This window comes from Scyliorhinus torazame, chromosome 31, assembly GCF_047496885.1.
Source record: "Scyliorhinus torazame isolate Kashiwa2021f chromosome 31, sScyTor2.1, whole genome shotgun sequence".
NCBI classification, from domain to species: domain Eukaryota; kingdom Metazoa; phylum Chordata; class Chondrichthyes; order Carcharhiniformes; family Scyliorhinidae; genus Scyliorhinus; species Scyliorhinus torazame.
In genome coordinates this window covers 3,029,916-3,090,863 of record NC_092737.1, presented here as the reverse complement: position 1 = coordinate 3,090,863, position 60,948 = coordinate 3,029,916, and the positions used below count along the sequence as shown (strand labels likewise).

At 50.8% G+C, this 60,948-nt stretch overlaps 1 protein-coding gene and 1 non-coding gene across 2 annotated transcripts; one reads left to right on the top strand and one right to left on the bottom strand.

The window, feature by feature from the left end:
- Positions 1 to 3,875: 3,875 nt before the first annotated feature.
- On the top strand, positions 3,876 to 3,957 carry trnas-gcu (transfer RNA serine (anticodon GCU)). Its single transcript has one exon. It is a non-coding gene; the product is annotated as a tRNA-Ser (tRNA).
- Positions 3,958 to 10,608: 6,651 nt separating this feature from the next.
- Positions 10,609 to 12,985, bottom strand: LOC140404793 (transcription factor HES-4-B-like). The gene is made up of 4 exons (XM_072493530.1): positions 12,842 to 12,985; positions 12,478 to 12,573; positions 12,252 to 12,339; positions 10,609 to 11,310 (listed from the first exon to the last, which is right to left on the bottom strand). The coding sequence occupies exons 1-4, from the start codon at positions 12,884 to 12,886 to the stop codon at positions 10,754 to 10,756; spliced, it is 786 nt and encodes a 261-aa protein (XP_072349631.1). The 5' UTR covers positions 12,887 to 12,985; the 3' UTR covers positions 10,609 to 10,753.
- Between the last annotated feature and the right edge of the window lie 47,963 nt (positions 12,986 to 60,948).

Sequence of the window (60,948 nt, the reverse complement as noted above, 5' to 3'; positions counted from 1 at the left end):
TCAGTGATCGGTGGACATGCAGAGATCTCTCTGCCTGTCAATACTCGCAAGAGTTCTACCATTTACTGTGTAATTCCTACATGCATTGGACCTTCCAAAGTGCATTACCTCTCACTTGTCCGGATTGAACTCCATCTGCCATTTCCCCGCCCAGGATTCCAACCAGTTTATATCCTGCTGTATCCTCTGACAATACTCTGCAATATCCACAACTCCACCAATTTGTGTGTCGGCTGCGAACTTACTAATCAGACCAGCTACATTTTCTTCCAAAACATTTATATACACCACGAATAACAAAGGCCCCAGAACTGACCCCTGTGGAACATCGCTAGTCACAGCCTTCCATTCAGAAAAGCACCTTTCCACTGCTACCCTCTGTCTTCTGTGCCCAAACCAGTTCTGTCTCCAACTTGCCAGCTCTCCTCTGATCCCGTGTGACTTCACCTTTTGTACCAGTCTGCCATGAGGTACCTTGTCAAAGGCTTCACTAAAGTCCATGTAAACAACAGCTCCTTCTATGTCTATGTCTGGAGGATGTGTCTGGTTTTACAACAAAATGTTGGCGCTGCCCCGCACCGATGCTGCAACTGTTGTGGGGCTAGCAGCCGCACCATGTAAAACGCCCGGCCTCCACGAAATAAACGGCTGGAGAATTGCCGGCTCCATTGCCGTGCATGCGCATGGCGCCGGCTGTGCGCGGACCTAACCTGTCAGATAGTATCCCCCTGGACACCCCCTGGCCATGCCCCACTGTGGTGCATCAATGTAAATGCATGTAGGCTAGCTAGATACTAGAGGGAGCACCAAAGACATCACACACAAACACACACACTGAACCAATAGATCAGTTAGAGAGGACACGACCATTGGACATTCACAGTACACACAGAGGTGACACGACCACAGGAGGGCATTACACCAACCCATATATAAAGGACACCACACACATGATCTGCCTCTTTCCAGTGGGAGACAGTCAGTGAGAACAGAGACAGGGTTGATTCAATATCACACCCACCACGTGGATTGCAGCAACTGGTTAGTCAGTCTGGGTAGCTATAGTAGGATTAGCAGTAGTGTCGAACCCGAGTAATAGAAGTGTAAATAGTTGAATAAATGTGTTGAAGTTATCTCCACGTCTGAACCTTCCTTTGTCAAGTGCACCACAAGGAAGCCGCTTATGTTACACTGAGAACTTAACAAATCATGGTATCAGGACTGAACTGTTTCAATCCAGATAGCCATACCTCAGCGCACAGCGACAACCAGCAACGATACCCAGGCAAGATGTTCGAGATCCGGGTTCCACAGCAGCTCCAGTGCTACGGCGATCTCCGCGAAAACTGGCGGGTGTTCCGGCAAATGTTTGAAATCTTCCTGGTGGCAGCCGAACTGGAAGACGTGGCCGATGCTGAAAAGACAGAGCTTCTCCTCACCATCGCCGGTGTCCTCGCCGAAGCCCCCCCAGCCTTCGCCGAAGCCCCTCCCGGCCAGCAGCAGAGGTCCCCAACGACTGCGGCGTCGCAGGACACAGTCCACAGCCGCCACGCCAACTCTCCGAAAACGGAGGGCACACGTTCCCCCGTGCAACTCACCACCACCGTCTCAGGGCAAATAGGAATGGGCAACAAATCCTGGCCTAGTCAGAGACACTTACATCCTGTAAAAATTAATTTGAAGAAAAAAATCAGCTGGAGTGAATTGAACTGCGTGAAGACTGGAATCTGTGATGCTGGGGACTTCTGGAGGAGGCTGAAATGGATTATCCATTCGACACTCCTGCCCAAAGCTGGTGGAAATGCTTCAGCCTATTAGGAGCAGGAGGAGGCCCTTTGCCCCCTTGAGCCTGCTCCACCATCAATACGATCATGACTGACCTGATTGTAACTTCAACCCCACATTCCTGCCCACCCCCACCCTGCTCATAACCTTTCACCCCCTTGTTAATCACAAAACTAGGGGTGGCACGATGGTGCAGTGGTTAGCACTGCTGCCTCACGGCGCCGAGGACCCGGGTTCGATCCCAGCCCCGGGTTACTGTCCATGTGGAGTTTGCACATTCTCCCCATGTCTGTGTGGGTTTCACCCCCACAACCCAAAGGTGTGCGGGGTCGGTGGATTGGCCGCGCTAAGCTGCCCCTTCATTGGAAACAATAAATTGGGCACTCTTAACTTGAAAAAAAACTCTTCTAAACTCCAGTGGATACAAACCTAATCTCCCCAACCTTTCATACTACAGTGCAGAAGGAGGCTATTCTGCCCATCAAGACTGCACCGACCCTCTGAAGGAGCTCCTTACTATCCCCGTAACCCCACCTAACCTTTTGGACACAAAGGGGCAATTGATCAAGGCCAGTCCACCTAACAAGCACGTCTTTGGACTGTGGGAGGAAACTGGAGCACCCAGAGGAAACCCACGCACACACGGGGAGGACGTGCAGACTCCGCACAGACAGTGACCCAGCGGGGAATCGAACCTGGCTGCCACTCCATCAGGCCTTCCTCATGTCTTTCCTCAGAACACAACCCACCCATTCCCGGTATTAGGCTGCTAAACCTTCTTTGAAATGCTTCTAACACATGTACATCTTTCCTTAAATAAGGAGAGCGATACTGTGCACAATACGCCAGTTGTGGTCCCAGCAATACCCTGGACAAACTCCCTACTTTTGTCATCAATCACCCCTCACAATAAATGCTCACAATCTATTATATTTCCTAATTACTCCCTGTACCTGTCTACTCAAGCCTCTTGTGATTGATGCTCCCAAACTCCAGCCTGGAAAATGGGATTGGACTGGGGGGAACTGGGAGCTGGATGGAGGGGGGGGAGGGAGGGAGGGGGGGGAGAGGGGGGGGAGAGGGGGGGAGGGGGATGGGGAGGGGGGAGGGGGGAGAGGGGGAGGGGGAGGGGGGAGGGGGAGGGGGGAGGGGGAGGGGGGAGGGGGGGGAGGGGGGAGGGGGGAGGGGGGGAGGGGGGGAGGGGGGGAGGGGGAGGGGGGAGGGGGGAGGGGGGGAGGGGGGAGGGGGGGAGGGGGGGAGGGAGGGGGGGAGGGGGGGTGGGAGGGGGGGAGGGAGGGGGGGTGGGAGGGGGAGGGGGGGAGGGAGGGGGGGAGGGGGGGTGGGAGGGGGGGAGGGGGGAACTGGGAGCTGGAGGGAGGGGGAGGGGGGAGGGGGGGGTGCGGTACTGGACTTGGGGGGGGGGGGGCTGGTTTTTCGGCCAGCTCAGACACGCGAACGACAGAATGACCTCCTCTGTGCTGTATATCTTTCAACATTTCCAGATGGTTTAAATCTGAGAGGGGTGGGGGTGCAGGGAGGGAGGTTGGGGTCAGCAGGACGTGAATTGCTCCTTAGGAATGGGCCCAATAGGGCGGCACGGTGGTGCAGGGGTTAGCACTGCTGCCTCGCGGCGCCAAGGTCCCAGGTTCGATCCCCGCTCTGGGTCACTTTCCGTGCGGAGTTTGCACATTCTCCCCGTGTCTGCGTGGGTTTCGCTCCCACAACCCAAAGATGTGCCGATTAGGTGGATTGGCCACGCTAAATTGCCCCTTAATTGGGAAAAAAATAATTGGGTGCTCAAAATTGATAAAATAACAAAAAATCAAGGAATGGCCGAATGTCCGTCTGCTCTGTAAGTGAGAAATGGGGAAATTGCTGATAGCAGCTGGTATTTGCAAATTCAGTCCTTTGACCAGTGTGTTGGTCTGTCGGATTGGGGTTTGACAATGTGACATCGCAGCCTTGCAGTTCAGAGATGCCTCATGTGAAAAAGGAGCTCTTTCCAAACACATTGAATATCTTCGCAGCATGCGGTTGAAGAAGCTGCAGATTTATTGCATATAGATGTGGCGTGGAGATGCGTTTACGTGGACGAGGTGGCCGAGTGGTTAAGGCGATGGACTGCTAATCCATTGTGCTCTGCACGCGTGGGTTCGAATCCCATCCTCGTCGACTCCTTTTGAGGAAATTAGCCTGTTATCATTGCTGCTTTCTACCTCCCGTCCTCAATATAAACCTGGGTTTCTAAACGTGACGCCGGGTGAGTTTCTGTATTAATATTGGAGCGAGGACAGATCCGGACTGCCAGAGTTCCTGCACTTTCTCTTTGCAGAAGGCAAGCTGCCCCAACGCTAATGAGACAGTGAGAAAGACGGGGTCTCGTGTAGGGAAAAACCAGGAAAGGAGGGATTTCAGACCAGGAGCAAAGGATTTTGTACAGAAAGAATAATCACTCTGATTAGAGAGTGAAGCTTTATTAGCTGTGCAAACAGCGAGAACCCCGGAACCATTTGGCCAAACAACGCGTCAGGGTCTGTGTGTGTGTGTGTGTGAGTGAGTGTGTGTGAGTATGTGTGTGAGTGTGAGGGTATGTGTGTGTCTGTGTGTGAGGGTATGAGTGTGTGAGTGTATGTGTGTGTCTGTGTGAATGTATGAGGGCCTGTGTGTGTATGAGTGTGTGTGTGAGGGTATGTGTGTGTGTGTGAGTGTGTGTGTGTGAGGGCCTGTGTGTATGAGTGTGAGTGTGAGGGTATGTGTGTGTCTGTGTGTGTGAGGGCCTGTGTGTGTGAGGGTATGTGTGTGTGAGTATGAGGGCCTGTGTGTGAGGGTATGTGTATATGTGAGGGTCTGTGTGTGTGTGTGGGTGTGAGGGTATGTGTGTGTGTGAGGGTCTGTGTGTGTATGAGTGTGTGTGTGAGTGTGTGAGTGTGAGGGTATGTGTGTGTCTGTGTGTGTGAGGTCTGTGTGTGTGAGGGTATGTGTGTGTGAGTATGAGGGCCTGTGTGTGAGGGTATGTGTGTGTGAGGGTCTCTGTGTGTGTATGGGTGTGTGTATGTGTCTGTGTGTGTGTGAGTGTGAGGGTATGTGTGTGTCTGTGTGTGTGTGAGGGTCTGTGTGCGTGTGTGTGAGGGTCTGTGTGAGTGTAAGGGTATGTGTGCCTGAGTGTGTGTGTGTGAGGGTCTGTGAGTGTGAGGGAGTATGTGTGAGGGTGTGTGTGAAGGTGTGTGTGTGAGTGTGTGTGTATGAGTGTGTGTGAGAGTATGAGGGTCTGTGTGAGTGGAAGGGTATGTGTGTGTGAGGGTATGTGTATGAGGGTCTGTGTGAGTGTAAGGGTATGTGTGTGTGAGGGTATGTGTGTGAGTGTATGAGGGTCTGTGTGAGTGTAAGGGTATGGGTGTGTGAGGGTATGTGTGAGAGGGTCTGTGTGTGTGTCTGTGTGTGTGTGTATGAGGGCCTGTGTGTGTCTGTGTGAGTGTGTGTGTGTGTGTGAGTGTGTGTGAGTGTGAGGGTATGTGTGTGTCTGTGTGTGTGAGGGTATGAGTGTGTGAGTGTATGTGTGTGTCTGTGTGAATGTATGAGGGCCTGTGTGTGTATGAGTGTGTGTGTGAGGGTATGTGTGTGTGTGAGTGTCTGTGTGAGTGTGTGTGTGAGGGCCTGTGTGTGTATGAGTGTGAGTGAGAGGGTATGTGTATGTCTGTGTGTGTGAGGGTCTGTGTATGTGAGGGTCTGTGTGTGTGAGGGTCTGTGTGTGTGAGGGTATGTGTGTGTGAGTATGAGGGCCTGTGTGTGAGGGTATGTGTATGTGTGAGGGTCTGTGTGTGTGTGTGGGTGTGAGGGTATGTGTGTGTGTGAGGGTCTGTGTGTGTGAGGGTCTGTGTGTGTGAGGGTATGTGTGTGTGAGTATGAGGGCCTGTGTGTGAGGGTATGTGTATGTGTGAGGGTCTGTGTGTGTGTGTGGGTGTGAGGGTATGTGTGTGTGTGAGGGTCTGTGTGTGTATGAGTGTGTGTGTGAGTGTGAGGGTATGTGTGTGTGTGTGTGAGGGTCTGTGTGTGTGTGAGGGTATGTGTGTGTGAGTATGAGGGCCTGTGTGTGAGGGTCTGTGTGTGTGTGAAGGTCTGTGTGTGTGTATGGGTGTGTGTATGTGTCTGTGTGTGTGTGAGTGTGAGGGTATGTGTGTGTGTGTGTGAGGGTCTGTGTGAGTGTAAGGGTATGTGTGCCTGAGTGTGTGTGTGTGAGGGTCTGTGAGTGTGAGGGAGTATGTGTGAGGGTGTGTGTGAAGGTGTGTGTGTGAGTGTGTGTGTATGAGTGTGAGTGTGTGTGTGAGGGTCTGTGTGTGTTTGAGTGTGTGTGTGAGGATCTGTGTGTGTGTGAGTGTGAGTGTGAGGGTATGTGTGTGTGAGTATGAGGGCCTGTGTGTCAGGGTATGTGTGTTTGTGAGGGTCTCTGTGTGTGTGTGTGTGTGAGGGTCTGTGAGTGTGAGGGAGTATGTGTGAGGGTGTGTGTGAGTGTGTGTGTATGAGTGTGAGTGTGTGTGTGAGGGTCTGTGTGTGTTTGAGTGTGAGTGTGAGGGTATGTGTGTGTGAGTATGAGGGCCTGTGTGTGAGGGTATGTGTGTTTGTGAGGGTCTCTGTGTGTGTGTGTGTGGGTGTGTGTGCGAGTATGTGTGTGAGTGTGAGGGTATGTGTGTGTCTGTGTGTGTATGAGTGTGTGTGAGGGTCTGTGTGGGTGTGCAAGTGTGTGTGTGAGGGTCTGTGTGAGTGTAAGGCTATGAGTGTGTGTGTCTGAGTGTGTGTGAGGGTCTATGAATGTGAGGGTCTTAAGAACATAAGAACTAGGAGCAGGAGTAGGCCATCTGGTCCCTCGAGCCTGCTCCACCATTCAATGAGATCATGGCTGATCTTTTGTGGACTCAGCTCCACTTTCCGGCCCGAACACCATGACCCTTAATCCCTTTATTCTTCAAAAAACTATCTGTCTTTATCTTAAAAACATTAAATGAAGGAGCCTCTACTGCTTCACTGGGCAAGGAATTCCATAGATTCACAACCCTTTGGGTGAAGAAGTTCCTCCTAAACTCAGTCCTAAATCTACTTCCCCTTATTTTGAGGCTGTGCCCCCTAGTTCTGCTTTCACCCGCCAGTGGAAACAACCTGCCCGCATCTATCCTATCTATTCCCTTCATAATCTTATATGTTTCTATCAGATCCGCCCTCATCCTTCTAAATTCCAATGAGTACAGTCCCAGTCTACTCAACCTCTCCTCGTAATCCAACCCCTTCAGCTCTGGGATTAACCTAGTGAATCTCCTCTGCACACCCTCCAGTGCCAGTACGTCCTTTCTCAAGTAAGGAGACCAAAACTGAACACAATACTCCAGGTGTGGCCTCACTAACACCTTATACAATTGCAGCATAACCTCCCTAGTCTTAAACTCCACCCCTCTAGCAATGAAGGACAAAATTCCATTTGCCTTCTTAATCACCTGTTGCACCTGTAAACCAACTTTTTGCGACTCATGCACTAGCACACCCAGGTCTCTCTGCACAGCAGCATGTTTTAATATTTTATCATTTAAATGATAATCCCTTTTGCTGTTATTCCTACCAAAATGGATAACCTCACATTTGTCAACATTGTATTCCATCTGCCAGACCTTAGCCCATTCACTTAGCCTATCCAAATCCCTCTGCAGACTTCCAGTATCCTCTGCACTTTTTGCTTTACCACTTATCTTAGTGTCGTCTGCAAACTTGGACACATTGCCCTTGGTCCCCAACTCCAAATCATCTATGTAAATTGTGAACAGTTGTGGGCCCAACACTGATCCCTGAGGGACACCACTAGCTACTGATTGCCAACCAGAGAAACACCCATTAATCCCCACTCTTTGCTTTCTATTAATTAACCAATCCTCTATCCATGCTACTACTTTCCCCTTAATGCCATGCATCTTTATCTTATGCAGTAACCTTTTGTGTGGCACCTTGTCAAAGGCTTTCTGGAAATCCAGATATACCACATCCATTGGCTCCCCGTTATCTACCGCACTGTTAATGTCCTCAAAAAATTCCACTAAATTAGTGAGGCACGACCTGCCCTTTATGAACCCATGCTGCGTCTGCCCAATGGGACAATTTCCATCCAGATGCCTCGCTATTTCTTCCTTGATGATGGATTCCAGCATCTTCCCTACTACCGAAGTTAAGCTCACTGGCCTATAATTACCCGCTTTCTGCCTACCTCCTTTTTTAAACAGTGGTGTCACGTTTGCTAATTTCCAATCCACCGGGACCACCCCAGAGTCTAGTGAATTTTGGTAAATTATCACTAGTGCATTTGCAATTTCCCAAGCCATCTCTTTTAGCACTCTGGGATGCATTCCATCAGGTCCAGGAGACTTGTCTACCTTTAGCCCCATTAGCTTGCCCATCACTACCTCCTTGGTGATAACAATCCTCTCAAGGTCCTCACCTGTCATAGCCTCATTTCCATCAGTCACTGGCATGTTATTTGTGTCTTCCACTGTGAAGACCGACCCAAAAAACCTGTTCGGTTCCTCAGCCATTTCCTTATCTCCCATTATTAAATCTCCCTTCTCATCCTCTAAAGGACCAATATTTACCGTAGCCACTCTTTTCTTACTTATATATTTGTAGAAACTTTTACTATCTGTTTTTATATTCTGAGCAAGTTTACTCTCATAATCTATCTTACTCTTCTTTATAGCTTTTTTAGTAGCTTTCTGTTGCCCCCTAAAGATTTCCCAGTCCTCTAGTCTCCCACTGATCTTTGCTACTTTGTATGTTTTTTCCTTCAATTTGATACTCTCCCTTATTTCCTTAGATATCCACGGTCGATTTTCCCTCTTTCTACCGTCCTTCCTTTTTGTTGGTATAAACCTTTGCTGAGCACTGTGAAAAATCACTTGGAAGGTTCTCCACTGTTCCTCAACTGTTTCACCATAAAGTATTTGCTTCCAGTCTACCTTAGCTAGTTCTTCTCTCATCCCATTGTAATCTCCTTTGTTTAAGCACAAAACACTAGTGCTTGATTTTACCTTCTCACCCTCCATCTGTATTTTAAATTCCACCATATTGTGATCGCTCCTTCCGAGAGGATCCCTAACTATGAGATCCTGAATCAATCCTGTCTCATTACACAGGACCAGATCTAGGACCGCTTGTTCCCTCGTAGGTTCCATTACATACTGTTCTCGGAAACTATCGCGGATACATTCTATAAACTCCTCCTCAAGGCTGCCTTGACCGACCTGGTTAAACCAATCGACATGTAGATTAAAATCCCCCATGATAACTGCTGTACCATTTCTACATGCATCAGTTATTTCTTTGTTTATTGCCTGCCCCACCATAATGTTACTATTTGGTGGCCTATAGACTACTCCTATCAGTGACTTTTTCGCCTTACTATTCCTGATTTCCACCCTAATGGATTCAACCCTATCCTCCATAGCACCAATGTCATCCCTGTGAGGGTGTGAGTGTGAGGGTATGTGTGTGTCTGTGTGTGTGAGGGTCTGTGTGTGTGAGGGTATGTGTGTGTGAAGGTCTGTGTGTGTGAGGGTATGTGTGTGTGAGTATGAGGGCCTGTGTGTGAGGGTATGGGTGTGTGTGAGGGTCTGTGTGTGGGTGTGTGTGTGAGTATGAGGGCATGTGTGTGTCTGTGTGTGTGTGTGAGTATGTGTGTGAGGGTCTGTGTGAGTGTAAGGGTATGTGTATGTGTGTCTGAGTGTGTGTGAGGGCCTGTGAGTGTGAGGGAGTGTGTGTGAGGGTGAGTGTGTGTGTATGAGTGTGAGTGAGTGAGTGTGTGTGTGTGAGGGTCTGTGTGTGTTTGAGTGTGTGTGTGAGGGTCTGTGTGTGTGTGCGAGTCTGTGTGTGAGGGTCTGTGTGAGTGTAAGGGTATGTGTGTGTGTGTCTGAGTGTGTGTGTGTGAGGTCCTGTGAGTGTGAGGGAGTGTGTGTGAGGGTGTGTGTGTGAGTATGAGTTTGTGTGTGTGTGTGTGAGGGTCTGTGTGTGTTTGAGTGTGTGTGTGAGGGTCTGTGTGTGTGTGAGTGTGTGTGTGAGGATCTGTGTGTGTGTGAGTGTGAGGGTATGTGTGTGTGAGTATGAGGGCCTGTGTGTGAGGGTATGTGTGTGTGTGAGGGTCTGTGTGTGTGTGTGAGTATGTGTGTGAGTGTGAGGGTAGGTGTGTCTGTGTGTGTGAGGGTCTGTGTGTGTATGAGTGTGTGTGTGAGGGTCTGTGTGTGTGTGTGAGGGTCTGTGATAGTGAGGGTCTGTGTGAGTGTAAGTGTATGTGTGTGTGTGTCTGAGTGTGTGAGGGTCTGTGAGTGCGAGGGTCTGTGAGTGTGAGGGTGTGTGTGCGAGGGTGTGTTTGTGAGGGTCTGTGTGTGTGTGAGTGTGAGGGTATGTGTGTGTGTGAGTGTGAATGTGTGAGGGTCTGTGAGTGTGTGAGTGTGAGTTTGTGTCTGACTGAGTGTGTGTGGCTCTTTGAGTGAGAGGGTGTGTGTGAGGGTGTGTGTGTGTCTGTCTGAGTGTGTGGGTCTGTGAGTGTGAGGGTGTGTGTGTGAATGTGTGAATGAGTGTTTGTGTGTGTGTGTGTGTGTGAATTGTGTGTGTGTGTGTGTGTGTGTGTGTTGCCGGGGGGGGGGGGGGAGACGCCTGAGAGGTAAATTCCCCTGACACCGGATGGCCCAGGTTTGGTAAGATTTATGTCTAAATTGCAGGGATTAAAAGTAGAAATGACGCTAATGGCGAAATTGTTAAAATCTTTATTTCAAAATATATACAATAATAAATGGACCGGGAAAGTCACTCAATACATCGGGAATATTAAGGAAATTAAAAACCAATGAAAAATATGTAATTTTAAAATAGAATAGGTAATATTTATTATCGATAAAGCGCAGGAGTTACAACAAGGAGACATTCCGAATGTGTGGCAGTCAATCTAGGGCCAGGGTCTCCAGACATTGTGTGGGACGGCCATTCTGCCCGAATGCTGCTGCTGGCCCTGTGTGAAGGCGGCTTTCGGCAACACAGTGACTTTCTGGGGCAGGTGCCGAATGTGTGCAAAGCCAGAGTCACTCAGTTCCTGATCTTTCGCTCTGAAGTTGACCCCATCCATCCTGTGGTGCGAGGGGTGCGGCCGGGTGGCCAGAAGGTTGGACACATGGTGTGGGGAGGAGGTGCTGCTGAACCCGGGGACTATCGCCATGGGCCGGCCGGTGGTCCCGGCCACCGGGGCCGCGTCCAAGGTCCCCGCCTCCAGTTGCCCCCCTCTCAGAAGCTCCAGGTTCGAGGCCGAGGGGGTGTCACCTTCATGGTCTCGCCCACTGCCCCTCTCCTCCTTAGATTGGTCCACATAGACAGACAGCCGCTCCATCAGGCCGCTCTTAGTCTGCGAGCTGAACCGGCCACAGCTCCGGACGAAGCTATTCACCTGCAGGAGGCATTCCTTAAATCCAGCTTCGTAGTTGTGCCGCGTGGTTCCGGGGCTGTGATGCTCTGTTTAGATATAATATTGGTCAATGATATACACGCACCTTCCAACAAAGCAAAACTCATCAACATCACATAATAGTCACCCCTGTGACATTGACTCTGAATTGGCTAAATCGCTGGCTTTGAAAGCAGACCAAGGCAGGCCAGCAGCACGGTTCAATTCCCGTAACAGCCTCCCCGAACAGGCGCTGGAATGTGGCGACTAGGGGCTTTTCACAGTAACTTCATTGAAGCCTGCTCGTGACAATAAGCGATTTTCATTTCATTTCATTTCCTGGCACGTTTTTGGAAGGGGATATTTATTAACATTTAGTTCGAGTAATCAGACTTTGAAATTACATTAAAACCGCCTAAATCCCGGGGATAAAACCTGCTCCAGGTTCTCCATCAAAGAGGGACGTGGCCGAAAAGTTAATGCTTTGATTTTTAGGTTGTTTTTTTATTGCTACCAGATGATGGAGGAAGTCCATTAAAGATCAGAAAGGTGGTTAACCTCGGGAGCCGCACAGGAACCGACACAGGGCTTCAACAGTTTGATCAAATGTAGTGTGGGACAGTCCCAGAGAGGAGAGGGAAGGGGAGGAGAGAGAGAAGAGGAAAGGGGAGAGGAGAGGAGAGAGGAGAGGAGAGAAGGAGATGATAGAGGTGAGGAAAGGGGAGAGAGGAGAGGAGAGAAGTGGAGAGAAGAGAGGAGAGAAGGAGGGGACAGAGGAGAGAGAGAAGAGGAGAGAAGGAGGGGACAGAGGAGAGGAGAGGGAGAAGAGGAAAGAGGAGAGGAGAGAATAGGAGAGGAGAGGAGAGGAAAGAGGAGAGGAGAGAGGAGGAGAGGAAAGAGGAGAGGAGAGAAGGAGGGGACTGAGGAAAGGAGAGGGAGAAGAGGAGAGGAGAGAAGGAGAGGAAAGAGGAGAGAAGAGGAGAGGAAAGAGGAGAGAGGAGGTACCCACCCTGACTGCTCGCAAGCGCCGCGTTTCTCAGATACTGCACCGTCATTTCTAAGATTTCTGCTTTGTCCATTTTCCCATTCCGGAAACTCTAAAGGGGAGAGAGAGAAAAAGAAAAGGAGACCTGGGTAAAGGTGGAAGGGAAAGCGAGAGGCTGCCAGTTCGAAAAGGCAGAGCGGGCACATCAGCAACCTGCAGACAGCTTCACAATTCACACTCATTTCCTCACCTCGCTCTGGCCGTGTTTCGTTAGGAAAACTTTCAGCTGCTCTAAACTCCGGTTCATCCGGTCCCGCCTCCGCTTTTCCACCAAAGGTTTCAGTAACTGCGGAGATTGAATGGGAGACTGTTTCTTTGCTGTCACTCAGGAAGAACCGACACATTTTTAATATCGAGAGGAGAGAGAATCTTCACTCCTCGCCCCCAAATCTTCCACAACCATTTAAACATCAGAATCCGTTTCCAAGCAGCTCCTGCTGAACGCAACATATTTACTCAAGGTGACAAGAATCGCCACACACAATGCAGCAGCCACGAGAATTCTTGCCAGCTTCAATACACCATCTTCCTGACCCAATGCAGAATCACGTTACCTTTTTCATCTCTTTCAAATCGGACGATTCAGCCGCCAGCTTCATCCTGGGGTACTTGTCCCAGAGCACGACTCACTGCTCGGCAGAATGAAAAGTATCTGGACAGTGAAAAGCTGCTGTATTTATACAGAGCAGCCCGGGGACATGTGACCTTGGGCAGGATCGGGGGTCCCTTTGATCATTCCCCCTCCCCCCCCTCCCCCCAGGTGTTTCAGCCCCTCCATACATTTGCTCCCATCTCCCACAGAAACCTCCCGCCGAGCTGTGAGGACAAAGCGAGTGACATCTAACTGCAAAGTGCCCACTAAATCTCACTCAGCCTTCAAATGCAAGAGGATTCTCTCAGTCAGCCGCAGGCCGCGCACTCTTCCAGCCATTCGAACCTAACAACAAGACACATTTAGCAAAACGTGCTGGGATTTTACTGAGGACCCTCAATTTTCTGATCAATTAAATAATCTGAGATGGTAACAAGACTGAGAACACAATTTCCAGTTCTCCAATTACCAGCCCCTCATATGTCGCGGAGCTCAAATCAATTAACTACTTAAATCTGAGATTGTACAAAATAACAAGACAGCACCGATATGGGAAATTATCTAAGGGCCCAACTGTGTCCAAAGTGACTGAATCAATTCTCCAATCACAAGTTGTAACTAGCCACTGATTTCGGCACACTTTACAGATGTAGAATTCAGGGACAATACAGGATTGAATATTCCAGATGCCACTCTCCTTTCCCAGCACTGCTTTAATGGCGGGTGTGAAGTGTCGGCTCATCAAAGACCTGACAGTTAAAAGCGAGTTTCACACATGCTCTGTACCGAGATCTATTCATCTCTCTATCTATCTCTCCATCTATCTATCTATCTATCTATCTATCTATCTATCTATCTATCTATCTATCTATCTATCTATCCATCTATCTATCTATCTGTCTATCTGTCTGTCTATCTTTCTATCTCTCTCTATCTTTCTGTATTTCCATCTATCTAGCCATCTATCTACTATCTATCTATCTGTCTATCTATCTACCTATCTCTGTATCATTCTATCTAACTATCTATTTATCTATCTATCTATATATTTATCAATCTATCTCTCTCTCTATATATATTTATCTATCTATCTATCTACCTTTCTTTCTATCTATCTATCAATCTTTCTATCTATCTACCTATCGATATATTTATCTATCTATCTATCTATATATATATATTTAGCTATCTATCTCTCTATCTATCTATCTATGTATCAATCTATCTATCTATCTATCTATCTATCTATCTATCTATCTATCTATCTATCTATCTTTCTATCTATCTATCTATCTATCTATATATATATATTTAGCTATCTCTATCTCTATCTCTCTCTCTATTTATCTATCTATCTATCTATGTATCTATGTATCTATCTATCCATCTATCTATCTATCTTTCTATCATCCTGTCTATCTTTCTCTATCTTTATCTCCCGAATAGGCGCCGAAATATGGCGACTAGGGGCTTTTCACAGTAACTTCATTGAAGCCTACTTGTGACAATAAGTGACATTATTATTATTCTCTATTTCTCTCTATCTTTCTATCTCCCTCTCTCTCTCTATCTTTATCTATCAATCTCTCTATTTATCTTTCTATCTCTATTTATCTCTATCTTTCTATATCTATCTATCTACCACTCTACTTTATCTATCTATCTATCTATTTACCAGTGGATAAATGTTGGGGACAATTTGCCGATGGAACCTATGGAAGTTGGAAGCAGTCCCAGGGGAGAATTGGCTTTTGTCCCGAGCACAGATTGCTGCAAGTGTTTGGGAAGGTGTGAGTGACGGGGAGGTGGTAACTTGTGTCTTCCACGCGTCCAGTTGATGTCACCTCAGGGTCTGGTCAGAACAAACGGCGAGGAGTCTTTGTGCTGCCATCTCTGTATCTGCCCTTTCCCAAAGTCTGATCACAAATGATCAATTTATTCTCCCCAGGAATCTTCCTGTGCTGCTAAACTTACCCATTTGCAGAAAGCTGTGAGTGAGTGAGCAGATATCTCTCTCCCAGCCTGATTGTACAGATAGCCGCAAACACAGAGAGTGCACAGGGGACCCTCAGGGACACACTGGGGGTACAGACACCCCGCACAGTCCTTCTGACTGTGCAGACATCCCAGCCAAAACGGCAGGTTCAATGGACAACTATTGCCTCCCGCACTGCCCACAGTTCAGCCTCTCCCCCGGAGACCTTCCCGGGACTGTGTCTGTGTCAGGGTCTCGGCTAGATGTGTGAGGACAGGGGCTCTGTGGTGTGGGTGTGTCTACAAAGTGCGCTGTAAGGAATGCAGCTTCCGAAAGAGCCCTGACCCACCCTGACAGGGAGACCCAGTCAGAGCTGCTTCTCAAAGCGAGTTTTGAAAGGAATGATTGGGAAGTGCTGACACAATGTGATTTCTTGATGAAAATGGATGACATTAAAGCGGTTTTCAGTGAGTCACAGACTGAAATGCATCGTGAGGAATCTTATCAATAAATAGAAATGTAACAGAGTGTCCTGCCATTGGATCAGATGGTGTAACAGTGATTAGCGGTGTTTTAGTTGTTGTGAACCTCCCAGTAACCGATCCCTCGTTCCCAGCACACTTGCAGACCCAGGCGTCAGTGTGGGAAACATCCTAACGTTAATATTCCAAATCGGCCTCACTCTCCTTTCCCAGCCCTGCTTTAATGGCGGGTAGGTGGTGTCGGCACATCAAAGACTTTAAAGTTGAAAGCGGGATTCACACATGCTCTGTGTACAGACCTATCTATCTATCTATCTATCTTTCTATCTATCTATCTATCCATTTATCTATCTGTCTATCTATCTATCTATCTATCTATCTATCTATCTACCTATCTATCTATCTATCTATCCATTTATCTATCTGTCTATCTATCTATCTAACTATCTATCTATCTATCCATTTATCTATCTGTCTATTTATCTATCTATCTATCCATTTATCTATCTGTCTATTTATCTATCTATCTATCTATCTATCTTTCTATCATTCTGTCTATCAATCTCTATCTTTATCTCCCGAACAGGCGCCGGAATGTGGCGACTAGGGGCTTTTCGCAGTAACTTCATTGAAGCCTACTTGTGACAATAAGTGACATTATTATTATTCTCTATTTCTCGCTATAAAATCTATCTACCTCTCTATCTTTATCTATCTATCGATCTCTCAATCTATCTATATATCTACTTCTCTATCTTTATATATCAATCTCTCTATCTCTCTATTTACCTTTCTATCTCTCTCTATCTGGCTCTATTTCTCTCTATCTTTCTATATCTATCTATCTACCACTCTACTTTATCCATCTATCTATCTATCTATTTACCAGTGGATAAATGTTGGGGACAATTTGCCGATGGAACCTATGGAAGTTGGAAGCAGTCCCAGGGGAGAATTGGCTTTTGTCCCGAGCACAAATTGCTGCAAGTGTTTGGGAAGGTGTGAGTGACGGGGAGGTGGTAACTTGTGTCTTCCACGCGTCCAGTTGATGTCACCTCAGGGTCTGGTCAGAACAAACGGCGAGGAGTCTTTGTGCTGCCATCTCTGTATCTGCCCTTTCCCAAAGTCTGATCACAAATGATCAATTTATTCTCCCCAGGAATCTTCCTGTGCTGCTAAACTTACCCATTTGCAGAAAGCTGTGAGTGAGTGAGCAGATATCTCTCACACCCAGCCTGATTGTACAGATAGCCGCAAACACAGAGAGTGCACAGGGGACCCTCAGGGACACACTGGGGGTACAGACACCCCGCACAGTCCTTCTGACTGTACAGACATCCCAGCCAAAACGGCAGGTTCAATGGACAACTATTGCCTCCCGCACTGCCCACAGTTCAGCCTCTCCCCCGGAGACCTTCCCGGGACTGTGTCTGTGTCAGGGTCTCGGCTAGATGTGTGAGGACAGGGACTATGTGGTGTGGGTGTGGCTACAAAGTGCGCTGTAAGGAATGCAGCTTCCGAAAGAGCCCTGACCCACCCTGACAGGGAGACCCAGTCAGAGCTGCTTCTCAAAGCGAGTTTTGAAAGGAATGATTGGGAAGTGCTGACACAATGTGATTTCTGGATGAAAATGGATGACATTAAAGCGGATTTCAGTGAGTCACAGACTGAAATGCATCGTGAGGAATCTTATCAATAAATAGAAATGTAACAGAGTGTCCTGACATTGGATCAGATGGTGTAACAGTGATTAGCGGTGTTTTAGTTGTTGTGAACCTCCCAGTAACTGATCCCTCGTTCCCAGCACACTTGCAGACCCAGGCGTCAGTGTGGGAAACATCCTAACGTTAATATTCCAAATCGGCCTCACTCTCCTTTCCCAGCCCTGCTTTAATGGCGGGTAGGTGGTGTCGGCACATCAAAGACTTTAAAGTTGAAAGCGGGTTTCCCACATGCTCTGTGTACAGACCTATCTATCTATCTATCTATCTTTCTATCTATCTACCTATCCATTTATCTATCTGTCTATCTATCTATCTATCTATCTATCTATGTATCTCTCTATCTATCCATTTATCTATCTGTCTATTTATCTATCTATCTATCTATCTATCTATCTATCTATCTATCTATCTATCTATCTATCTATCTATCCATTTATCTATCTGTCTATCTATCTATCTATCTATCTACCTATCTATCTATCTACCTATCTATCTATCTATCTATCTATCTATCTATCTGTATATTTAGCTATCTATCTATCTATCCATTTATCGATCTGTCTATTTGTCTATCTATCTATGTATCTATCTTTCTATCATTCTATCTATCTTAATCTCCCGAACAGGCGCCGGAATGTGGCGACTAGGGGCTTTTCACAGTAACTTAATTGAAGCCTACTTGTGACAATAAGTGACATTATTATTATCTATTTTTCTCTGTCTTTCTATATATGTATATCTACCTCTCTATCTTTATCTATTTATTTGTTTAAGGGCAGCACGGTAGCCTTGTGGATAGCACAATTGCTTCACAGCTCCAGGGTCCCAGGTTCGATTGCGGCTTGGGTCACTGTCAGTTCGGAGTCTGCACATCCTCCCCGTGTGTGCGTGGGTTTCCTCCGGGTGCTCCGGTTTCCTCCCACAGTCCAAAGATGTGCAGGTTAGGTGGATTGGCCATGATAAATTGCCCTTAGTGTTCAAAATTGCCCTTAGTGTTGGGTGGGGTTACTGGGTTATGGGGATAGGGTGGAGGTGTTGACCTTGGGTATGGTGCTCTTTCCAGGAGCCGGTGCAGACTCGATGGGCCGAATGGCCTCCTTCTGCACTGTAAATTCTATGAAATCAATCTCTCTATCTATCTATCTCTCTCTCTATCTATCTATCTATCTATCTATCTATTTATCTATCTGTCTATTTATCTATCTATCTATCTTTCTCTGTTTATATCTCTATCTGCCTATTGTCGATCTATCTATCCATCTATCCATCTATCTTTCTATCTTTCTATCATTCTATCTATCTTTCTCTATCTTTATCTCCCGAACAGGCGCCGGAATGTGGCGACTAGGGGCTTTTCACAGTAACTTCATTGAAGCCTACTTGTGATAATAAGCCATTATTTTATTATTCTCTATTTCTCTCTGTCTTTCTATATATATCTATCTACCTCTCTATCTTTATCTATCTATCAATCTCTCTATCTCTCTATTTATCTATCGATCTATCTATCTATCTGTAAATCTATTTATTTATCTATCAATCTCTCTATCTCTCTATTTATCTATCGATCTATTTGTAAATCTATTTATTTATCTATCTATCTATCTATCTCTCTCTCTCTCTCTATATATATATTTATCTATCTATCCTTCTATCTCTTTCTATCTTTCTCTATTTCTCTCTATTTTTCTATATCTATCTATCTACCACTATCTTTATTTATCTATCTAGCTATCTATTGATCTATCTATCTATCTATTTCTCTCTCTATCTATCTATCTATCTATCTATCTATCTATCTATCTATCTATCTATCTATCTATCTATCTATCTATCTATCTATCTATCTATCTGTCTATCTATCTATCTATCTATCTATCTATCTATCTATCTATCTATCTATCTATCTATCTATCTATCTATCTATCTATCTATCTATCTGTCAATCTATCTGTCAATCTACCAAACTATCTATCTATCTATTTACCTATGTATCTATCTACCTATCTATCCATCTATCTATCTATCATTCTATCTTTCTATCATTCTGTCTATCTTTCTCTATAGAACATAGAACGATACAGCGCAGTACAGGCCCATCGGCCCACGATGTTGCACCGAAACAAAAGCCATCTAACCTACACTATGCCATTATCATCCATATGCTTATCCAATAAACTTTTAAATGCCCGCAATGTTGGTGATTTCACTACTGTTGCAGGTAGGGCATTCCACGGCCTCACCACTCTTTGCGTAAAGAACCTACCTCTGACCTCTGTCCTATATCTATTACCCCTCAGTTTAAAGCTATGTCCCCTCATGCCAGCCATTTCCATCCGCGGGAGAAGGCTCTCACTGTCCACCCTATCTAACCCCCTGATCATTTTGTATGCCTCTATTAAGTCTCCTCTTAACCTTCTTCTCTCCAACGAAAACAACCTCAAGTCCATCAGCCTTTCCTCATAAGATTTTCCCTCCATACCAGGCAACATCCTGGTAAATCTCCTCTGCACCCGCTCCAAAGCCTCCACATCCTTCCGATAATGCGGTGACCAGAACTGTACGCAATACTCCAAATGCGGCCGCACCAGAGTTCTGTACAGCTGCAACATGACCTCCTGACTCCGGAACTCAATCCCTCTACCAATAAAGGCCAACACTCCATAGGCCTTCTTCACAACCCTATCAACCTGGGTGGCAACTTTCAGGGATCTATGTACATGGAAACCTAGATCCCTCTGCTCATTCACACTTCCAAGAACTTTACCATTAGCCAAATATTCCGCATTCCTGTTATGCCTTCCAAAGTGAATCACCTCACACTTCTCTACATTAAACTCCATTTGCCACCTCTCAGCCCAGCTCTGCAGCTTATCTATGTCCCTCTGTAACCTGCTACATCCTTCCACACTGTCGACAACACCACCGACTTTAGTGTCGTCTGCAAATTTACTCACCCACCCTTCTGCACCTTCCTCTAGGTCATTGATAAAAATGACAAACAGCAACGGCCCTAGAACAGATCCTTGTGGTACGCCACTTGTAACTGAACTCCACTCTGAACATTTCCCATCAACCACCACCTTCTGTCTTCTTTCAGCTAGCCAATTTCTGATCCACATCTATAAATCACCCTCAATCCCCAGCCTCCGTTATTTCTGCAGTAGCCTACCGTGGGGAACCTTATCAAACGCTTTACTGAAATCCATATACACCACATCAACTGCTCTACCCTCGTCTACCTGTTCAGTCACCTTCTCAAAGAACTCGATAAGGTTTGTGAGGCATGACCTACCCTTCACAAAGCCATGCTGACTATCCCTGATCATATTATTCCTATCTAGATGATTATAAATCTTGTCTCTTATAATCCCCTCCAAGACTTTACCCACTACAGATGTGAGGCTCACCGGTCTATAGTTGCCGGGGTTGTCTCTGCTCCTCTTTTTGAACAAAGGGACCACATTTGCTATCCTCCAGTCCTCTGGCACTATTCCTGTAGCCAATGATGACATAAAAATCAAAGCCAAAGGTCCAGCAATCTCTTCCCTGGCCTCCCAGAGAATCCAAGGATAAATCCCATCAGGACCCGGGGACTTATCTAATTTCAGTCTGTCCAGAATTGCCAACACCTCTTCCCTACGTACCTCAATGCCATCTATTCTAATAGCCTGGGTCTCAGCATTCTCCTCCACAACATTATCTTTTTCCTGAGTGAATACTGACGAAAAATATTCATTTAGTATCTCACCTATCTCTTCAGACTCCACACACAACTTCCCATCCCTGTCCTTGACTGGTCCTACTCTTACCCTAGTCATTCGCTTATTCCTGACATACCTATAGAAAGCTTTTGGGTTTTCCTTGATCCTACCAGATTACACCAGATGGTGTAACAGTGATTAGCGGTGTTTTAGTTGTTGTGAACCTCCCAGTAACCGATCCCTCATTCCCAGCACACTTGCAGACCCAGGCGTCAGTGTGGGAAACATCCTAACGTTAATATTCCAAATCGGCCTCACTCTCCTTTCCCAGCCCTGCTTTAATGGCGGGTAGGTGGTGTCGGCACATCAAAGACTTTAAAGTTGAAAGCGGGTTTCCCACATGCTCTGTGTACAGACCTATCTATCTATCTATCTATCTATCTATCTATCTATCTATCTTTCTATCTATCTATCTATCTATCCATTTATCTATCTGTCTATCTATCTATCTATCTACCTATCTATGTATCTATCTATCTATCCATTTATCTATCTGTCTATTTATCTGTCTACATATCTATCTATCTATCTCTCTTTCTATCATTCTATCTATCTTTATTTCCCAAACAGGCGCCGGAATGTGGCGACTAGGGGCTTTTCACAGTAACTTCATTGAAGCCTACTTGTGACAATAAGTGACATTATTTTTATTCTCTATTTCTCTCTATGTTTCTATATAAATGTATCTACTTCTCTATCTTTATATATCTATCGATCTCTCTATCTATCTATATATCTACTTCTCTATCTTTATCTATCTATCTCTCTATCTCTCTCTATCTATCTCTCTCTCCCTTTCTCTATTTCTCTCTATCTTTCTCTATCTCTCTACCAATCTACTTTATCTATCTATCTATTTACCAGTGGATAAATGTTGGGGACAATTTGCCGATGGAACCTATGGAAGTTGGAAGCAGTCCCAGGGGAGAATTGGCTTTTGTCCCGAGCACAGATTGCTGCAAGTGTTTGGGAAGGTGTGAGTGACGGGGAGGTGGTAACTCGTGTCTTCCACGCGTCCAATTGATGTCACCTCAGGGTCTGGTCAGAACAAACGGCGAGGAGTCTTTGTGCTGCCATCTCTGTATCTGCCCTTTCCCAAAGTCTGATCACAAATGATCAATTTATTCTCCCCAGGAATCTTCCTGTGCTGCTAAACTTACCCATTTGCAGAAAGCTGTGAGTGAGTGAGCAGATATCTCTCACACCCAGCCTGATTGTACAGATAGCCGCAAACACAGAGAGTGCACAGGGGACCCTCAGGGACACACTGGGGGTACAGACACCCCGCACAGTCCTTCTGACTGTGCAGACATCCCAGCCAAAACGGCAGGTTCAATGGACAACTATTGCCTCCCGCACTGCCCACAGTTCAGCCTCTCCCCCGGAGACCTTCCCGGGACTGTGTCTGTGTCAGGGTCTCGGCTAGATGTGTGAGGACAGGGACTCTGTGGTGTGGGTGTGGCTACCAAGTGCGCTGTAAGGAATGCAGCTTCCTAAAGAGCCCTGACCCACCCTGACAGGGAGACCCAGTCAGAGCTGCTTCTCAAAGCGAGTTTTGAAAGGAATGATTGGGAAGTGCTGGCACAATGTGATTTCTGGATGAAAATGGATGACATTAAAGCGGTTTTCAGTGAGTCACAGACTGAAATGCATCGTGAGGAATCTTATCAATAAATAGAAATGTAACAGAGTGTCCTGCCATTGGGTCAGATGGTGTAACAGTGATTAGCGGTGTTTTAGTTGTTGTGAACCTCCCAGTAACTGATCCCTCGTTCCCAGCACACTTGCAGACCCAGGCGTCAGTGTGGGAAACATCCTAACGTTAATATTCCAAATCGGCCTCACTCTCCTTTCCCAGCCCTGCTTTAATGGCGGGTAGGTGGTGTCGGCACATCAAAGACTTTAAAGTTGAAAGCGGGTTTCCCACATGCTCTGTGTACAGACTTATCTATCTATCTATCTATCTTTCTATCTATCTATCTATCCATTTATCTATCTGTCTATCTATCTATCTATCTATCTATCTATGTATCTCGCTATCTATCCATTTATCTATCTGTCTATTTATCTATCTACATATCTATCTATCTATCTACATATCTATCTATCTATCTATCTATCTATCTATCTATCAGGGGGTTGGATAGGGTGGACAGTGAGAGCCTTCTCCCGCGGATGGATATGGCTGGCACGAGGGGACATAACTTTAAACTGAGGGGTAATAGATATAGGACAGAGGTCAGAGGTAGGTTCTTTACGCAAAGAGTAGTGAGGCCGTGGAATGCCCTACCTGCTACAGTAGTGAACTCGCCAACATTGAGGGCATTTAAAAGTTTATTGGATAAACATATGGATGATAATGGCATAGTGTAGGTTAGATGGCTTTTGTTTCAGTGCAACATCGTGGGCTGAAGGGCCTGTACTGCGCTGTATTGTTCTATGTTCTATGTTCTATCTATCTTTCTATCTTTCTATCTATCTTTGTCTCCCGAACAGGCGCCGGAATGTGGCGACTAGGGGCTTTTCACAGTAACTTAATTGAAGCCTACTTGTGACAATAAGTGACATTATTATTATTATCTATTTTTCTCTATCTTTCTATACATATCTATCTACTTCTCTATCTGTATCTATCAATCGCTCTATCTCTCTATCTATCTTTCTCTCTCTCTCTATCTTTCTCTATATCTTTCTATATCCATCTATCTACCACTCTACTTTATCTATCTATCTATCTATCTATCTATCTTGGGGGGGTTTAAACTAATGCAGCAGGGGCATGGGAACCTGGATTGTAGTTTTAGGGTAAGGGAGAATGAGAGTATAGAGGTCAGGAGCACAGATTTGACGTCGCAGTAGGGGGCCAGTGTTCAGGTAGGTGGTTTGAAGTGTGTCTACTTCAATGCCAGGAGTATACGAAATAAGGTAGGGGAACTGGCAGCATGGGTTGGTACCTGGGACTTCGATGTTGTGGCCATTTCGGAGACATGGATAGAGCAGGGACAGGAATGGATGTTGCAGGTTCCGGGGTTTAGGTGTTTTAGTAAGCTCAGAGAAGGAGGCAAAAGAGGGGAGGTGTAGCGCTGCTAGTCAAGAGCAGTATTACGGTGGCGGAGAGGATGCTAGATGGTGACACATCTTCCGAGGTAGTATGGGCTGAGGTTAGAAACATGAAAGGAGAGGTCACACTGTTGGGAGTCTTCTATAGGTCTCCAAATAGTTCTAGGGATGTAGAGGAAAGGATGGCGAGGATGATCCTGGATAAGAGCGAAAGTAACAGGGTAGTTATTATGGGAGACTTTAACTTTCCAAATATTGACTGGAAAAGATATAGTTCAAGTACATTAGATGGGTCGTTTTTTGTACAGTGTGTGCAGGAGGGTTTCCTGACACAATATGTTGACAGGCCAACAAGAGGTGAGGCCACGTTGGATTTGGTTTTGGGTAATGAACCAGGCCAGGTGTTGGATTTGGAGGTAGGAGAGCACTTTGGGGACAGTGACCACAATTCGGTGACGTTTACGTTAATGATGGAAAGGGATAAGTATACACCGCAGGGCAAGAGTTATAGCTGGGGGGAGGGCAATTATGATGCCATTAGACGTGACTTGGGGGGGATAAGGTGGATAAGTAGGCTGCATGTGTTGGGCACACTGGATAAGTGGAGCTTGTTCAAGGATCAGCTACTGCGTGTTCTTGATAAGTATGTACCGGTCAGGCAGGGAGGAAGGCGTCGAGCGAGGGAACCGTGGTTTACCAAAGAAGTGGAATCTCGTGTTAAGAGGAAGAAGGAGGCCTATGTGAAGATGAGGTGTGAAGTTTCAGTTGGGGCGATGGATAGTTACAAGGTAGCGAGGAAGGATCTAAAGAGAGAGCTAAGACGAGCAAGGAGGGGTCATGAGAAGTATTTGGCAGGTAGGATCAAGGAAACCCCAAAAGCTTTCTATAGGTATGTCAGGAATAAGCGAATGACTAGGGAAAGAGTAGGACCAGTCAAGGACAGGGATGGGAAGTTGTGTGTGGAGTCTGAAGAGATAGGCGAGATACTAAATGAATATTTTTCGTCAGTATTCACTCAGGAAAAAGATAATGTTGTGGAGGAGAATGCTGAGACCCAGGCTAATAGAATAGATGGCATTGAGGTATGTAGGGAAGAGGTGTTGGCAATTCTGGACAGGCTGAAAATAGATAAGTCCCCGGGTCCTGATGGGATTTATCCTTGGATTCTCTGGGAGGCCAGGGAAGAGATTGCTGGACCTTTGGCTTTGATTTTTATGTCATCATTGGCTACAGGAATAGTGCCAGAGGACTGGAGGATAGCAAATGTGGTCCCTTTGTTCAAAAAGGGGAGCAGAGACAACCCCGGCAACTATAGACCGGTGAGCCTCACATCTGTAGTGGGTAAAGTCTTGGAGGGGCTTATAAGAGACAAGATTTATAATCATCTAGATAGGAACAATATGATCAGGGATAGTCAGCATGGCTTTGTGAAGGGTAGGTCATGCCTCGCAAACCTTATCGAGTTCTTTGAGAAGGTGACTGAACAGGTAGACGAGTGTAGAGCAGTTGATGTGGTGTATATGGATTTCAGCAAAGCGTTTGATAAGGTCCCCCATGGTAGGCTATTGCAGAAAATACGGAGGCTGGGATTGAGGGTGATTTATAGATGTGGATCAGAAATTGGCTAGCTGAAAGAAGACAGAGGGTGGTGATTGATGGGAAATGTTCAGAATGGAGTTCAGTTACAAGTGGAGTACCACAAGGATCTGTTCTGGGGCCGTTGCTGTTTGTCATTTTTATCAATGACCTAGAGGAAGGCGCAGAAGGGTGGGTGAGTAAATTTGCAGACGATACTAAAGTCGGTGGTGTTGTCGATAGTGTTGAAGGATGTAGCAGGTTACAGAGGGATATAGATAAGCTGCAGAGCTGGGCTGAGAGGTGGCAAATGGAGTTTAATGTAGAGAAGTGTGAGGTGATTCACTTTGGAAGGAATAACAGGAATGCGGAATATTTGGCTAATGGTAAAGTTCTTGGACGTGTGGATGAGCAGAGGGATCTAGGTGTCCATGTACATAGATCCCTGAAAGTTGCGACCCAGGTTGATAGGGTTGTGAAGAAGGCCTATGGAGTGTTGGCCTTTATTGGTAGAGGGATTGAGTTCCGGAGTCAGGAGGTCATGTTGCAGCTGTACAGAACTCTGGTACGGCCGCATTTGGAGTATTGCGTACAGTTCTGGTCACCGCATTATAGGAAGGACGTGGAGGCTTTGGAGCAGGTGCAGAGGAGATTTACCAGGATGTTGCCTGGTATGGAGGGAAAATCTTATGAGGAAAGGCTGATGGACTTGAGGTTGTTTTCGTTGGAGAGAAGAAGGTTAAGAGGACACTTAATAGAGGCATACAAAATGATCAGGGGGTTGGATAGGGTGGACAGTGAGAGCCTTCTCCCGCGGATGGAAATGGCTAGCATGAGGGGACATAGCTTTAAACTGAGGGGTAATAGATATAGGACAGAGGTCAGAGGTAGGTTCTTTACGCAAAGAGTAGTGAAGCCGTGGAATGCCCTACCTGCTACAGTAGTGAACTCGCCAACATTGAGGGCATTTAAAATTTTATTGGATAAACATATGGATGATAATGGCATAGTGTAGGTTAGATGGCTTTTGTTTCGGTGCAACATCGTGGGCCGAAGGGCCTGTACTGCGCTGTATCGTTCTATGTTCTATCTATCTAGCTAGCTATCTATGTATGTATTATCCATCTAACTATCTATCTATCTATCTATTTACCAGTGGATAAATGTTGGGGACAATTTGCCGATGGAACCTATGGAAGTTGGAAGCAGTCCCAGGGGAGAATTGGCTTTTGTCCCGAGCACAAATTGCTGCAAGTGTTTGGGAAGGTGTGAGTGACGGGGAGGTGGTAACTCGTGTCTTCCACGCGTCCAGTTGATGTCACCTCAGGGTCTGGTCAGAACAAACGGCGAGGAGTCTTTGTGCTGCCATCTCTGTATCTGCCCTTTCCCAAAGTCTGATCACAAATGATCAATTTATTCTCCCCAGGAATCTTCCTGTGCTGCTAAACTTACCCATTTGCAGAAAGCTGTGAGTGAGTGAGCAGATATCTCTCACACCCAGCCTGATTGTACAGATAGCCGCAAACACAGAGAGTGCACAGGGGACCCTGAGGGACACACTGGGGGTACAGACACCCCGCACAGTCCTTCTGACTGTACAGACATCCCAGCCAAAACGGCAGGTTCAATGGACAACTATTGCCTCCCGCACTGCCCACAGTTTAGCCTCTCCCCCGGAGACCTTCCCGGGACTGTGTCTGTGTCAGGGTCTCGGCTAGATGTGTGAGGACAGGGGTCTGTGGTGTGGGTGTGGCTACAAAGTGCGCTGTAAGGAATGCAGCTTCCTAAAGAGCCCTGACCCACCCTGACAGGGAGACCCAGTCAGAGCTGCTTCTCAAAGCGCGTTTTGAAAGAAATGATTGGGAAGTGCTGACACAATGTGATTTCTGGATGAAAATGGATGACATTAAAGCGGGTTTCAGTGAGTCACAGACTGAAATGCATCGTGAGGAATCTTATCAATAAATAGAAATGTAACAGAGTGTCCTGCCATTGGGTCAGATGGTGTAACAGTGATTAGCGGTGTTTTAGTTGTTGTGAACCTCCCAGTAACTGATCCCTCGTTCCCAGCACACTTGCAGACCCAGGCGTCAGTGTGGGAAACATCCTAACGTTAATATTCCAAATCGGCCTCACTCTCCTTTCCCAGCCCTGCTTTAATGGCGGGTAGGTGGTGTCGGCACATCAAAGACTTTAAAGTTGAAAGCGGGTTTCACACATGCTCTGTGAAGAGGTTAGACCCTTTCATCTCTCTCTGTGTCTCGTGTCCATCTGCCTGTTGTACATCTTTCCCACCCCTTGCTCTTATTGAGATACCCACCTGCTAATGTTTGCCACAATGTCTGTCAGCAGCTTCCAAATTCTCAACCACCTTCTCACAATTCTACTGGAAATATTTTTCTGTTCGGATTTCGGCAGATCTGGGGCGAAATTGTCCGTTATCGGCGGAAAATCCGCCGATCGGCGCAAAAACGGCGCAAATCCGCCGTGCGTCACGTCGGAAAAATGGGTCGAACGTCTCCGGCCCGAAATGAGCTAGCAGCGACGTAACGGGATCCGCGCTTGCGCAGTGGTTCACGCCGTGTAGCGTCATACGCGCTCCCCCCCCCACCCGACCGGAACACCCGACTGGATGGCTGGCCGTCGCTCAGCCCCGAGGTTCGAGTCACGCGATGTGGAGGCGCTCCTGGACGCGGTGGAGCAGAGGAGGGACGCCCTGTATCCCGGGCACGGCCGCAGAGTTGCCCCACGCCACAGCCGGCGTCTGTGGAGGGAAGTGGCAGAGGCCGTCACCGCTGTGGCCCTGACACCACGGACAGGCACCCAGTGCCACAAGAAGGTGAACGACCTCGTCAGAGCAGGCAGGGTGAGCCTCCCCCCGCCCGATATCCATATCCCCCATATCCCCCCTCCCCCATATCCCCCCTCCCCATATCCCCCCTCCCCCATATCCCCCCTCCCCCATATCCCCCCTCCCCATATCCCCCCTCCCCCATATCCCCCCTCCCCCATATCCCCCATCCCCCATATCCCCCATAACCCCCCCCATATCAACCCCTCCCCATATCCCCCTCCCCATATCCCCCTCCCCATATCCCACCCTCCCCCATATCCCCATATCCCCCTCCCTCATATCCCCCCTCCCCATATCCCCATCCCCATATCCCCCTCCCCCATATCCCCCCCATATCCCCCCTCCCCATATCCCCGCTCCCCCATATCCCCCCTCCCCATATCCCCATATCCCCCCTCCCCATATCCCCCCTCCCCATATCCCCCTCACCATATCCCCCCTCCCCATATCCCCCTCCCCCATATCCCCCTCATATCCCCCTCCCCATATCCCCCATATCCCCCCTCTCTCACATCCCCCCTCCCCATATCCCCCCTCCCCCATATCCCCCTCCCCCATGTCCCCCTCCCCATATCCCCCATAACCCCCATCCCCCATATCCCCCCTCCCCCATATCCCCCACATCCCCAAGTGAATCCAGCCCTAACCTTAACCTCTGCAATGCACGCGCAACCGATGGCGTGCATTCATATACCTGCCTAACACTGTTGCCTTTTACCCCTGCCACCACCCCCACCCACCCCCCCCCCAACAGGAGAAGCGCGCACACAACAATAGGGAGCATGTGAGGACTGGAGGAGGGCCCGCTGATGAGAGGCCACTGACCAAACACGAGGAAAGGGCCCTGAAACTGGCTGGCGGACCTGAGGACCGGGAGGTTGCTGATGCAGAGGTCGGGGGTGTACTAGCAAGTGAGCCACCGACAGCCCGTCCCCATAGCCCCCCTCCCCATATCCCCCCTCCCCCATATCACCTGATCACTGCCTGATGTCTAACCATGCATGCTTCATTGTGTATCGCAGGAGCAAACGTCCAGGCACCCATCCCCGCAGATGCAGACCGCCCGCATGATGCCCCTCGGAGGCCACGGGAGATGGAGAGACCCGCACCCTCCAGCATGCGACGCCCACAGGATGCCCCTCGCACACCACGGGAGACGGAGAGACCTGGAGCAACAGGGAGACGACACCCCCGTCACGTGCGGGAGCGACGAGGCAGGCGAGTGCCACCCAGTGACGAGGGGGGCAGCCACAGGCCCCCGTCACATCCGAGCCAGGACACCACTACCCAGGACACCACTACCCAGGACACCCCTACCCGGGACAGCACTACCCAGGACACCCCTACCCGGGACAGCACTACCCAGGAAGACGAAATACCGGACAGTGACTCAGAGTGGATGGGTGGAGATGAACCCCCACCCCAAAGTGCCATGGACTCAGAGTGGGACGAAGAGCACGACACAACACCACTGCTGTCATCAACACCCTCCACCATCGCAGAAACACTCACCTCGGTTGGGCACTTTAGTGATGAGGCGTCTGGTACACTCACTGGTGCGCACAACACAGCCGTCCCGGTACAGCAGGTGGAGGTAGGAGCAGCAGAGGTGCCAGGCGGTCGGAGGGCAGCCCAGCCCAAGCGAACATCTGCCGCCCAGATGGATCCCGGGTTCCTGGAGTTTCCACACCCACACATAGATCCGATGCAACCACCGACCCGGAGACGAGCGAAGAGGGTGACGGCCGGCTTGCGGCGGCTGCAGTCGCAGGTGTAGGAGTCCACCCGCGTCCAGGAGCTGGAAGTGGTGCCGGTCATACGTGCCACCCAGGCCGACACCGCACGGGTGGCGTCCGCGGTGGAGGCAATGGGTGCGACGGTGTCAGACATGGGGAACGGTTTGCGAGGCCTGGGGCTTTCCGTGCAGGCGGCGTCTGTGGCCCAGGACATGGCTGCCCTCTCACAGGAGGCCATGAGCCAGTGCCAGCGCCAGATGGCAGAGGCGCTCAACGCCATGGCCCAGTCTCAGCAGTCCATAGCCCAGTCTCTGCAGGCCATGGCCCAGTCTCAGCAGGCCATGGCCCAGTCTCTGCAGGCCATCGCTGAGGGCATCGGCGCCAGTGGCCATGTGCGAGCCGGCGTCGCACTGTCACAGACAGGGTTTGCCAACCCCCTGGGCTCCATGGCTGCAAACCTGCAGACCCCTGTCGATACCAGCACGGGCCTCCAGGACTGGCAGCGCCAGATGTCGTGGGGGCGTCGGATGGCCAGTCCGTTCGCATCCCCCACCCATGTAGAGGCCTGGGGGCCATCGGGCACCCCGAGGGAGGAGGAGGTGGTGTGGTCCGTCCCGGCTCCCCCTGTAGGGGAGGTCCCGGTACACCGCAACACCTCGGACTCCCCCCCTTCCGTCCCAGGTGCATCGGGTGGGCAATGGGCAGGACAGGCTGGCAGCTCGCCATCCCAGTCGCCCGGGCCTCAGTCTGGCCCATCTAGGCCAGGACGCCCCATGAAACGGCCGCCAAAGGGATCCAGTGTCAGAGGGCAGGAATCACAGGAGTCCACCTCCAGTTCTGCTGTACCGTCTGGGGAACCACGTTGACGTAGTCAAAGGGCCCGTAAGGCCAAACAATTAGACACTGAGTAAGTTGGCACGGGTGCAGGGCACAGATGAGTTTTAGGGGCTAGGGCACGTGCATGAACTTGTTTGGTTATTAAAGTCAATGTTACACCTACAGAAGCTGCCTTTGTGCTCTGTCCAAAGCGTGCGGGGGTGTCATGTACGTTGAGCGCAAGTGTGTGTGTGAGGGGTGGTCTTACCTCAGCCCCAGGTGAGTCTGCCCCCTTCCCCCTGAGCCGCCTTCAACATCCCCCCGGGCAGAGGACGGGACCGTGCGCTGCAGTGTCACAGCCGCATGCAGGGATGGTCCGGGTGGATGGTGGTACTGTGGCCATGGGTCAGACATAGTCCAACGATGTAGAGCCAGGAGCTCACCGCAGGGCGGGTTGTCATCATCCTCCATGGCCTGCGATAGACACGCGTCCACCCGCAACTGGGTGAGCCCGGCCCGTTGTGCCGCTGGTGGATCGGCAATGGGGGGGGGGGGGGTGGTGTGCATGCGGGTGGGGTGGGTGGGTGGGTGGGGTTGGGGAGGGGGGTGAGGGTGCTGGGTGGGTGGATGGGTGGGGGGTGTGGGTGGTCGGCTGTTGCCATGGTGTGCGGTCTGTGGCCATACTACCCGATTCCCACGCCCATCTAGTCAGTGAAGCGGGCGGCTATCAGTCTGTCCCGTGCCCGCTGGGCCAGCCGGTAACGGTGGACAGCCACCCGCCTGTGTCTAACCCGTCTGCCCTGACCATTGCCCCCATCCCCCTCATCTGGGGAGGACTGTGCCTCTTCCTGCTGCTCCTCCACTCCGCCCTCCTCTGCCTGCGGCACATCGCCCCTCTGCTGGGCTATGTTGTGCAGGACGCAGCACACCACAATGATGCGGCCGACCCTATCTGACCGATACTGGAGGGCGCCCCCAGAGAGGTCCAGGCACCTGAAACGCATCTTCAGCACGCCAAAGCACCTCTCTATCACTCCCCTTGTCGCTACATGGGCATCATTGTAGCGGTTCTCCGCCTCATTGCGTGGCCTCCGTACAGGCGTCATCAGCCACGATCGCAATGGGTAGCCCCTGTCGCCCAGCAACCAGCCCCTCAGCCGGGGATGGAGTCCCTCGTGCATGCCGGGGATGGATGACCGCGACAACACGTATGAGTCGTGTACACTGCCTGGGTAACGGGCGCAGACTTGCAGGATCATCATGCGGTGGTCGCAGACCACCTGTACGTTCATCGAATAGGTCCCCTTCCTATTAGTGAACACGGCCCTGTTATCTGCAGGTGGCCGCACGGCGACGTGCATCCCATCTATCGCGCCCTGGACCATGGGGAACCCGACCACGGCAGAGAAGCCCGCGGCCCAGGCATCTTGGCTGGCCCGGTCCACAGGGAAGCGGATGTAGCGGTGCGCCATGGCATATAGGGCATCTGTCACTGCCCGGATGCACCGATGCACCGATGTCTGCGATATGCCGGACAGGTCCCCACTCGGTGCCTGGAATGACCCCGTTGCATAAAAGTTCAGGGCAACCGTAACCTTGACGGACACGGGGAGAGGGTGTCCCCCGCCAGTGCCATGCGGTGACAGGCGTGCCAGCAGGTGGCAGATGTGTGCCACGGTTTCCCGCCTCACCCGGAGTCTCTTCCTGCATTCCCGGTCCGTGAGGTCCTGGTATGACTGCCGGGGCCGGTACACACGGGGCGCCCTCGGGTGCCTCCGTTGCCGTGGGGCCGCGACGTCCTCCTCCCCCTCCTCGTCCTGTCGGTTAGGTGTCCCTCCAGCCTGGGCGGCTACCGCCTGTCCCTCTGCGGCAGCCTGCGCCGCCTCTCTGGCACGCTCCTCCTCCTCCTCCTCATCCAGGGCAACATGGACATTAGCGGCTGCCGCCACGGCGGCCAACATCGTTGGCTGACCGGAAAACATGACGGCCTGGTTGGGGGGGGGGGGGGGGGGCGGCGGGGCGGGAACGACGACATGTCATCATTGCCCATATCCCCTCCTTCCCCCCAGACAGGTGGCATGGACCGCATGGGTCCAACTGTCGGAGGCTGGCACCTGGCCGGGTGGACCAACTCACTTGCCCCCCCCATCCTCCTCCCTGGCACAGACCCCCCATCCCCCTCCCCGGCACGGACCCCCCCCCCCCCCATCGCCCTCCCCGGCATGGACCCCAACCTCCCATCCTCCTCCCCGGCACAGACCCCCCATCCCCCGCCCCGGCATGGACCCCCCATCCCCCTCCCCGGCACGGACCCCAACCTCCTCCCCGGCACGGATCCCCCATCCCCCTCCCCGGCACGGACCCCCCATCCCCCTCCCCGGCACGGACCCCCCCATCCTCCTCCCCGGCACAGATCCCAACCTCCACCCCGGCACGGACCCCCCATCCCCCTCCCCGGCACGGACCCTCCATCCCCCTCCCCGGCACGGACCCCCCCATCCTCCTCCCCGGCACGGACCTCCCATCCCTCTCCCCGGCACGGTCCCCCCCAACCCCCTCCCCGGCACGGACCCCCCATCCCCCTCCCCGGCACGGACCCCAACCTCCTCCCCGGCAATGAGCCCCCATCCCCCTCCCCGGCACAGACCCCCATCCCCCTCCCCGGCACGGACCCCCCATCCTCCTCCCCGGCACGGACCCCCCATCCCCCTCCCCGGCACGGACCCCCCATCCCCCTCCCCGGCACGGACCCCCCATTCCCCTCCCCGGCACGGACCCCAACCTCCTCCCCGGCAATGACCCCCCATCCCCCTCCCCGGCACGGACACCCCATCCCCCTCCCCGGCACGGACCCCCCCATCCTCCTCCCCGGCACGGACCCCCCATCCCCCTCCCCGGCACGGACCCCCCATCCCCCTCCCCGGCACGGACCCCCCCATCCTCCTCCCCGGCACGGACCCCCCATCCCCCTCCCTGGCACGGACCCCCCCATCCTCCTCCCCGGCACGGACCCCCCATCCCCCTCCCCGGCACGGACCCCCCATCCCCCTCCCCGGCACGGACCCCCCCAACCTCCTCCCCAGCACGGACCCCCCCCCACCCCCTCCCCGACACGGACCCCCCATCCCCCTCCCTGGCACGGACCCCCCCCATCCTCCTCCCCGGCACGGATCCCAACCTCCTCCCCGGCATGGACCCCCCTCTCGGCACTCCCCCGGAGCCCAGCCCACTGTAACCAACCCCCCGCCGCACACACACACACACAACCCGAGACACACCTCTCCCCACACATTCAGACTGCGGCCACGCCATCGCCTGCCCAGAGCCAACCCCCCAGGCCGTCACTCACCTCCACGCTGGTCGGCGTGGACCTGGAGCACAGGGTCACGCCGATGAAAAGGAGGTTTAATTTACGTCGACATGAACGGTCATCACGTCGACGGGACTTCGGCCCATCCGGAAGGGAGAATATCGGCAGGCCGAAAATCGGCTGTCTTGCGCAGACCCGTGCCATTCTCCGACGTCAGCGGCGCCATTAACGCCCCCCCGACTTTTCTCCCTTCGGAGATTTCGGCAACCGGCGGGGGCGGGATTCACGGCGACCAACGGCCATTCTCCGACCCTCTGGGGGGTCGGAGAATGACGCCCCTGTTATCAATCTCACAGGGGATTGCCTGCGTCCTGTGTAACTTATCTGCAGTGTTAGGTATCAGTAAAACACGGTAGGGACGGGACAAGGAAGGTTAAGAAGACTAACCTGAAGGTTTTGTACGTGAACATGCTGAGCATTCAAAGTAAAATGGATGAATTAGTTGCGTAGATAGATGTAAAGGGGTGTGATGTAGTTGGGATTACGGAGACACGGCTCCAAGGTGACCAAGGATGGGAAGTAAACACTGAGGGACGTTCAGTTTTTTGAAAGGAAAGACAGGAAGGGGAAGGTGGTGGAGTTGCATTGTTGATGAAAGAAGATATGGAGACAATATTGAGGAAAGATAGTTCAGATGATGTGGAATCTGTCTGGGCTGAGTGAAGAAAAGCCAAGGAAGGCGCCATGGTGGCTCAGTGGTTAGCACTGCTGCCTCACGGCACTGAGGGGGGCACCATGGTGGCTCAGTGGTTAGCACTGCTGCCTCACGGCACTGAGGGGGGCACCATGGTGGCTCAGTGGTTAGCACTGCTGCCTCACGGCACTGAGCGGGGCACCATGGTGGCTCAGTGGTTAGCACTGCTGCCTCACGGCACTGAGGTCCCAGGTACGATCCCGGCTCTGGGTCACTGTCCGTGTGGAGTTTGCACATTCTCCCCGTGTCTGCGTGGGTTTCACCCCCACAACCCAAAGATGTGCAGGGCAGGTGGATTGGCCACGCTAAATTGCCCCTTAATTGGGAAAAAAAAAGAATTGGATACTCTAAATTTATATTAAAAAAAGAAACAGCAAGTAGCAAAACAAATTCGTAGGGGCGGTAAACTGCCCACCAAACTGCAGTGCTGATGTTGGGAATAGCATCAGACAGGAAATCAGAGGTGCGTGTGGTAAAGGAACATCTGTAACTGTGGGAAAAAACCTTGAAAAGGGTAAATGCATCCTCGTCCTGTGCTAGGCCCAGCTTGAGTCAGTTTAAGGTAGTCCACAGGGCCCACATAACGGTAGCCCGGATGAGTAGGTTCTTCGAGGAGGTGGAGGACAGATGTGGGCGGTGTGGGGGTAGCCGGCCAACCATGTCCATATGTTTTGGGCATGTCCGAAACTGAGGGGATTCTGGCAGGGATTTGCAGATGTTATGTCGGGAGTCCTGGAAGGTAGGGTAACTCCGAGTCCAGAATTAGCAATATTTGGGGTGTCGGAGGATCCAGGGGCAAAGGGGGGGAGGGAGGCCGATATCCTGGCCTCCTCCTCCCTGGTGGCCCGGAGACGGGTCTTGCTGAGATGGAGGGACTCGGAGCCCCCGAAATCAGGAGTGTGGGTCAGCGATATGGTAGAGTTTCTCAGTCTGGAGAAAATCAACTTCGCTCTGAGAGGATCAATACAGGGATTCGCCCAGAGTTGGCAGCCGTTCATCGATTTCTTTAACAAAAACTGTGTGTCAGCAGTGAGGGGGGAAAGGGAAAGAGGGAGGGAGGAAAATAAGAGGCAAGGTAATGTTAAATAAGGACAGGGAATCTAGTATACGGGTAACTGGGGGTAGGGCGGGAGAAGTGGGGTACGTGGTCTATTGTTTGTTGTTATTTTAGGGGGTATTTTGTGCGTCGACCCGCGCGGTTGTTTTAGAAATGTCAATATGATAAATTGTGAAAATTACAAATGCTTCAATAAAATATTTTCTAAAAAAATACGATTGGGTGACTCAAATTAGTCACAGTACAAAAGAGGAGGAATTTCTGGAGTGCATACGGGATGGTTTTCTGGACCGTTATGTTACATAGATACATAGAACAGACAGTGCAGAAGGAGACCATTCGGCCCATCAAGTCTGCACCAACCCACTTAAGGCCTCACTTCCACCCTATCCCCATAACCCAATAATCCCTCCTAACATTTTTGGACACTAAGGGCAATTTATCATGGCCAATCCACCTAACCTGTATATCTTTGGACTGTGGGAGGAAGCCGGAGCACCCGGAGGAAACCCACACAGACACGGGGAGAATGTGCAGACTCCACACAGACAGTGAATCGAACTTGGGACCCTGGCGCTGTGAAGCCACAGTGCTTTCCATGTGTGCTACCGTGCTGCCCATTGTTGAGGAACCAATGAGGGAACAGGCCATCTTGGACTCGGTGTTGCGCAATGAGAAAGGATTAGTTGGCAATCTAGTTGTGAGAGAACCCTTGGGATTGACTGACCATAATATGATAGAATTCTTTACCAAGGTGGATCGTGAGGTAGTTGATTCTGAGACCAGGGTCCTGAACCTCAATAAAGGTAACTATGATGGTATGAGGCATGAGCTGGCTATGACAGACTGGGAAATATTACTGAAAGGAAGGCCAGTGGACAGGCAATGGCAGGCATTCAAGGAACGAATAGGTGAACTCCAAAAGTTGTTTATTCCTACTTGGTGCAAGAGTAGAAAGGGAACTGTGGCCAAACCAAGGCTTAAAAGTGAAATTAGAGATAGTAATGGATTCAAAGAAGAAACATACAAATTAGCAAGAAAAAGCAATAGACCTGAGGATTGGGAACAGTTTAAAATTCAGCAAAGGTGGACCAAGGAGAGGATTGAGAAGGGGAAAATACAATATGAAAGTAAACTAGTGGGGAACATCAAAACTGACTGTAAAAGTTTCTATATGTAGGTAAAGGGAAAAAGATTAATAAAAACTAATGTCGGCCCCGTACAGTCAGAAATTGGGGAATTCATAACAGGAACAAAGGAATGGCTGAGGAACTAAATTCATACTTCGCTTCTGTCTTCACAAAGGAAGACATGAATAATGTACCGGAAGTTCTGAGAAAAACAAGTTTTAGTGAGGAGCTGAAGGAAATTAGTATTAGTAAAGAAATGGTTTTGGGGAAATTAATGGAATTGAAGTCGGACAAATCTCCAGGGCTGGATAATCTTCATCCCAGAGTACTTAAGGAAGTGGTCCTAGAAATAGTAAATCCATTGGTGGTCATTTCCCCAAATTCTTTGGATCTGGAATGTTTGCTACAGATTGGAGGGTAGCGAATGTAACCGCGCTATTCAAAAAGGGAGGTTGGGAGAAAACAGGGAACTATAGACCAGTGAGCCTAACGTTGGTAGTAGGGAAGTTACTAGAGTCCATTATCAAGGATTTCATAGCGTGGCATTTGGAAAGCAGTGATGTAATCAGACAAAGTCAGCATGGATTTATGAAAAGGAAATGGTGCTTGACAAATCAACTAGATAGAATTCTTTGAAGATGTAACTGGTAGAGTTGGCCAGGGAGAACTGGTGGATGCAGTTTATTTAGACTTTCAGAAGGCTTTCGACAAGGTCTCACATAGCTGATTATTATTAAAGTTAAAGCGCATGGGATTCCTGGTAGTGTTTTGAGATTGATAGAAAGCTGGTTAGCAGACAGGAAGCAAAAACTGGAAATAAATGGGTCCTTTTCTGATTGGCAGACAGTGACTAGTGGGGTACAGCAGGGATCTATGCTAGGACCCTAACTGTTCACATTATATATTAATGATTTGGACGAGTGAACTAAAATTTGCAGATGATACAAAGTTGGGTGGGAGGGAGCTGTGAGGAGGATGCAGAGATGCTTCAGTGGGATTTGGACAGGCTGAGTGAGTGGGAACATGCATGGTAGATGCAATATAATGTGGATAAATGTGAGGTTATCCACTTTGGCAGCAAAAATAGGAAGGCAGAATATTATTTGAATGGGTGTGAATTGAGAGAGGCGGATACTCAGCGAGACCTTGTTGTCCTCGTGTATCAGTCGCTGAAAGTAAGCGCACAGGTACAGCAGGCAGTAAAGAAGGCAAATGGTATGTTGGCCTTCATAGCGGGAGGATTTGAGTCTAGGAATAGAGATGTTTTACTGCAATTGTATCGGGCATTGGTGAGGCCACACCTGGAGTATTGTGTGTCGTTTTGGTGTCCTTATCTGAGGAAGGATGTTGTTGATATGGAGGGAGTGTAGCGAAGGTTCACCAGGCTGATTCCTGGGATGGCTGGACTGTCAGATGAGGAGAGACTAAATCGGTTAGGATTGTATTGATTGGAGTTTTGAAGAGTAAGAGGGGATCTCATAGAAACGTAAAATTCTAACAGGATTAGACAGGGTGGATGCAAAAAGAATATCCCCGATGGTGGGGGAGTCCAGAACTAGGGGGTCATAGTTTGAGGATAAGGGGTAAACCTCTTAGGACTGAGGTGAGGAGAAATGTCTTCACCCAGAGAGCGGTGAATCTGTGGAATTCACTCCCACAGGAAGTACTTTTCTCATTTCTTTTAAATATTCTGCACTGTAAATTCTATGAAATATTAAATAAATTCAGAGCACCCAATTATTATTTTTTTCCAATTAAGGGGCAATTTAGCGCGGCCAATCCACCTACCCTGCACGTCTTTGGGTTGTGGGGGCGAAACCCACGCAAACACGGGGAGAATGTGCAAACTCCACACGGACAGTGACCCAGAGCCGGGATCGAACCTGGGGCCTCGGCGGTGTTGACCCAGTGCTAACCACATGCTGCCCCCCCCCCCCCCGCCGCCCCCCCCCCCCACCCCCCCCCTCCCCAGAGAAAATAGTTGTCGTCAAAACGTTGTATAATTTCAAGAAGGAATTAGATTTGGCTCTTGGGACTAAAGGGACTAATTGATATGGGGGGGAGGCGGGATCAGGGTATTGAACTAGATGATCAGCCATGATCATAATGAATGAGGGAGTAGGCTCGAAGGGAATGGCCTCCTCCAGCTTCTATTTTCTCTGTTTGCTTCTATGAATAAAACTGAAGAGGTCTTTCGGACACGGGTGTGACTGATTATGTAACTGATTGTTTATCTTATTTAATGTTCTAAATATCTGTTTTATATTATGAACAAAAATCACAAGGGCTGCTGACCCGGAGTCCTTTCAATTCATCTTCCTTCTGAATGAGGAGCGATGGCCGAGAGAATGGGAAATGCATTGGCAGACACAGTCCTTGGTCGGACTGTTTAACCGCAGCCAGGAAATGCAGCTGGGACCAGAGAGAAAACTTTCAATGGAGCCAAACATTCCGTTTTGCAGCCGGGAGTAAAGGGAGTTGTTAATATGGAAACAGACAATTTCTGTTACTTCCAAACTCATTCTCTCTTCGTACAAAGTAGCAATTAAACTGTCCAACTAACAAAATGCTGCTAATCCCCTGGCCTCTTTGGAACAGATGGCTCCTTTAAATTTGTTAATGTTCTCCCTGGGTGATTCCCTTTGGCAGCAAAGCATTATCCACACCCCAAAGATAGACTAATCCGGGACTACAGAGCATCGGAAAGGATTAAACCCGTCTCTGAATTGGAGCTCAGTATGATCAAACATCCAACAAGAACACTAATATCACATGAGGTGGGCCAGGGATTGTTTTATTAAAGGACACTTCCTACAAAGTGAACTTCAACATTGAAACGGCGATTGAATTAATTGTGACCTGGCTTTGTACGAGGGTCAGCCCTCCTCCGCCCCCCCCCCCCCCCCGCCCCCCCCGCCCCCCTGCGCCCACACCGCCCAAGAAAACTGTTACTCTTTTGCATCTCTACCATCCTTTAAAAAATAAATTTAGGGTACCCAATTCTAATTTATTCCAATTAAGGGGCAATTTAGCATGGCCAATCCACCTCCACATCACATCTTTGGGTTGTGGGGGTGAAACCCACGCAGACACGGGGAGAATGTGCAAACTCCACACGGACAGTGACCCAGAGCCGGGATCGAGATCCTCCGTTCAAGCCACCTGCCAATTGAATTTCCCATTGCGGCGACCCCACACCACCGGGAAACCCATGGTTATGGGTGCGAGCCAACGCAATGGAGAATCCTGCTGACAGAGAATCCCTCTGACAGAGAATCCCTCTGACAGAGAATCCCGCTGACAGAGAATCCCGCTGACAGAGAATCCCGCTGACAGAGAATCCCGCTGACAAAGAATCCCGCTGACAGAGAATCCGACTGACAGAGAATCCGACTGACAGAGAATCCCGCTGACAGAGAATCCCGCTGACGGCGATTCCCGCTGACAGAGAATCCCGCTGATGGAGAATCCCGCTGATGGCGAATCCCGCTGACAGAGAATCCCGCTGACAGAGAATCCGGCTCATGGAGAATCCCGCTGACAGAGAATCCCGCTGACAGAGAATCCGACTGACGGAGAATCCCGCTGACGGCGATTCCCGCTGACAGAGAATCCCGCTGACAGAGAATCCGGCTCATGGAGAATCCCGCTGACAGAGAATCCCGCTGACAGAGAATCCGGCTCATGGAGAATCCCGCTGACAGAGAATCCCGCTGACAGAGAATCCCGCTGACGGCGAATCTCGCCGACAGAGAATCCCGCTGACAGAGAATCCCGCTGACGGATTATCCCGCCGACAGAGAATCCCGCTGACAGAGAATCCGGCTCACGGAGAATCCCGCTGACGGAGAATCCCGCTGACAGAGAATCCCGCTGACAGAGAATCCCGCTGACAGAGAATCCCGCTAACAGAGAATCCCGCTGACGGAGAATCCCGCTGACGGAGGATCCCGCTGACAGAGAATCCCACTGAAAGAGAATCCCGCTGACGGAGAATCCCGCTGACGGAGTATCCCGCTGACAGAGAATCCCGCTAACAGAGAATCTCGCTGACGGAGAATCCCGCTGACAGAGAATCCCGCTGACAGAGAATCCGGCTCATGGAGAATCCCGCTGACGGAGAATCCCGCTGACAGAGAATCTCGCTGACGGAGGATCCCGCTGACAGAGAATCTCGCTGACAGAGAATCCCGCTGACGGAGAATCCCGCTGACAGAGAATCCCGCTGACGGAGAATCCCGCTGACGGAGAATCCCGCTGACGGAGTATCCCGCTGACGGAGAATCCCGCTGACAGAGAATCCCGCTGACAGAGAATCCCGCTGATGGAGAATCCCGCTGACAGAGAATCCCGCTGACGGAGAATCCCGCTGACAGAGAATCCCGCTGACAAAGAATCCCGCTGACAGAGAATCCCGCTGACAGAGAATCCCGCTGATGGAGAATCCCACTGACAGAGTATCCCGCTGACAGAGAATCCCGCTGACAGAGAATCCCACTGACAGAGAATCCCGCTGATGGAGAATCCCACTGACAGAGTATCCCGCTGACAGAGAATCCCGCTGACAGAGAATCCCACTGACAGAGAATCCCGCTGACAGAGAATCCCGCTGACAGAGAATCCCGCTGACAAAGAATCCCGCTGACAGAGAATCCCGCTGACAGAGAATCCCGCTGATGGAGAATCCCACTGACAGAGAATCCCGCTGACAGAGAATCCCGCTCATGGAGAATCCCGCTGACAGAGAATCCCGCTGACAGAGAATCCCGCTGACGGAGAATCCCGCTGATGGAGGATCCCGCTGACAGAGAATCCCGCTGACAGAGAATCCCACTCACAGAGAATCCCGCTGACAGAGAATCCCGCTGACGGAGAATCCCGCTGACAGAGAATCCCACTGACAGAGGATCCCGCTGACGGAGAATCCCGCTGATGGAGGATCCCGCTGACAGAGAATCCCGCTGACGGTGAATCCCGCTGACAGAGAATCCCGCTGACGGAGAATCCCGCTGACGGAGGATCCCGCTGACAGAGAATCCCGCTGACAGGGAATCCCGCTGACAGAGAATCCCGCTGACGGTGAATCACGCTGACAGAGGATCCCGCTGACAGAGAATCCCGCTGATGGAGGATCCCGCTGACAGAGAATCCCGCTGACGGAGGATCCCGCTGACAGAGAATCCCGCTGAGGGAGAATCCCGCTGATGGAGGATCCCGCTGACGGAGGATCCCGCTGACAGAGAATCCCGCTGAGGGAGAATCCCACTGATGGAGGATCCCGCTGATGGAGGATCCCGCTGACGGGTATCCCGCTGATGGAGAATCCCGCTGACAGAGAATCCCGCTAACAGAGAATCCCGCTGACAGAGAAAGCTGCTGACGGAGAATCCCGCTGACAGAGAATCCCGCTGACAGAGAATCCCGCTGACAGAGAATCCCGCTGACAGAGAATCCCGCTGACGGAGAATCCCGCGGACAGAGAATCCCGCTGACAGAGAATCCCGCGGACAGAGAATCTCGCTGACAGAGAATCCCGCTGACAGAGAATCCCGCTGACAGAGAATCCCGCTGACGGAGAATCCCGCTGACGGAGTATCCCGCTGACGGAGTATCCCGCTGACAGAGAATCTCGCTGACGGAGAATCCCGCTGACGGAGAATCCCGCTGACGGAGTATCCCGTTGACGGAGTATCCCGCTGACAGAGAATCCCGCTGACGGAGAATCCCGCTGACGGAGAATCCCGCTGACGGAGTATCCCGCTGACAGAGAATCTCGCTGACAGAGAATCCCGCTGACAGAGAATCCCGCTGACGGAGAATCCCGCTGACGGAGAATCCCACTAACAGAGAATCCCACTGACGGAGAATCCCGCTGACAGAGAATCCCGCTGACAGAGAATCCCGCTGACAGAGAATCCCGCTGACAGAGAATCCCACTGACGGAGAATCCCGCTGACAGAGAATCCCGCTGACAGAGAATCCCGCTGACGGAGAATCCCGCTGACGGAGTATCCCGCTGACGGAGTATCCCGCTGACAGAGAATCTCGCTGACGGAGAATCCCGCTGACGGAGAATCCCGCTGACGGAGTATCCCGTTGACGGAGTATCCCGCTGACAGAGAATCCCGCTGACGGAGAATCCCGCTGACGGAGAATCCCGCTGACGGAGTATCCCGCTGACAGAGAATCTCGCTGACAGAGAATCCCGCTGACAGAGAATCCCGCTGACGGAGAATCCCGCTGACGGAGAATCCCACTAACAGAGAATCCCACTAACAGAGAATCCCGCTGACGGAGAATCCCGCTGACGGAGAATCCCGCTGACAGAGAATCCCGCTGACGGAGGATCGCGCTGATGGAGGATCCCGCTGACGGAGAATCCCGCTGACAGAGAATCCAGCTGACGGAGAATCCCGCTGACAGAGAATCTCGCTGACAGAGAATCCCGCTGACAGAGTATCCCGCTGACGGAGAATCCCGCTGACAGAGAATCTCACTGACGGAGAATCCTGCTGACAGAGAATCCCAGTGACAGAGAATCCCGCTGACAGAGAATCCCGCTGACAGGGAATCCCGCTGACAGAGATTCCCGTATGAAGGGGATCCCGCTGATGGAGGATCCTGCTGATGGAGTATCCCGCTGACGGAGAATCCCACTGACGGAGAATCTCGCTGACGGAGAATCCCACTGACAGAGAATCCCACTGACGGAGAATCCCGCTCATGGAGAATCCCGCTGACAGAGAATCCCGCTGACGCAGAATCCCGCTGATGCAGAATCCCGCTGACAGAGAATCCCGCTGACAGAGAATCCCGCTGATGGAGAATCCCGCTGACAGAGAATCCCGCTGATGGAGAATCCCGCTGACAGAGAATCCCGCTGACGCAGAATCCCGCTGACGGAGAATCCCGCTAATGGAGAAATCCGCTGACGGTTAATCCCGTTGACGGACAATCCCGCTGACAGAGAATCCCGCTGACAGAGAATCCCGCTGACGGAGAATCCCGCTGACGGAGAATCCCGCTGACAGAGATTCCCGCTGATGGAGAATCCCACTGACGGAGAAACCCGTTGACGGAGAATCCCGCTGACAGAGAATCCCGCTGACAGAGAATCCCGCTGATGGAGAATCCCGCTGACAGAGAATCCCGCTGATAGAGAATCCCGCTGACAGAGAATCCCGCTGACAGAGATTCCCGCTGATGGAGAATCCCACTGACGGAGAAACCCGTTGACGGAGAATCCCGCTGACAGAGAATCCCACTGACAGAGAATCCCGCTGACAGAGAATCCCGCTGATGGAGAATCCCGCTGACAGAGAATCCCACTGACAGAGAATCCCGCTGACGGAGAATCCAGCTGACAGAGAATCCCGCTGACTGAGAATCCCGCTGATGGAGAATCCCGCTGACAGAGAATCCCGCTGACGGAGAATCCAGCTGACAGAGAATCCCATTGACAGAGAATCCCGCTGACGGAGAATCCCGCTGACGGAGAATCCCGCTGACAAATAATCCCGCTGATGGAGAATCCCGCTGACGGAGAATCCCGCTGACGGAGAATCCCACTGACAGAGAATCCCGCTGATGGAGAATCCCACTGACGGAGAAACCCGTTGACGGAGAATCCCGCTGACAGAGAATCCCACTGACAGAGAATCCCACTGACAGAGAATCCCGCTGACAGAGAATCCCGCTGACAGAGAATCCCGCTGACAGAGAATCCCGCTGACAGAGAATCCCGCTGACGGAGAATCCCGCTGACAGAGAATCCCACTGATGGAGAATCCCACTGATGGAGAATCCCGCTGATGGAGAATCCCGCTGACAGAGAATCCCACTGACAGAGAATCCCGCTGACAGAGAATCCCGCTGACGGAGAATCCAGCTGACGGAGAATCCCGCTGACAGAGAATCCCGCTGACAGAGAAACTCGCTGACAGAGAATCCCACTGACAGAGTATCCCGCTGACAGAGAATCCCGCTGACAGAGAATCCCGCTGACGGAGAATCCCGCTGACAGAGAATCCCGCTCACGGAGGATCCCGCTGACAGACAATCCTGCTGACAGTGAGTCCCGCTGAAGGAGAATCCCACTGATAGAGAATCCCGCTGACAGAGAATCCCGTTGACAGAGAACCCCGCTGATAGAGAATACTGCTGACGGAGAATCCCGCTGACAGAGTATCCCGCTGACAGAGAATCCCGCTGACAGAGAATCCTGCTGATAGAGAATCCCGCTGACAGAGAATCCCGCTGACAGAGAATCCCGTTGACAGAGAATCCCGCTGACAGACAATCCCGCTGACAATGAGTCCCGCTGAAGGAGAATCCCCCTGATAGAGAATACTGCTGTCGGAGAATCCCGCTGACGGTGAATCCCGCTGATCGAGAATCCCGCTGAGAGAACATAGAACATAGAACATAGAAAATACAGCACAGAACAGGCCCTTCAGCCCACGATGTTGTGCCGAACCTTTGTCCTAGATTAATCATAGATTATCATTGAATTTACAGTGCAGAAGGAGGCCATTCGGCCCTTTGAGTCTGCACCGGCTCTTGGAAAGAGCACCCTACCCAAACTCAACACCTTCACCCAACACCAAGGGCAATTTGGACATTAAGGGCAATTTATCATTGGCCAATTCACCTAACCTGCACATCTTTGGATTGTGGGAGGAAACCGGAGCACCCGGAGGAAACCCACGCAGACACGGGGAGGACGTGCAGACTCCGCACAGTCAGTGACCCAAGCCGGAATCGAACCTGGGACCCTGGAGCTGTGAAGCAATTGTGCTATCCACAATGCTACCGTGCTGCCCTTGAGAACAAATAAATCTACACTATATCATTTAACCGTAATCCATGTACCTATCCAATAGCTGCTTGAAGGTCCCTAATGTTTCCGACTCAACTACTTCCACAGGCAGTGCATTCCATGCCCCCACTACTCTCTGGGTAAAGAACCTACCTCTGATATCCCTCCTATATCTTCCACCTTTCACCTTAAATTTATGTCCCCTTGTAATGGTTTGTTCCACCCGGGGAAAAAGTCTCTGACTGTCTACTCTATCTATTCCCCTGATCATCTTATAAACCTCTATCAAGTCGCCCCTCATCCTTCTCCGTTCTAATGAGAAAAGGCCTAGCACCCTCAACCTTTCCTCGTAAGACCTACTCTCCATTCCAGGCAACATCCTGGTAAATCTTCTTTGCACCTTTTCCAAAGCTTCCACATCCTTCCTAAAATGAGGCGACCAGAACTGTACACAGTACTCCAAATGTGGCCTTACCAAAGTTTTGTACAGCTGCATCATCACCTCACGGCTCTTAAATTCAATCCCTCTGTTAATGAACGCGAGCACACCATAGGCCTTCTTCACAGCTCTATCCACTTGAGTGGCAACTTTCAAAGATGTATGAACATAGACCCCAAGATCTCTCTGCTCCTCCACATTGCCAAGAACTCTACCGTTAACCCTGTATTCCGCATTCATATTTGTCCTTCCAAAATGGACAACCTCACACTTTTCAGGGTTAAACTCCATCTGCCACTTCTCAGCCCAGCTCTGCATCCTATCTATGTCTCTTTGCAGCCGACAACAGCCCTCCTTACTATCCACAACTCCACCAATCTTCGTATCATCTGCAAATTTACTGACCCACCCTTCAACTCCCTCATCCAAGTCATTAATGAAAATCACAAACAGCAGAGGACCCAGAACTGATCCCTGCGGTACGCCACTGGTAACTGGGATCCAGGCTGAATATTTGCCATCCACCACCACTCTCTGACTTCTATCGGTTAGCCAGTTCGTTATCCAACTGGCCAAATTTCCCACTATCCCATGCCTCCTTACTTTCTGCATAAGCCTACCATGGGGAACTTTATCAAATGCCTTACTAAAATCCATGTACACTACATCCACTGCTTTACCTTCATCCACATGCTTGGTCACCTCCTCAAAGAATTCAATAAGATTTGTAAGGCAAGACCTACCCCTCACAAATCCGTGCTGACTATCCCTAATCAAGCAGTGTCTTTCCAGATGCTCAGAAATCCTATCCTTCAGTACCCTTTCCATTACTTTGCCTACCACCGAAGTAAGACTAACTGGCCTGTAATTCCCAGGGTTATCCCTAGTCCCTTTTTTGAACAGGGGCACGACATTCGCCACTCTCCAATCCCCTGGTACCACCCCTGTTGACAGTGAGGACGAAAAGATCATTGCCAACGGCTCTGCAATTTCATCTCTTGCTTCCCATAGAATCCTTGGATATATCCCGTCAGGCCCGGGGGACTTGTCTATCCTCAAGTTTTTCAAAATGCCCAACACATCTTCCTTCCTAACAAGTATTTCCTCGAGCTTACCAATCTGTTTCACACTGTCCTCTCCAACAATATCGCCCCTCTCATTTGTAAATACAGAAGAAAAGTACTCGTTCAAGACCTCTCCTATCTCTTCAGACTCAATACGCAATCTCCCGCTACTGTCCTTGATCGGACCTACCCTCGCTCTAGTCATTCTCATATTTCTCACATATGTGTAAAAGGCCTTGGGGTTTTCCTTGATCCTACCCGCCAAACATTGTTCATGCCCTCTCTTAGCTCTCCTAATCCCTTTCTTCAGTTCCCTCCTGGCTATCTTGTATCCCTCCAATGCCCTGTCTGAACCTTGTTTCCTCAGCCTTACATAAGTCACCTTTTTCCTCTTAACAAGACATTCAACCTCTCTTGTCAACCATGGTTCCCTCACTCGACCATCTCTTCCCTGCCTGACAGGGACATACATATCAAGGACACGTAGCACCTGTTCCTTGAACAAGTTCCACATTTCATTTGTGTCCTTCCCTGCCAGCCTATGTTCCCAACTTATGCACTTCAATTCTTGTCTGACAACATCGTATTTACCCTTCCCCCAATTGTAAACCTTGCCCTGTTGCACGTACCTATCCCTCTCCATTACTAAAGTGAAAGTCACAGAATTGTGGTCACTATCTCCAAAATGCTCCCCCACTAACAAATCTATCACTTGCCCTGGCTCATTACCCAGTACTAAATCCAATATTGCCCCTCCTCTGGTCGGACAATCTACATACTGCGTTAGAAAAGCTTCCTGGACACACTGCACAAACACCACCCCATCCAAACTATTTGATCTAAAGAGTTTCCACTCAATATTTGGGAAGTTAAAGTCGCCCATGACTACTACCCTATGACTTCTGCACCTTTCCAAAATCTGTTTCCCAATCTGTTCCTCCACATCTCTGCTACTATTGGGGGGCCTATAGAAAACTCCTAACAAGGTGACTGCTCCTTTCCTATTTCTGACTTCAACCCATACTACCTCAGTAGGCTGATACTCCTCGAGCTGCCTTTCTGCAGCTGTTATACTATCTCTAATTAATAATGCCACCCCCCCACCTCTTTTACCACCCTCCCTAATCTTATTGAAACATCTATAACCAGGGACCTCCAACAACCATTTCTGCCCCTCTTCTATCCAAGTTTCCGTGATGGCCACCACATCGTAGTCCCAAGTACCGATCCATGCCTTAAGTTCACCCACCTTATTCCTGATGCTTCTTGCGTTGAAGTATACACACTTCAACCCCTCTCCGTGCCTGCAAGTACTCTCCTTTGTCAGTGTTCCCTTCCCCACTGCCTCATTACACGCTTTGGCGTCCTGAATATCCTGAATACCTGAGAGAGAATCCCGCTGACAGAGAATCCCGCTGACGGACAATCCCGCTGACGGAGAATGCCGCTGACGGAGAATCCCGCTGACAGGGAATCCCGCTGACAGAGAATCCCGCTGTCGGAGGATCCCGCTGATGCAGAATCCCGCTGAAGGACGATCCCGGTGATGGAGAATCCCACTGACTGAGATTCCCGCTGACACAGAATCCCTCTGACAAAGAATCCCGCTGACAGAGAATCCCGCTGACGGCGAACCCGCTGACAGAGAATCCCACTGACAGAGAATCCCGCTGATGGAGGATCCCGCTGACAGAGAATCCCGCTGACGGAGGATCCCGCTGACAGAGAATCCCGTTGACAGAGAATCCCGCTGATGGAGGATCCCGCTGACAGAGAATCCCGCTGACAGAGAATCCCGCTGACGGAGAATCCCGCTGACGGAGAATCCCACTGACAGAGAATCCCGCTGACAGAGAATCCCACTAACAGAGAATCCCACTGACGGAGAATCCCGCTGACAGAGAATCCCGCTGACAGAGAATCCCACTAACAGAGAATCCCGCTGACGGAGAATCCCGCTGACGGAGAATCCCGCTGACAGAGAATCCCGCTGACGGAGGATCGCGCTGATGGAGGATCCCGCTGACGGAGAATCCCGCTGACAGAGAATCCAGCTGACGGAGAATCCCGCTGACAGAGAATCTCGCTGACAGAGAATCCCGCTGACAGAGTATCCCGCTGACGGAGAATCCCGCTGACAGAGAATCCCAGTGACAGAGAATCCCGCTGACGGAGAATCCCGCTGACAGAGAATCCCAGTGACAGAGAATCCCGCTGACAGAGAATCTCGCTGACAGAGAATCCCGCTGACAGAGAATCCCGCTGACGGAGAATCCCGCTGACAGAGAATCCCAGTGACAGAGAATCCCGCTGACAGAGAATCCCGCTGACAGGGAATCCCGCTGACAGAGATTCCCGTATGAAGGGGATCCCGCTGACGGAGAATCCCACTGACAGAGAATCCCACTGACAGAGAATCCCGCTGACGCAGAATCCCGCTGATGCAGAATCCCGCTGACAGAGAATCCCGCTGACAGAGAATCCCGCTGATGGAGAATCCCGCTGACAGAGAATCCCGCTGATGGAGAATCCCGCTGACAGAGAATCCCGCTGACGCAGAATCCCGCTGACGGAGAATCCCGCTAATGGAGAAATCCGCTGATGGTTAATCCCGTTGACGGACAATCCCGCTGACAGAGAATCCCGCTGACAGAGAATCCCGCTGACGGAGAATCCCGCTAACGGAGAATCCCGCTGACAGAGATTCCCGCTGATGGAGAATCCCACTGACGGAGAAACCCGTTGACGGAGAATCCCGCTGACAGAGAATCCCACTGACAGAGAATCCCGCTGACAGAGAATCCCGCTGATGGAGAATCCCGCTGACAGAGAATCCCGCTGACAGACAATCCCGCTGACAGAGGATCCCGCTGACAGAGAATCCCGCTGACAGAGAATCCCGCTGACAGAGAATCCCATTGACAGAGAATCCCGCTGACGAAGAATCCCGCTGACGGAGAATCCCGCTGACAAATAATCCCGCTGATGGAGAATCCCGCTGATGGAGAATCCCGCTGACGGAGAATCCCGCTGACAGAGATTCCCGCTGATGGAGAATCCCACTGACGGAGAAACCCGTTGACGGAGAATCCCGCTGACAGAGAATCCCGCTGACAGAGAATCCCGCTGACAGAGAATCCCGCTGACAGAGAATCTCGCTGACGGAGAATCTCGCTGACGGAGAATCCCGCTGACAGAGAATCCCGCTGACGGAGAATCCCGCTGACAGAGAATCCCGCTTGAAGAGGATCCCGCTGATGGAGGATCCCGCTGACGGAGAATCCCACTGATGGAGAATCCCGCTGATGGAGAATCCCGCTGACAGAGAATCCCACTGACAGAGAATCCCACTGACAGAGAATCCCGCTGACGGAGAATCCCGCTGACGGAGAATCCCGCTGACAGAGAATCCCGCTGACGGAGAATCCAGCTGACGGAGAATCCCGCTGACAGAGAATCCCGCTGACAGAGAATCTCGCTGACAGAGAATCCCGCTGATAGAGAATCTCGCTGACGGAGAACCCCGTGATGGAGAGTCCCGCTGATAGCGTATCCCGCTGACGGAGAATCCCGCTGACAGAGAATCTCGCTGACGGAGAACCCCGTGATGGAGAGTCCCGCTGATAGCGTATCCCGCTGACGGAGAATCCCGCTGACAGAGAATCCCGCTCACGGAGGATCCCGCTGACAGACAATCCTGCTGACAGTGAGTCCCGCTGAAGGAGAATCCCACTGATAGAGAATCCCGCTGACAGAGAATCCCGTTGACAGAGAACCCCGCTGATAGAGAATACTGCTGACGGAGAATCCCGCTGACAGAGTATCCCGCTGACAGAGAATCCCGCTGACAGAGAATCCCGCTGACAGAGAATCCCGTTGACAGAGAATCCCGCTGACAGACAATCCCGCTGACAATGAGTCCCGCTGAAGGAGAATCCCCCTGATAGAGAATACTGCTGTCGGAGAATCCCGCTGACGGTGAATCCCGCTGATCGAGAATCCCGCTGAGAGAACATAGAACATAGAACATAGAAAATACAGCACAGAACAGGCCCTTCAGCCCACGATGTTGTGCCGAACCTTTGTCCTAGATTAATCATAGATTATCATTGAATTTACAGTGCAGAAGGAGGCCATTCGGCCCTTTGAGTCTGCACCGGCTCTTGGAAAGAGCACCCTACCCAAACTCAACACCTTCACCCAACACCAAGGCCAATTTGGACATTAAGGGCAATTTATCATTGGCCAATTCACCTAACCTGCACATCTTTGGATTGTGGGAGGAAACCGGAGCACCCGGAGGAAACCCACGCAGACACGGGGAGGACGTGCAGACTCCGCACAGTCAGTGACCCAAGCCGGAATCGAACCTGGGACCCTGGAGCTGTGAAGCAATTGTGCTATCCACAATGCTACCGTGCTGCCCTTGAGAACAAATAAATCTACACTATATCATTTAACCGTAATCCATGTACCTATCCAATAGCTGCTTGAAGGTCCCTAATGTTTCCGACTCAACTACTTCCACAGGCAGTGCATTCCATGCCCCCACTACTCTCTGGGTAAAGAACCTACCTCTGATATCCCTCCTATATCTTCCACCTTTCACCTTAAATTTATGTCCCCTTGTAATGGTTTGTTCCACCCGGGGAAAAAGTCTCTGACTGTCTACTCTATCTATTCCCCTGATCATCTTATAAACCTCTATCAAGTCGCCCCTCATCCTTCTCCGTTCTAATGAGAAAAGGCCTAGCACCCTCAACCTTTCCTCGTAAGACCTACTCTCCATTCCAGGCAACATCCTGGTAAATCTTCTTTGCACCTTTTCCAAAGCTTCCACATCCTTCCTAAAATGAGGCGACCAGAACTGTACACAGTACTCCAAATGTGGCCTTACCAAAGTTTTGTACAGCTGCATCATCACCTCACGGCTCTTAAATTCAATCCCTCTGTTAATGAACGCGAGCACACCATAGGCCTTCTTCACAGCTCTATCCACTTGAGTGGCAACTTTCAAAGATGTATGAACATAGACCCCAAGATCTCTCTGCTCCTCCACATTGCCAAGAACTCTACCGTTAACCCTGTATTCCGCATTCATATTTGTCCTTCCAAAATGGACAACCTCACACTTTTCAGGGTTAAACTCCATCTGCCACTTCTCAGCCCAGCTCTGCATCCTATCTATGTCTCTTTGCAGCCGACAACAGTCCTCCTTACTATCCACAACTCCACCAATCTTCGTATCATCTGCAAATTTACTGACCCACCCTTCAACTCCCTCATCCAAGTCATTAATGAAAATCACAAACAGCAGAGGACCCAGAACTGATCCCTGCGGTACGCCACTGGTAACTGGGATCCAGGCTGAATATTTGCCATCCACCACCACTCTCTGACTTCTATCGGTTAGCCAGTTCGTTATCCAACTGGCCAAATTTCCCACTATCCCATGCCTCCTTACTTTCTGCATAAGCCTACCATGGGGAACTTTATCAAATGCCTTACTAAAATCCATGTACACTACATCCACTGCTTTACCTTCATCCACATGCTTGGTCACCTCCTCAAAGAATTCAATAAGATTTGTAAGGCAAGACCTACCCCTCACAAATCCGTGCTGACTATCCCTAATCAAGCAGTGTCTTTCCAGATGCTCAGAAATCCTATCCTTCAGTACCCTTTCCATTACTTTGCCTACCACCGAAGTAAGACTAACTGGCCTGTAATTCCCAGGGTTATCCCTAGTCCCTTTTTTGAACAGGGGCACGACATTCGCCACTCTCCAATCCCCTGGTACCACCCCTGTTGACAGTGAGGACGAAAAGATCATTGCCAACGGCTCTGCAATTTCATCTCTTGCTTCCCATAGAATCCTTGGATATATCCCGTCAGGCCCGGGGGACTTGTCTATCCTCAAGTTTTTCAAAATGCCCAACACATCTTCCTTCCTAACAAGTATTTCCTCGAGCTTACCAATCTGTTTCACACTGTCCTCTCCAACAATATCGCCCCTCTCATTTGTAAATACAGAAGAAAAGTACTCGTTCAAGACCTCTCCTATCTCTTCAGACTCAATACGCAATCTCCCGCTACTGTCCTTGATCGGACCTACCCTCGCTCTAGTCATTCTCATATTTCTCACATATGTGTAAAAGGCCTTGGGGTTTTCCTTGATCCTACCCGCCAAACATTGTTCATGCCCTCTCTTAGCTCTCCTAATCCCTTTCTTCAGTTCCCTCCTGGCTATCTTGTATCCCTCCAATGCCCTGTCTGAACCTTGTTTCCTCAGCCTTACATAAGTCACCTTTTTCCTCTTAACAAGACATTCAACCTCTCTTGTCAACCATGGTTCCCTCACTCGACCATCTCTTCCCTGCCTGACAGGGACATACATATCAAGGACACGTAGCACCTGTTCCTTGAACAAGTTCCACATTTCATTTGTGTCCTTCCCTGCCAGCCTATGTTCCCAACTTATGCACTTCAATTCTTGTCTGACAACATCGTATTTACCCTTCCCCCAATTGTAAACCTTGCCCTGTTGCACGTACCTATCCCTCTCCATTACTAAAGTGAAAGTCACAGAATTGTGGTCACTATCTCCAAAATGCTCCCCCACTAACAAATCTATCACTTGCCCTGGCTCATTACCCAGTACTAAATCCAATATTGCCCCTCCTCTGGTCGGACAATCTACATACTGCGTTAGAAAAGCTTCCTGGACACACTGCACAAACACCACCCCATCCAAACTATTTGATCTAAAGAGTTTCCACTCAATATTTGGGAAGTTAAAGTCGCCCATGACTACTACCCTATGACTTCTGCACCTTTCCAAAATCTGTTTCCCAATCTGTTCCTCCACATTTCTGCTACTATTGGGGGGCCTATAGAAAACTCCTAACAAGGTGACTGCTCCTTTCCTATTTCTGACTTCAACCCATACTACCTCAGTAGGCTGATACTCCTCGAACTGCCTTTCTGCAGCTGTTATACTATCTCTAATTAATAATGCCACCCCCCCACCTCTTTTACCACCCTCCCTAATCTTATTGAAACATCTATAACCAGGGACCTCCAACAACCATTTCTGCCCCTCTTCTATCCAAGTTTCCGTGATGGCCACCACATCGTAGTCCCAAGTACCGATCCATGCCTTAAGTTCACCCACCATATTCCTGATGCTTCTTGCGTTGAAGTATACACACTTCAACCCCTCTCCGTGCCTGCAAGTACTCTCCTTTGTCAGTGTTCCCTTCCCCACTGCCTCATTACACGCTTTGGCGTCCTGAATATCCTGAATACCTGAGAGAGAATCCCGCTGACAGAGAATCCCGCTGACGGAGAATCCCGCTGCCGGAGGATCCCGCTGACAGAGAATCCCGCTGACAGAGATTCCCGCTTGAAGGGGATCCCGCTGATGGAGGATCCTGCTGATGGTGGATCCCGCTGACGTCGGATCCCGCTGATGGAGGATCCCGCTGACGGAGAATACCGCTGTTGGTGGATCCCGCAGACGTCGGATCCCGTTGATGGAGTATCCCGCTGATGGAGGATCCCGCTGACGGAGGATCCCGCTGACGGGTATCCCGCTGATGGAGAATCCCGCTGACAGAGAATCCCGCTAACGGAGAATCCCGCTGACAGAGAAAGCTGCTGACGGAGAATCCCGCTGACAGAGAATCCCGCTGACAGAGAATCCCGCTGACAGAGAATCCCGCTGACAGAGAATCCCGCTGACAGAGAATCTCGCTGACAGAGAATCCCACTGACAGAGAATCCCACTGACAGAGAATCCCGCGAACAGAGAATCCCGCTGACAGAGAATCTCGCTGACGGAGAATCCCGCTGACGGAGAATCCCGCTGACAGAGAATCCCGCTGACGGAGAATCCCGCTGACGGAGAATCCCGCTGACAGAGAATCCCGCTGACGGAGAATCCCGCTGACGGAGAATCCCACTGACAGAGAATCCCGCTGACAGAGAATCCCACTAACAGAGAATCCCACTGACGGAGAATCCCGCTGACAGAGAATCCCGCTGACGGAGAATCCCGCTGACGGAGAATCCCGCTGACAGAGAATCCCGCTGACGGAGGATCGCGCTGATGGAGAATCCCGCTGACAGAGAATCCCACTGACGGAGAATCCCGCTGACAGAGAATCCAGCTGACAGAGAATCCCGCTGACGGAGAATCCCGCTGACGGAGAATCCCACTGACAGAGAATCCCGCTGACAGAGAATCCCGCTGACAGAGAATCCCGCTGACGGAGAATCCCGCTGACAGAGAATCCCGCTGACAGAGAATCGCGCTGATGGAGAATCCCGCTGACAGAGAATCCCGCTGACGGAGAATCCCGCTGACAGAGAATCTCGCTGACAGAGAATCCCGCTGACAGAGTATCCCGCTGACGGAGAATCCCGCTGACAGAGAATCCCGCTGACGGAGAATCCCGCTGACGGAGAATCCCGCTGACAGAGAATCTCACTGACGGAGAATCCTGCTGACAGAGAATCCCAGTGACAGAGAATCCCGCTGACAGAGAATCCCGCTGACAGGGAATCCCGCTGACAGAGATTCCCGTATGAAGGGGATCCCGCTGATGGAGGATCCTGCTGATGGAGTATCCCGCTGACGGAGTATCCCACTGATGGAGAATCCCGCTGACAGGGAATCTCGCTGACGGAGAATCCCACTGACAGAGAATCCCGCTGACGGAGAATACCGCTGACAGAGAATCCCGCTGACGGAGATTCCCGCTGACAGAGAATCCCGCTGACAGAGAATCCCACTGACGGAGAATCCCGCTGACAGAGAATCCCGCTGACGGTGAATCCCACTGACAGAGAAAGCTGCTGGCGGAGAATCCCACTGACAGAGAAAGCTGCTGGCGGAGAATCCCACTGACAGAGAATCCCGCTGACAGAAAAAGCTGCTGGCGGAGAATCCCACTGACAGAGAATCTCGCTGACAGAGAATCCCACTGACAGAGAATCCGACTGACGGAGGATCCCGCTGACAGAGAATCCCGCTGACAGAGAATCCCACTGACAGAGAATCCGACTGACGGAGGATCCCGCTGACAGAGAATCCCACTGACGGAGGATCCCGCTGACAGAGAATCCCGCTGACAGAGAATCCCGCTGACAGAGAATCCCACTGACGGAGGATCCCGCTGACGGAGGATCCCGCTGAAGGAGAATCCCGCTGACAGAGAATCCCGCTGACAGAGAATCCCACTGACGGAGGATCCCGCTGACGGAGGATCCCACTGACAGAGAATCCCGCTGACAGAGAATCCCGCTGACAGAGAATCCCACTGACGGAGGATCCCGCTGACGGTGAATCACGCAGACAGAGAATCCCACTGACAGAGAATCCCGCTGACGGAGAATCCCGCTGACAGAGAATCCCACTGACAGAGAATCCCACTGACAGAGAATCCCACTCACAGAGAATCCCACTCACAGAGAATCCCGCTGACGGAGAATCCCGCTGACAGAGAATCCCGCTGACAGAGAAAGCTGCTGACGGAGAATCCTGCTGACAGAGAATCCCGCTGACGGAGAATCCCGCTGACAGAGAATCCCGCTGACGGTGAATCCCGCTGACAGAGGATCCCGCTGACGGAGAATCCCGCTGATGGAGGATCCCGCTAACAGAGAATCCCGCTGACAGAGAATCCCGCTGACAGAGAATCCCGCTGACAGAGAATCCCGTTGACGGAGGATCCTGCTGACAGAGAATCCCGGTGACAGAGAATCCCGCTGACGGAGGATCCCGCTGACAGAGATTCCCGCTTGAAGAGGATCCCGCTGACGGAGAATCCCGCTGACAGAGATTCCCGCTTGAAGAGGATCCCGCTGACGGAGAATCCCGCTGACAGAGAATCCCGCTGACGGAGAATCCCGCTGACAGAGATTCCCGCTGACAGAGAATCCAGCTGACAGAGAATCCCGCTGACAGAGAATCCCGCTGACAGAGATTCCCGCTTGAAGAGGATCCCGCTGACAGAGAATCCCGCTGACAGAGAATCCCGCTGACGGAGAATCCCGCTGACAGAGATTCCCGCTTGAAGAGGATCCCGCTGACGGAGAATCCCGCTGACAGACAATCCCGCTGACGGAGAAATCCCGCTGACAGAGATTCCCGCTTGAAGAGGATCCCGCTGACGGAGAATCCCGCTGACAGACAATCCCGCTGACGGAGAATCCTGCTGACAGAGAATCCCACTGATGGAGGATCCCGCTGACAGAGAATCCCGCTGACAGAGAATCCCGCTGACAGAGAATCCCGCTGACAGAGAATCTCGCTGACAGAGAATCCCGCTGACGGAGAATCCCGCGGGGGGAGAATCCCGCTGACGGAGAATCCCGCTGACAGAGAATCCCGCTGACGGAGAATCCCACTGACAGAGAATCCCGCTGACAGAGAATCCCACTGATGGAGGATCCCGCTGACAGAGAATCCCGCTGACAGAGAAAGCTGCTGACGGAGAATCCCGCTGACAGAGAATCCCGCTGACAGAGAATCCCACTGAGGGAGAATCCCGCTGACAGAGAATCCCACTGACAGAGAATCCCGCTGACGGAGAATCCCGCGGGGGGAGAATCCCGCTGACGGAGAATCCCGCTGACAGAGAATCCCGCTGATGGAGAATCCCACTGACAGAGAATCCCGCTGACAGAGAATCCCACTGATGGAGGATCCCACTGATGGAGGATCCCGCTGACAGAGAATCCCGCTGACAGAGAATCCCACTGATGGAGGATCCCGCTGACAGAGAATCCCGCTGACAGAGAATCCCACTGATGGAGGATCCCGCTGACAGAGAATCCCGCTGACAGAGAATCCCACTGATGGAGGATCCCGCTGACAGAGAATCCCGCTGACGGAGAATCCCGCTGACGGAGGATCCCGCTGACAGAGAATCCCGCTGACGGGGAATCCCGCTGACAGAGAAAGCTGCTGACGGAGAATCCCACTGATGGAGGATCCCGCTGACAGAGAATCCCGCTGACGGGGAATCCCGCTGTCGGAGAAAGCTGCTGACGGAGAATCCCGCTGACAGAGAATCCCACTGACGGAGAATCCCGCTGACAGAGAATCCCGCTGACAGAGAATCCCGTTGACAGAGAATCCCGCTGACAGAGAATCCCGCTGACAGAGAATCCCGCTGACGGAGAATCCCGCTGACAGAGAATCCCGCTGACAGAGAATCTCGCTGACGGAGGATCCCGCTGATGGAGGATCCCGCTGACGGAGAATCCCGCTGACAGAGAATCCCACTGACGGAGAATCCCGCTGACGGAGAGAATCCCGCTGACAGAGAATCCCGCTGATGGAGAATCCCGCTGACAGAGAATCCCGCTGACGGAGAATCCCGCTGACAGAGAATCCCGCTGACAGAGAATCCAGCTGATGGAGAATGCCGCTGATAGAGAATCTCGCTGACAGAGAATCCCGCTGACAGAGAATCCCGCTGACGGAGAATCCCGCTGACAGAGAATCCCACTAACAGAGAATCCCGCTGACGGAGAATCCCGCTGACAGAGAATCCCACTGACAGAGAATCCCGCTGACAGAGAATCCCGCTGAAAGAGAATCTCGCTGACAGAGAATCCCAGTGACAGAGAATCCCGCTGACGGAGAATCCAGCTGACGGAGAATCCCGCTGACGGAGAATCCGGCTGACGGAGAATCCCGCTGACGGAGAATCCCGCTGAAAGAGAATCTCGCTGACAGAGAATCCCGCTGACAGAGAATCCCGCTGACAGAGAATCCCGCTGAAAGAGAATCTCGCTGACAGAGAATCCCAGTGACAGAGAATCCCGCTGACAGAGAATCCCAGTGACAGAGAATCCCGCTGACGGAGAATCCCACTGATGGAGGATCCCGCTGACAGAGAATCCCACTGACAGAGAATCTTGCTGACAGAGAATCCCGCTGACGGAGGATCCCGCTGACAGAGAATCCCGCTGACAGAGAATCCCGCTGACAGAGAATCCCGCTGACAGAGTATCCTGCGGGGGGAGAATCCCGCTGACAGAGAATCCCGCTGACGGAGAATCTCGCTGACAGAGAATCCCGCTGACGGAGAATCCCGCTGTCAGAGAATCCCGCGGGGGGAGAATCCCGCTGACGGAGAATCCCGCTGACAGAGAATCCCGCTGACGGAGAATCTCGCTGACAGAGAATCCCGCTGACGGAGAATCCCGCTGACAGAGAATCCCGCGGGGGGAGAATCCCGCTGACGGAGAATCCCGCTTACGATATTCAGCTCCTTTCCGAATGCTTTTCCTCCACTTCCAGCACTTTTGGGCCAGAGATCCTCAGGCGTGGTGTTGCTGCACCTTTTCAAACAACCTTTGAGGGTGTCCTTGACAGAGAGAGAGTGGATAGGGAGAGGTATACATGGTGGGTGATCTCTTCGGGCTCACTGGCCGTGTCAAAGCTCCAAGTAGAGTGTTTGTTTTGAGAGTCTTGTGTCAGGCATGTGCCCTTCCCAGCGGGGCTGGTCAGGCGTGGCCAATGATCCAATGCTGGGATGTTGGCCTGCCCGACAACACTGATGTTGGCACGTCTCTCCTGCCAATGGGCTTTCAGGGTATTGTGGAGGCAGCACTGGTGGCACTTTGCTTGGGTTTTGAGGTGCCTGCTGTACATAGTCCACCTAGACCAGGTCTGAGGTCTGAGACTTCAAACAGTCTCTTCCACAGGCAATGGAAGTCTGCGTGGACAGAATGAGGGAAATGTTGTTCCATATCGTCAACGTCTGCCCTTGTTGACAGGAGTGTCCCAAGGTCCACTTGTCCTAAAGAGTCATTTTTTTTTACTTCTTTAAATTTAGAGTACCCAATTATCTTTTTCAAATTAAGGGGCAATTTAGCGCGGCCCATCCATCTACCCTGCACACCTTTGGGTTGTGGGGGTGAGACCCACGCAGACACGGGGAGAATGTGCAAACTCCACACGGACAGTGACCCAGAGCCAGGATCGAACCCGGGTCCTCAGTGCCGTGAGGCAGCAGTGCTAACCACTGCTCCACCGTGCCTGTCCTAAAGAGTAATGAGCAATCTGTGGGAGCCATTTTGTGATGTACTGACAGGTCAGTCAAAGACTCTCAGCACTCAGGCTTAAGAATACGTGTCTGGGAACCTGAGTGAGTTGGTTATCTGTTGCACACTTTATGTTAAATAAAACCTGGTGCTGCCATTGAAAAGGGTGCTGTTTCTTTTAGATCCCAATCATTCTGTACTTTATTGGAACTTCTTAAAAGCAGTGTGGGGGAAAGGGTTGGCAAATTGACAGCAAGATGGGAATTCAAGTCATCACTAACTGCAGTGAACATTAGAAACCACAATAAACCCCTAGTGTCATAAACATTTCCAGAACATTAAAATGTGTTAACATTTGCATAATATCAAGGAACTGTTCAGCTTTTTTTATTCAAAAAAAAATAAAAAAATTTAGAGTACCCAATTCATTTTGTTGAATTAAGGGGCAA

What these genes read in the sequence shown, in the direction of transcription:
- LOC140404793 (XM_072493530.1), bottom strand. Translation starts at nt 12,886, where the DNA reads ATGAAGCTGGCGGCTGAATCGTCCGATTTGAAAGAGATGAAAAAG. An exon ending in ATTTGAAAGAGATGAAAAAG is followed by an intron (nt 12,574 to 12,841) that starts GTAACGTGATTC and finishes CAATCTCCGCAG; the next exon opens with TTACTGAAACCTTTGGTGGA. An exon ending in CGAAACACGGCCAGAGCGAG is followed by an intron (nt 12,340 to 12,477) that starts GTGAGGAAATGA and finishes TCTCCCCTTTAG; the next exon opens with AGTTTCCGGAATGGGAAAAT.